The sequence below is a fragment of the Electrona antarctica genome, assembly GCF_951216825.1.
Source record: "Electrona antarctica genome assembly, chromosome: 8".
NCBI lineage: Eukaryota > Metazoa > Chordata > Actinopteri > Myctophiformes > Myctophidae > Electrona > Electrona antarctica.
The window spans coordinates 54,966,027-55,038,115 of record NC_136789.1 but is presented as its reverse complement, the minus strand read 5'-3'; the positions used below and the strand labels follow the sequence as shown (position 1 = coordinate 55,038,115).

The 72,089-nt window shown below is 43.6% G+C and overlaps 4 protein-coding genes across 7 annotated transcripts in view; 3 read left to right on the top strand and 1 right to left on the bottom strand.

Moving 5' to 3' along the window:
• Positions 1 to 37,667: 37,667 nt before the first annotated feature.
• On the top strand, positions 37,668 to 40,272 carry LOC306928853 (hemagglutinin/amebocyte aggregation factor-like; the record flags this gene model as incomplete). The annotated part of the gene is made up of 4 exons (XM_079509127.1): positions 37,668 to 37,728; positions 37,876 to 37,966; positions 39,337 to 39,522; positions 40,113 to 40,272. Exons 1-4 carry the CDS (start codon positions 37,689 to 37,691, stop codon positions 40,270 to 40,272), a joined length of 477 nt encoding a protein of 158 aa, XP_079365253.1. The 5' UTR covers positions 37,668 to 37,688.
• A 3,178-nt stretch (positions 40,273 to 43,450) lies between these two features.
• LOC306927638 (uncharacterized protein) lies at positions 43,451 to 56,860 on the bottom strand. Of its 4 annotated transcripts, none has more exons than XM_079507440.1 (3): positions 56,720 to 56,860; positions 46,657 to 46,889; positions 43,451 to 45,413 (listed from the first exon to the last, which is right to left on the bottom strand). In XM_079507440.1, exon 3 carries the CDS (start codon positions 45,341 to 45,343, stop codon positions 44,768 to 44,770), a length of 576 nt encoding a protein of 191 aa, XP_079363566.1. In that variant the 5' UTR covers positions 45,344 to 45,413; positions 46,657 to 46,889; positions 56,720 to 56,860; the 3' UTR covers positions 43,451 to 44,767. The 4 variants fall into 4 exon arrangements, with proteins under 4 accessions (XP_079363566.1, XP_079363568.1, XP_079363569.1 ...); XM_079507442.1 differs by lacking the exon at positions 56,720 to 56,860 and adding an exon at positions 49,230 to 49,269; XM_079507443.1 differs by lacking the exon at positions 56,720 to 56,860 and adding an exon at positions 48,216 to 48,284 and having other exon boundaries at positions 46,657 to 46,885.
• LOC306927640 (cornifelin homolog B-like) lies at positions 53,807 to 59,434 on the top strand. Its single transcript, XM_079507445.1, has 4 exons — positions 53,807 to 53,839; positions 56,422 to 56,533; positions 56,744 to 56,898; positions 58,476 to 59,434. Exons 2-4 carry the CDS (start codon positions 56,428 to 56,430, stop codon positions 58,596 to 58,598), a joined length of 384 nt encoding a protein of 127 aa, XP_079363571.1. The 5' UTR covers positions 53,807 to 53,839; positions 56,422 to 56,427; the 3' UTR covers positions 58,599 to 59,434.
• Positions 59,435 to 66,514: 7,080 nt separating this feature from the next.
• Positions 66,515 to 72,089, top strand: part of sap30l (sap30-like) — a 15,038-nt gene continuing 9,463 nt past the window's right edge. Inside the window, exons 1-2 of the mRNA XM_079508620.1 lie at positions 66,515 to 67,681; positions 71,807 to 71,929. Of these exons, the coding sequence (XP_079364746.1) occupies positions 67,490 to 67,681; positions 71,807 to 71,929 (315 nt within the window). The 5' untranslated portion in view covers positions 66,515 to 67,489. The remainder of the gene's footprint in view (positions 67,682 to 71,806; positions 71,930 to 72,089) is intronic.

Sequence of the window (72,089 nt, the reverse complement as noted above, 5' to 3'; positions counted from 1 at the left end):
CTGTACATTTAGTTGACTAAAATCTTTATTCGAAAAAAAACTAGACAAACAATAACAAAATTCAGATGACTAAAATAATATGACTTAAACTAAATTAAGTTTTATTAAAAAGTTGCGTCTGTGTCCCCAAATATATCATTATTAAACTAGAAAAAGTGCCCCTCGGGGCACAGGTCTCCACCAGGGCAGGTCAGGTTGTGGCCTCCTGGTGGCGCTATAATAGGCCAATGTGAAAAGGGTGCCATTTCTTCATAGCCTTTGATGGCAATTGGATGATTTGAGGCATTTTGTTCCAAAAATGTGTTTTGCAAAAATCAACCTGTTGGTGGCGCTATAACAGGCCAATGTGAAAAGGGTGGGATATATTCCTCAGCCTAGTAAGAAAATGTGTGAAAGATTTCACGTAAATTGCACGCTGCGTTCATGATTTGAGGCTTTTGTTCAAAACGGGGCAATCTTGCAAACTGTGAAAGCCAATTATAGCCAATTAGGATGGAATATGAAATATCGGACAGATCCGACTTGCGCACATGACCATGTGCACACGGTGTGTGTGTGTGTGTGTGTGTGTGTGTGTGTGTGTGTGTGTGTGTGTGTGTGTGTGTGTGTGTGTGTGTGTGTGTGTGTGTGTGTGTGTGTGTGTGTGTGCACTAACTCAGTGGTTCTCAAACATGACCCCAAAAATGAATCATATTTGAACTGGAGACCCCCAAAATGAATCATATTTGAACTGGACACATCCCACCCTGAGAAGCACTTGGAATTGTAGCAGTTGAGTTCTCAGTTCCACACAGCTTAGAGATTTTCAATTATCAGTGTTGGCCAATATATATTACTAATTACATATTACTGCTTTAAAAAGCATTAATGTTATATTACGTATTACTTGGAATCAGGAGTAATATATTACATATTATATTACATATTAACCCCCGACCTCCTGCAAAGAAAATGTACAACAAAACAATCTGTTTAGCCAGCTCCTTTAAAACTGAATCAAACTGAGTCAAACTGAATAATATAAAACAAAAATTGTCTTTCATCTTTTTCTGCTGCATATTCCACATTGTGTACAGTAGATAAAATACAGCAGTTAAATCTCTCTTGACCTTTTAAACTAAATGTTTTCAAAAGGCAGCCAAACACTGTTTACTCTGAGTAATATGTAATGTGCTATTTTTTACATATTACATACATTTTTGGTTAAATAATTCCTTACAGTACTCATTGCTGGATTAAATAATAATATTACAGTAATATACTAACTTGTAACTTGTTACTGCTCAACTGGCTATTATAAATACAATACAAGTATCCTTCATTCATCCTCATAGTTGTCGTTGTCACACTGACCTGGACGTCACTACCGTTGATGTTCATGACACTGATCATGCGGCGCCAGGGGTTCCATTCTGTATGGCTCCAGTAGATCTTCTGCTGCTGATAGTCATAGTCCATAGACACTGCATGCTTCAAGTCCTGTCACACCACAGCAGTTGTGTTAGTCTCAGACTGGAATACATTCCAGCATGTCAAAAGCAGTGTGTGTAGAATATTGTATAGGATTACATGTGTTGTTAATTATGTCCAATGGTTTTCACCTGTTTGAGCTCTGTGGAGCTGGAGCCGTTCAAGCTGATCCTCATCAGTTTGTCTCTGTGGAGTAAAATGAGGAAGGGCTCCACCTCTGGATAAAGTGAGACATTACACTTGAGTTGGTTTACTTTTAGAAATACACAAACCCTAAAGCAAGACAGACAGACAGACAGACAGACAGACACGCACGCACGCACTTGCACACACTTGCACGCACGCTCTCTCTCTTTCACGAGTGTAACATTTAGATACATAAATAAGCGTATAATATATATTAATTATATGTAATTGGCCGTCGACCCCCATCTGATAATATGTTGTTCAAAGGACTCCCTAGCTCCGGTCCATAGCCTTCTACTGCTTCTACGATTCTGCCCTGCAGTATAAGGCTATGGGACTTTAGGTTTTAAATCTCAAATCGAAATCAGACCAGCCTCTCCTCTTTAGCGTATTTTAAAAGAACGTTTTTGCTACTCACCAAAACTAAAGGCGGGTTGTGTCATTAGAAAGCCTACTTTCCTTAGTGGACGCACTCTGAGCCCCCCACCACACGTATAAACTGTACTTTTTGGCCAGAAAGGGATTTTTTTCACCGGAGGAAAAATATTCTCTATGAGGCAGTTCTCTGGGCAATATCGGTAGAGGGCGCATTGGAGTAACTAAAAGTATTTTTTCTCCGGTGGTCCATACCAGAGCTAAGGACTCCCTATGAAGCAAAGATAGGAGTTAAAAACGTTGTGAAAGAATATATTCAAAGATTTGCGCCAAATTTTCACGATTTTTTTCACGATCTACAAGCTCATAGTGCAGCACTCGGTGCTGCGCTATGAGCTTGTAGATCTGCTATTTTTTAATAACTAAAGTATAACATAATGCTTAAAACACCAAAAGGGATTCCCGTCCTGAATGGGTTAAAGTACCAAAAGTAGAAATTACTCATTGTGCAGAACGTCTCATTTCAAGTTTTCAAATGTTCAGTCAGGACAACTCAAGAATGGATGGAATATATATGTATTGAATATCAAATGAGCAATATATTCATTATGGTTTGGCGATGTATTGGATCTGCTTTTTAGGTACTCAGATCAAGCGCATCAGTCCCGACCATAGGGACTCTGAATCCCCCGTACCTAAACAGCAGATCCAAAACAACAGGTGGTAGCTGGGGTGGAGGAGGGTGAGCAGCAGGTTGTATACAGCAGGAGGAGTGCAAACCCTTCCAGTTTAAATAGCCGGTATGAAGAAGGCGTGAGTGTGTGAATGGCTGACTGAAACATGTGAATGAGAGCATGATGCTGAGGCGGCCGACCGGCAGCAACTGCACTGAGGTTTCCTGACTGAACTTGCTCCACGCATGGGAGGCGCGATGCTCATTATAAAAAATATTATGAAAATAGCAGATCTACAAACTCACAATGCATCACATCGCATTGTGAGCTTGTAGATCGACTATTTTCAAACGGCCAAAATGTATATAGGGCTGAATGTAAATCGTGTTTCATGCATGTTTTGTAATAAAAATCAAAGTCTAAGTAAATTATACGTATGATGAATCAATGATACGTAGCTTGCGGAGTTAGTTCAGGCAGGTATACTCGAGCGGCTCCCTGCTCTTAATGTTTAATGATGGTGTTTAATTGTGCCGAGCAGGGAGAAAAATGTAGCAGAGCCGAACGCCAAGATAAAATATTACATGCACACTTGTATTCTCATTCTATAATAAATATTGGAAAATATTTATTTTCGGTCGGTCGGTCGGTCGGTCGGTCGGTCGGTGGGTGGGTGGTTCGGTCGGTCGGTCGGTCGGTCGGTCGGTCGGACGGACGGACGGACGGTCGGACGGACGGTCGGTCGGTGGGTGGGTGGGTGGGTGGATGGGTGGTTGGGTCAGTCGGTCGGTCGGTCGGTCGGTCGGTTGGTTGGTGGGTGGTTGGGTGGGTGGTTCGGTCGGTCGGTCGGTCGGTCGGTCGGTCGGACAGACGGTCGGTCGGTCGGTCGGTCGGTCGGTCGGTCGGTCGGACGGTCGGTGGGACGGTCGTTCGGTCAGACTTACCTGTTGTGTTAGGGTTAGTCTGGAGAGCTGAGGAGAAACATAACAAACAAAATGAACTTCTGGTTCAGTGTAGTTCTCTGGGATTGAGGGTTACACACCGGCATTACAAAGCCCAAAAGTCTGACTCATCGCCATCCCGACTCGCCGCATTACTAACCCTGTCTCTAACCCTAATGATGCGTTTACACGATGGTGCGTTCACACAGTGGTGCGTTCACACGGGCAGATGAAATGATGCAAAGACGAGTTGATTTGGAGCAGCTGAGCTACATGCAACGTTTCGCCTTTGCAACGTCATGTCGCTGCATCCATTGACAATGAATGGTAACTGCATCGTTTCATCTGTGTGTGTGTGTGTGTGTGTGTGTGTGTGTGTGTGTGTGTGTGTGTGTGTGTGTGTGTGTGTGTGTGTGTGTGTGTGTGTGTGTGTGTGTGTGTGTGCACGTGTGCACATGTGCACGTGTGTGCGTGCGTGTGTGCGTGCATGTGTGGACACATGGTCATTTTCCAGTCTTTACTCACAACAATCTGCAGGTTCGTCTGACCGGTCCCCACAGTCATCTACTGTGTCACATTTCCATGACATTGGAATGCACTTGTAGTTCTTACAAACAAACTGATGGGGGAGACAGAGGATTCTGTTTAGAATCAGTAAACAGTTCAAACAATGTACAATACAAAATACATTATTATTACCAAACAATATCCAACTTTTCTTTTCAAGTGAGAGTCAACACAATTTGAGAGGAATCTGAATGTTCACATGGTTATTGAGGAGGACCAATATAAAATATCATTGTGTTTCTGTTAAAGGAGTTACTGTACTCTGTGGAACAAAGCACGACAGGAATTGTATGAAATGGTATGAGTTCAAAGAAATGTTTAAAATGTACATATTAAATAGAATAGCTCGGTACGGGAGTTGTAGGTTTTGTTTTGGTGCATCATTCTGACTGTATTGTCTTGTTTGTATAATTGTATTGCTTTCAATGTGAGTCACTAAGTGTGTAAACACTGGGACGGATGTAGTTTGAGATGAACAAAGAAGGACCGGATAGATACGTTACTTTTTATACACACTTCTTCCTACTCTTTTTTTCAAACATGGAACATAATTTACTGAAAACTAAATTAAATGAAAATGAAGTAATGTACTAATGTATCAAATGCAGACATGAGACATGAATTCATACAGAGTAACACAAGAGAAGCTGAGGTGAATCACCTGGCTGGCAGTGCAGTTGGACATGCACTGCTTGTTGTCAGCTGACCAGTAGGAGTCGGTGGGACAGGAACACTTGTAGCCTCCTCCAGGTGAGAGCAGACACAGGAGACTGCAGCCTCCATTGTTGGTCTGACATGGATGACCAGACACTGCAGGTGGAGAAAACATGTAAGGAATATGAGAACACACACCAATATGTTACAACAGTGCTTTATAAACCTGTTGTAACCAAGCGACACACCAATGTGTGTAAGTAAAACAATAATAAGGAACACCTGTATTCATAATGAAAACAGCTGTTCTACAAGTTCACAACACATCCCGCCACGATGCATTGTGAAATTGTACAGTATCTGCTGTTGTCACATTTTTAATTTATTCAGTTATTTATTATTTTTTTTCCTTTTTTTCATGAATGTATGTATTAATTTATATATTATTTATGTGTGTGTGTGTGTGTGTGTGTGTGTGTGTGTGTGTGTGTGTGTGTGTGTGTGTGTGTGTGTGTGTGTGTGTGTGTGTGTGTGTGTGTGTGTGTGTGTGTGTGTGTGCGTGCGTGCGTGTGTGTGTGTGGGGGGGGGGGGTCATTCAAATATGTCCACATATAATGCAACAATAAGCTAGCCTATAATGGCATTATCACAATAGGAACGTTGTTTATACAACACTTTTCAAAACACATCACTTAATTCAACAATACAGAAGAAATAAAAGTCATGAAACATAATGAAGAGTAATAATGAGAGTAGGTGAGAGCAGGTGAGAGCAGGTGGTACAGACCCTCAGGTTGTCTAGAGGGGTGGTAGATGTGGATTTCATATGGATTGTTCAGCTCGCTGATGATTGTGGTCTTGTTGATACCATGAGTCTTGTTGGCTCTGTAGATGGAGCTGGTCCTCCTGTCTATCCAGTAGATGTGATCCTCAAACACAGTAATAGTCCAGATGTCGGCCTGACTCACAACTACAGACACACAGAACCCCAAATACAAATAAAAAGAGTCAGACTGTTATAAAATGCATGAATAAAGTACTACAAATACTACTTTAACATACATTAGAGTAAAAGTGAACAATGTTTCATGTGTGTGTGTGTGTGTGTGTGTGTGTGTGTGTGTGTGTGTGTGTGTGTGTGTGTGTGTGTGTGTGTGTGTGTGTGTGTGTGTGTGTGTGTGTGTGTGTGTGTGTGTGTGTGTGTGTGTGTGTGTGTGTGTGTGTGCACATGTGTTGTGCACCTGTCTGTCTGTTGGTTCCATCCAGGTTGGCAAACTCAATGTATTTCCTATCGTTGGTCCAGTAGATGTGATCATTGATGTAGTCTAACGTCAGGCCGTAGGGCGTGGAGATCTTATCCTTCACGATGACTGTCCTGTTGGTGCCGTCCATCCCCATCCTCCCTATGTGGGGGTTGTTGCGACTTGTGTCTGACCAGTACAAGTATCTGTCAGGGAGACACTGTGTCAGGGTCAGGTGTGCGTGCGTGTGCGTGTGCGTGTGCGTGTGCGTGCGCGTGTGTGTGTGTGTGTGTGTGTGTGTCTGTGTATGTGTGTGTGTTTAAATGTATCTGTATTAATTTCTTTTTGAAAGTATATACTATTAAATATCAGTCAGTATATGTCTTTGCATATTTATTGTCATAATCTGTCCTGTGCCATTTTTGATTACGAAGCCTTCAAAGCAATCTGAAATTGCATTTGATTCATATTGTTTTAATGTTCAATGTCAAAAACACAATTAAATTGTTAATTGCAATTATTTGTGTGACAATAAATCATCAACTTAAAAGTGTAAACGTGACAGCCCTATTCACAGGATGGTTGATAAATTCAGTGTGTGGTTCATGATGTCACCACAGTGTTCTTACCCGTAGCGTACATCCACAGCTATGTCCCATGGCTGGTCCAGGTCAGTGTTGAGCAGGACTGTTGGGTACGACCCGTTTAGTTTGGACACACCTATGGTCCCATGTTTATAGTCAGTCCAGTATAGGTTTCCTCCTATCCAATCAACAGCCAGACCCCGTGGTGTGATGGCCGACGTGTCGTGAATGACCTGTCAATGAACCATACATGCACTCTGAATATACTCACCATGCTTCATTCTTACATTATGATAGTTAGAGCAACTTGTCAAAGTGTGGGCTGCATGGGGTACGTGTGTGTGTGTGTGTGTGTGTGTGTGTGTGTGTGTGTGTGTGTGTGTGTGTGTGTGTGTGTGTGTGTGTGTGTGTGTGTGTGTGTGTGTGTGTGTGTGTGTGTGTGTGTGTGTACACTAACTCAGTGGTTCTCAAACTGTTCAGTTGGAATTATATTTGATATGGAGACCCCCAAAATGAATCATATTTGAACTGGAGACCCCCAAAATGAATCATATTTGAACTGGAGACATCCCACCCTGAGAAGCACTTGGAATTGTAACAGTTGAGTTCTCAGTTCCACACAGCTTAGAGATTTTCAATTATCAGTGTTGGCCAATATATATTACTAATTACATATTACTGCTTTAAAAAGCATTAATGTTATATTACGTATTACTTGGAATCAAGAGTAATATATTACATATTATATTACATATTAACCCCCGACCTCCTGCAAAGAAAATGTACAACAAAACAATCTGTTTAGCCAGCTCCTTTAAAACTGAATCAAACTGAGTCAAACTGAATAATATAAAACAAAGATTGTCTTTCATCTTTTTCTGCTGCATATTCCACATTGTGTACAGTAGATAAAATACAGCAGTTAAATCTCTCTTGACCTTTTAAACTAAATGTTTTCAAAAGGCAGCCAACAACACTGTTTACTCTGAGTAATATGTAATGTGCTATTTTTTACATATTACATGTTTTTGGTTAAATAATTCCTTACAGTACTCATTGCTGGGTTAAATAATAATATTACAGTAATATACAACAAGTAACTCGTTACTGCTCAACTGGCTATTATAAGTACTCTGAGTACTATAAAGTATCCTTCATTCATCCTCATAGTTGTCGTTGTCACACTGACCTGGACGTCACTGCCGTTGATGTTCATGACACTGACACATGACACTAACATCTCTATCCAGTAGATCTGCTGCTGCTGATAGTCATAGTCCAGAGACACTGCAGCCTTCAAGTCCTGTCACAACACAGCAGTTGTGTTAGTCTCAGACTGGAATACATTCCAGCATGTCAAAAGCAGTGTTTGTAGAATATTGTATAGGATTACATGTGTTGTTAATCATGTCCAATGGTTTTCACCTGTTTGAGCTCTGTGGAGCTGGAGCCGTTCAAGCTGATCCTCATCAGGTTGTCAAAGTTGGCAACGATGAAGAAGGGCTCCACCTCTGGATAAAGTGAGACATTGCACTTGAGTTGGTCTACTTTTAGAAATACACAAACCCTAAAGCAAGACAAACAGACAGACAGACAGACAGACAGACAGACAGACAGACAGACACGCACGCACGCAGCCATGCACATGTGCACACCCACAGTCCCACACCCAACCAAACACACACACACGCGCGCACACACACACACACACACACACACACACACACACACACACACACACACACTCTTACCTGTGGTGTCATGTGATGGTGTAGCATGGAGAGCTGTGGAGAAACATAACAAACTAAATGAGCTTCAGTGTAACAACAGCTGGTTGGTTGTACGGTATTTGTGGTTTATCTGTTGAAATACACGTGAAAGATGTCCTTTGGTTCTCCTCTTCGCTGCTATTTATAATTTATTTGCCCCACCAGGATGGGAATGAGTAACTACGATTTCTATCGGAGCTCACATGAAATGAAAATGGCTGGCAAGCAATAGTTTGTTGTAAATTAACAGGTTGGCTCGCATTTTGTGATTTGGTCACACGTACAGAGCTTCAGAGCACAAACCAGGCAGAGCAACTTCCTGAAAGAGAATGAGTGCCTGTTTACTCTGCCACATGGATATGCTGTGGCACTATGTGTGTGCGTGTGCATGTGCGTGTGTGTGTGTGTGTGTGTGTGCGTGTGCGTGTGCGTGTGCATGTGTTTGTGTGTGTGTGTAAGACTCAACTTTACTCTGCCAGTCCACATGGATGTGTTAGGGCCGATTCATACTCCTATTTTACCGCTGTAGTGCTCTACAGAGCCGAACCGACTTTTATTCGGCTCTAAAATAGGAGTATTGTCAATGTACAGTAGGCTACAAGTACAGTACAGTACAGTACAGTACAGTACAGTACAGTACAGTACAGTACAGTACAGTACAGTACAGTACAGTACAGTACAGTACAGTACAGTACAGTACAGTACAGCGAAAGGTATTTTCGCATCTCACAAACAATACAGAGTCCAGGGGTCAGCAAGTACGTTTGACCAGTAGACAATCATTAGTATTGTTTCTAATGCATTAGAAGGCGGACCAGAACATAATAAAAGTCTATTAAACAAATATATATCACACTGTTCACATTGTGAACAATGAATTCATGGACTGACCAGGAGGAGCTGACCTCATTCTATTAATATTAATATTAATATTAATATTAATATTAATATTAATATTAATATTAATATTAATATTAATATTAATATTAATATTAATAATAACCCACAATCACACACGCAAGCACGTGCGCACACGCATGCACGCACGCACGCACGCACACGCGTGCCACACATACACACGCGTGCGCACGCCGCACACACAGGCCTGAGCTGTAGGCTGCATGTGAATAGTGTTGTGGCACAGACTTCACTTGCGTTTTTTTGTTTTTGTTCTTTTCTGTTCTGTCTTTGTTCCTGTTGACTGTTTCGTCCTGTCTTTCTTTGTTTTGTTTTTTTCTTCTTTTGTTGTGTTTTTTGTGTTTGCTTTGTTGTATTATTTCACCTATGAAAGCCATTTATATGTTGGAAGGGTAGGCACAATAAGCTTAGGCTTCAGCCTACACCTTTTTCGTCAATGTTTCTTTTGCAAAAAACAAAGCAGGCACTGTATGTATCTGTTTTTAATGACCAAAATAAATAAACTGAACTGAACTGAGAACTGTATCATCTTCTGTAGGCTACTCATCACAGCTCAGAGGTACAACGGGTCACAGAAGGACTCCATTTCATAGATTCACTGCAATGAGCGAGTTGGTACAGCTGGAGAGACAACATGGAGACTCCAGGTAGTGAATAACCATTCTGTAGCAATGAGTACCATCAGAATATAGAGCTATTTAACACTTATTTTAACCAGAGAAAATCACATACACTATACCTTAAGTGTAATATATGCTTTGTTGTTCAACGGCTGTCGCAGGCTGATAATAGCAGATCTACAAGCTCACAACGCGTCATGGATGCAACGTGTGTGTGGCATCCATACTCACTGAGTGAGCTTATATGACTCTTTTTGATACAGTCATGGCGGCAAGACTAACTGTTCAGGAGAGCAGAAAAACTGCTTATTATGCAAAATGAGTTATTGGCACAGGCAGACTCTTCATATACTAGAGCATGTCTGAAATGAATGTCAGAGCTTAAATCGACATGTAAATATTAAATAAGTGCTTAAACATGTAGCTAGGTGTAATGTTAGAGACCACAGAAGTCAACCTTTCAAGCCTGTTTTCTGCAAAACATTACTCCAATAACCATATCTCCAAAACTGGTGGTCCAAACTGAACAGCAATATAATATGTAAATTTGATATGATATGATATGATTCCCTGCCTTCACATGACATGAAAAAAAAAATCAATGACAGCCTCGGTCAGAAGCGATCACATATACGGTATTCTCAGAACCCAACAATGTCTCTATCTCTATTGATTCAATAAATAAATGGATGGAGATGTTCAACAGATGAGCGATCACAGCCACACCCAGCCATCCTGGCTCCGCAGCTAACATGATTGACAGTTACAGTTGGAACCACAATGGGCCCTTACGGATCAGTAGCTCTGAGAGTGTACAAATGGAACCCAACCGGTCCATTTGGTTGCATGTGTATTATGCTCTCAGAGTTAGGTCCCTGAAATAAAAAACCTTTGAGAGGCATGAGGCGCTGTAATCTCAATTCACGCACTGAGACCTATATAGTTTCAACCATGAGCATCACAACAAAACAAACAATTTCCATGGTGTTCATGATGATGACAATATGAACCGTACATACGTAGCTCTCACAGTGAGCATAATTCAATACACTATTGCATGTATAGCGTACACACACACACCTGTCTGCCATGACGGGCATGATGGTTCAATGTAACTATATTAACCCTAATAAATTAAATAATGACTACATTATATAAATTCATGTTTTATATATGTGTAAACACATGCATTAATACAATAATGTCAATTAATTAATAGCACTAATAGCACACAATATTTGTAGCTTGCCCTATAGCACCTTTCATGATATGAAATGCACGCACGCACGCACACACACACACACACACACACACACACACGGGCACGCACACACACACACGCACGCACATACACACACAGGCCTGAGATGCATGCTGCATGCGTATAGTGCGTCATTTTGCCAAATGAATGGAGCTGACCAACATCATAAAGTGATCAGCATTGATTGAGAGCCAAGGTATCATCTTCAAAGGTTGCAACAGGTCACGGAAGGACACACAGATTCATTGAGTTGTTACAATCATCAAAACGGGCCATTGAACTTTGCACACAGCAACACAAGACGTGAATATTCGCTTATTTCTAACGCTCAAAAATCATTTTTTTAAATATATCCTCTCTTCGTAAATAGTATCCCAAGCGGCACACTTTACTACTTATTTTGATGGAAATTAACGCGAATTAGCACAAAAACCCAACGCCCCGTTGAGGGGAAATAGCCAATAATGTACTTTTGCACAAAATAACACCTGGACCTCTTTGGTGGGGACGTAACAACTACAAATAAAGGTAAGAAAGCCTTCTAGCATAGTATTCTCTATAGTTCCAGTCAGTTGGTGTGGGTCTGGCGGTCAAAAATAAATTAATCCACAAAACTAGCGTCATTTGTATTGTTGATCTATTTCTACCATATAGCACCAATTTAGTTCAACATTGACCTCTCTGTCACATACATGGAACTATGGTTTTGTGCTGCTGCTGGCGTGGTGATAATGGACACAAAAAATATTTCCACGTGACAGAGGATTCCAAGTTGAATTAAATGTGCGCTATATGGTAGAAATTGGTCAACAATACAAATTATGCTAGTTTTGTGGATTCATTTATTTTTAATGCGAGGCGCCCAAACCCCAAACAAATGACCAGAACTACTTAATATTCACCAAAACCAGGCCAGACTTCCCACCACAGGACTCAGGCAATCAATGAATACCTTTGCAAACCACTACATTAATGGCATGTATTTCCTATACAGCTTTACGTCCGAAAATCTGAACTAACCCTTTAAGTTCCTTCCCCTGCACACTGTCATCCAAGTATGAGAAAACAGGTGAACTTAAAGGACCACTTCACCACTTTTCAACCTATCTTCATATAATAGGTCTTCACTAATAATCATGATAAAATGGCACAATTTGTTCCACTCAGGGAGGCAATAGGAGGCAATTCAGAAACCCCTCCACCAGTGACATCATCGTTAGGCAGATTTTTTTTAAACAATATTTATTTACAAAAGTGTTCGATGGCTTCCATTTTCGCATTGCAACTTTTCAGGACTAGAAAGCCTGCAGTTTCTATTAGCTTGGATTCCCCATTGATGATGTCACTGGTGGACGGGTTTCGGAACTGCCCACAGCCCTCCTATGAGACACAGACCGAGTAGGAAAAAATGGTGCCATTTTATCATAATTATTAGTGAAGACCTATATTATATGAAGATAGGTTGAAAAGTGGTGAAGTGGTCCTTTAAGAAACATTTCAACTAAGGTTGAGTATTTAAAAGCCTTTATTTGATTCATGGCTTTTAACTTGGCAAAGTTAAAAAATAAAATAAAAAAAAACAAGGCTCAAGAGCCTTCATCAGGGTCCAATGCGTCCCCATAATAAATAAAGGTCAATAAAAAATGTGTTGGTCATTTTTTTCGCGTTACCAAGCTAAAAGCCATGACTCAAATAAAGGATTTTAGGAGCCGAGTGCCTTGGAATGTTTTCTCATACTTGGAAGTCAGCCTAGTATACTACTACAAGGGAAGGAACTCATGTCTTTACACACATGTTAATTCTTTAACCCACACATTAATATTAATTTACAGGGAAACAAATGTAACAGGGTTAGACATGCCATGGGCATGTCAAGGATATACATTATAGAACCTTCTCCTCCACACAGACAAACTGCCTATAACATCTTAGACAGAGCAATAGTTGTTATAGGCCTTTCTCTTGTAGTCAGACCACTCGTGGTCAGTCTAGGGAACCTCCGTTGAGACTGAGAGGCCAGCTTATATTTTCAGAACCCAACACAACAGCTGTCGTACGATGGAGTATATATAAATCACCTGTTTGTGTCTCAACCCCACCGCCACACGCAGAAAACTAATCAGCAGCTTGCACCAAACCACCCACCCTCCCCCTCCCTCTGCCCACTATACCTCCCCCTCCACCCGCTCCACCACAAGCCAAATTAGACCAAATGGAGCACTAAAAAGGAGACAATTTTGGTGCGTTTTGAAGCAAAATAATTGGGGGTGCAAACTCTGCAAAGCTCACGACCTATATCTTCAATTATATCACAAATGATACCAGCACAAATTATGAAATTTACGGCACAATTCAGCACAAATGCAGCACTGAAGAATTTCGTCATATGGAAAATCACGGGGTGCCAACTTCACGGACCTCCACAAGCCTCAGAGCCATGTGTGTGTGTGTGTGTGTGTGTGCGTGTGTGACGTGAGCCGTACACACCACTATGGAGAAATGGATGGATTCAATAAATAAGATGTTCAATATGGTTATGTAACAATATCCTACTATAAATGCACCACGTCTCTGTACGTGTGCACGTACAGTACATTACGTGACTGTGTGTGTGCACGTGTGTACATGTGTGTACGTCTCTAATCCACGTAACGCAAGGACCGTTTGCCCCTGCACCAACTTCAAATTTGACACACGTTCCACACCCCCACAGGGGGCCACTTCCTCCTTGGGATACACTGTTGTCCAGAAACGCCACAAAAGGCTCTGGTCGGCAGTGTTGATTTCGTCGACTAAAGCCAAGACGAAAAATGTTCGTCGGCTACCTTTTTTCACTGACGAAAACTAAATGGAAACTAAATGAAAACTAAGCTATGATGACTAAAACTGAGACTAAATATACTGACAATTTCGTCGACAAATGAAAACTAGACTAAAATGTTAGGAAGGGACTATAGTGGACAAGAGATCCAGTATAAGTCATTTTACACTTGGTTGCATGCTGAAAATAGCAGATCTATATACAAGCTCACAACACGTCACAGCGTGACGCGTTGTGAGTCATTACGACGGCATCAAGGCCCGCCAAAATACATTTTAGTCGACTAAATCAACTGTAGATTTAGTCGACTAAAATCTTATGATATTTAGTCGACTAAAACTAGACTAACACTAAAACATTCCAGGTGACTAAAATGTGACTAAATGTATTAATTGATTGCCCGAGTCCCGTGGTGGGAGTTCTGCTCTGGTTTTGGTCAATATTAAGTAGTTCCGGTCATTTTGTGGGGGGCACTGCATGGGGCCACGCAGTAAAAGTATATTAATTCACAAAACTAGCATCAATTGTATTGTTGACCTATTTCGAAAATATTAGCGCAACTTTCGTTCAACTTTGACCCCTCTTTCACATGGAACTATTTTTTGGGGCGTATATGGACACAAAAAACATAGTTCCGTGTGATAGAGGGGCCAAAAATTAATGAAAGTTGCACTAATATTTTAGAAATAGGTCAACAATGCAAATTACGTTAGTTTTGTGGATTAATTTACATTTAATGCGTGGCCCCCTGTGCCCCCCACAAAATTACTGGAACTACTTAATATTTCACCAAAACCAGAGCAGAACTCCCACCATGGGACTCGGGCAATCAATTAATACAGTTGCAACCACTATATTAATGGCAAGTATTTCATACAGCTTAAGTTAAAAAAAGATCGGAAGTATCCCGTTAAGCAAATCTGGAAATCAAATCAATAGAGCACCAAAACAAAACTCCAGATCTACCAAAGCTGCGTATACACTATCAACACTACTACTGTATACGGTCCAGAATGCTGGAAATTAACCACAGAAAACAACATCCATAAATTATGCACTTGTGCCTGTGCAAAATCCTGCGTATATTCTGTCCCAAGACCATCTCAAACAATAACCTCCTCAACATCATCACCCAACAAGACAACATGCACAGTATAATCAATAAACAGGTGGACCTGGATTGGCCATACATGTGCTCAGAATGAAGAAAGAGTATTGGTGTACCATGTGCTCTATGCCTGGCATTGAGTCCCCGGTTCCATTCCCCAGCCTGGAGAACCTTTGCTGCATGTCACTCTGACTCTGTTTCCTGTCTCTCTGCATCAGTGGTTCCACAAACATTTTAGCTCATGACCCAAAGGAGAAATTAGTCGTTTGCCCGGGACCCGAACTAGTGAAAATAGCAGATCTACAAGCTCACAACTCATCGCTTCTCGCCACGTTGTGAGCTTGTAGATCGGCTATTGTCACTACTTTTGAAAAACATCTTTGAATTTGTTTTTAATTCATGGAAATGTGTGAATTATGGGGGATTCTTTTGTGGGAAAGTTGTTTTGGAATAATAATTTTTTAAAAAATAATGAAATTTAGGAAACAAAACATTGTATTTACTCGTGTCTGCGACCCATAAATGGGCCCCGACTGAGTGCTCTCTCTACACTGTGGACTATCAATACAAGCAGAAAAACCTCCAAAATAGGATACGGCACAACATCACGCCATGTCTCTCACACACACACACACACACACACACACACACACACACACACACACACACACACACACACACACACACACACACACACACACACACACACACACACACACACACACACACACACACACACACACACACACACTTAAGTTCATGTAAAGCAAACAGCAGTACTAAATGTGTTTAAGCGTCATGGTTCTCTTATAGCCGTACTAATAGGTCATGGTTCTCATAGCTGTACTAATAGTAATACATCATGGATTTCAGTGTCATTTCACATCCACATCAAGCAACAAGTGTCAACAAGTGTTTACCTGAGCTCCAAAGCAGGAGGAACACTATCACTGTCTCATCCATGTCTGGATTCTCTCACACTGGATTCTCAACTGGAACTTCACCGATCTGCACCGACTGGTCCTGGCTGGGATTCTGGTCAACACTCTCTGAACTTCACCGATCTGCAACGACTGGTCCTGGCTGGGATTCTGGTCAACACTCTCTGAACTTCACCGATCTGCACCGACTGGTCCTGGCTGGGATTCTGGTCAACACTCTCTGAACTTCACCGATCTGCACCGACTGGTCCTGGCTAGGATTCTGGTCAACACTCTCTGAACTTCACCGATCTGCAACGACAGGTCCTGGCTGGGATTCTGGTCAACACTCTCTGAACTTCACCGATCTGCACCGACTGGTCCTGGCTGGGATTCTGGTCAACACTCTCTGAACTTCACCGATCTGCACCGACTGGTCCTGGCTGGGATTCTGGTCAACACTCTCTGAACTTCACCGATCTGCACCGACTGGTCCTGGCTGGGATTCTGGTCAACACTCTCTGAACTTCACCGATCTGCACCGACTGGTCCTGGCTGGGATTCTGGTCAACACTCTCTGTCGTCTGTGTGTTTTATTAGTGACACATCAGCTCGTCATATCTCTTCATCAGCATGTGGTGTAAATACACACCTCTCTTGTTTACTGCTGAAGCTCCTCCTGCCCTACATAGTGAGTGTGAACTCTGCATGCTTCACATACATTAGAATAGGCCTACATTCATTTAAACAATATACAGAAACACAAACTGCACAATATAACTCAGACATATACAAGAAAGAAAGTCAAGGATATTCTGCTAATGCATGTCTGAACAGTATAGTGTTAAATGCCCACGGACGCTGGGAGCTACAGCTTGAAAGGCTCTGTCACCTCTGGTTATATAATTGGTGCGAAGGATGACTAATGGACCATATGCAGACCACGGCCATCTTACCATTATAAGTTAATGGCAAGGTGCTAACAAGGTGCAACTTCCCATTGACTGCCCATTCATCCAAACAGAAAAGTCCTATCTGATTGTATTACACAACGTCAAACGCACCAACATTGCAGCTGTACGAAAAGCTTGAATTATTCTCTTTCTATCCTCAAAGTGTTTGTTTCATAAAAATCCACTGTAGACATGTTATGAGTTACTTAATTTCTGTCCTTGCAGGTGATTCTTTTTCTAAGTGTTGCAGTTTGGAAGTGCTCAACTGCGTACCACCTGTTTTCAATTTGCACATAACGCAGGAGGCAGCAGGACATTGCTTTACTGAAAACGAGTGCTTCCAAACTCTGATGGCAAGATGGCCGCGGTCTGCAAATGGTCAATAGACCCTGGTGAGCTGACCTAAGGGTCCTGCCAGGCACATAGGCCTACTGCTTTAGCAGCTATAGGTCAGTCATAATATGCTGGTGCTTGACCATGCAGAGCTCTATAAGTGAGCACTAGGACTTATAAATTATCCCTGAAAGCGACAGGGAGCCAATGCAAGGAGGCTCCCTAGCTAAACTGGGGTAATGTGACACCTTCGGCTGGGCCTGGTTAATAGCCCGGGAGTAGCATTTGGGATAAATTGGAGGCGGTCTAAGGATGCTTTACTGAGGCAGGTGAAAAGTGCATCACAGTTGTCCAGATGAGAGGATATACAAAAGCATGAATTATCATTTATAATTTGTTGTGTGAGACAATAGACCTGAGCTTAGGAATGTTCCTGAGTTGGAAAAAGCATGTGCGGGTTCCTGAGGTTGGAGCGCACGTTCATTTTGGGGGGACCCAATACAGTCAGCCAACTTAGGGGCGATACAGTCAGAGGCAACAATGAGAACCTCAGTTTTGGCCTCGTTGAGCTGAAGGATGTTTTTTGCCACACAGTACGTCCTGAATGGCAGACGGACACTCCTTTAATATATTACAATTAAAATTAAAGTAATCTGGACTGTCAGGGTTAAAAGAAAAAACTGTACAGTAAATCGTCCGCATAAAAGTTGGTATAAGAGTTAATAAAGCATTGTTTTTTTCATGATTATTAGTGAGGACCAATTATGCGAAGATAGTTGAAACGTGGTGAAGTGGTCCTTTAAAAGAGTTGTCTCTATGGAGTGTTGCTGGTGAAAACCAGACAGAAATGAAAGGCAACTTGGAGAGACATGCAAAAAACATCTTTCAGAAGAGAGGTTGGGCTGTCTAATGGCCTGGGTGATGTTCTGGTGCTGCTCTGCTATAGGTCATGAAGAGAGGTTGGGCTGTCTAATGGACTGGGTGATGTTCTGGTGCTGCTCTGCTATAGGTCATGAAGAGAGGTTGGGCTGTCTAATGGACTGTGTGATGTTCTGGTGCTGCTCTGCTATAGGTCATGAAGAGAGGTTGGGCTGTCTAATGGACTGGGTGATGTTCTGGTGCTGCTCTGCTATAGGTCATGAAGAGAGGTTGGGCTGTCTAATGGACTGGGTGATGTTCTGGTGCTGCTCTGCTATAGGTCATGAAGAGAGGTTGGGCTGTCTAATGGACTGGGTGATGTTCTGGTGCTGCTCTGCTATAGGTCATGAAGAGAGGTTGGGCTGTCTAATGGACTGGGTGATGTTCTGGTGCTGCTCTGCTATAGGTCATGAAGAGAGGTTGGGCTGTCTAATGGACTGGGTGATGTTCTGGTGGTGCTGCTCTGCTATAGGTCATGAAGAGAGGTTGGGCTGTCTAATGGACTGGGTGATGTTCTGGTGCTGCTCTGCTATAGGTCATGAAGGGAGATGGGTGTGAATCCCGGCGGTGGTTGGGGCGGACAGGTGGGGTGGAGGCTATTATGCCGGCCCTATAACACTAGCAACTTTGTTTACAAAAAATCACACCTGTGTGAACTGAGCGGTGCAACTATACATTTATTGTTATAGTTACTGTACTCTACTGTATTGTAGTGCAGGGGTTCTCAACGTTTTTGGCCGGGGACCCCCGGAAATGCTTTGGCAATTTCTCGGGACCCCCGCCCCGCCCCCTCCCGACCCCCAATATAAATCGACTGCTACAATAACCTTTATAATAGAGACAATACACCATGAATAAATACTGAAACCAGATATAATCATTAGGGAAGGTGTATGCATGTACTATGTGTAGGCCTACTATGTAAACTCTTAATTTCCATTGTCCAGCCATTCAGTTGCGGAAAAAAAAATATATATATTTATTTTTAATAATTTGGAGACCCCCCAAAATAATGTGTCGACCCCCCGAGGGGTCGCGACCCACGGGTTCAGAACCCCTGTAATGTAGTGTACTGTGCGGGGGTCCCCGGAACATCCAGACCCCCAGGAACGCGGCAAGGGTGCCGGGTCGGTTCCGGCGGGCCGCCCCGCGTCCAAAACGGTCGAGAAATTAGTTACCATGTGGGGGTCCGTGAAGGGGGTCCCCGGGGGTCCCCGGAACATTCAGAGCCCCAGGAACGGCCCAGGGCTCGTACTGTATTACTCTGTGCTGTACTGTAGAGGGCAGCACGGGTCCATAAAATTGGACCCGGTCCGAAACGGACCCGGTGATATCAGAACAGAACCGATCCGGATCCGAAAACATTCTAATTGGCCGCACCCGGCCCGGACCCGGCCCCGACAGTTTTGGATCCGGTCCAAAACGGACCCGTTAAAAACAGGATCCGATCCGAAATAAACCTACCCGTTCCGAAAGACCCGTTACACCCGTGGTGTGTCCAATCCTATATTATGCTTATTTTCACCGTGACTGTGATTATGAGACTGAAGTGAACACTGTGACTGAACGTCAGCATCACCCCCGCCTCTACAAAGGAGCGCTGAAAATAGCCGATCTACAAGCTCGCAATGCGTCGCATGGTTAAGTACAGTTTGCAGCGCAAATCCTTGGCGCACACTTTAATGCAGTCATCAAGAATGACAGCTTTTCTTTTGGATGGAATTGCTTTCCGAATAGCAACAAAAGACGTGATGGCACTTTGTTGTTGTGGTTGTTGACCCTCGCCGGCACTCTCTTTTTTCTTACACGCCTTCCCATTCATGTGTTTTTTCAGTGAAGATTTAGCAGCACCAACATTTTTACCGTCCGCGTCGACAATGATAACAAAACTGTCCCAGACATCCGACTTCCCTTTAGGAGATTGCGTGCTGTAATCGTTTGATTGTAGTTTGCGTTTCACCTCGCTCAAGAAGGGGGCCGCCATGGTGATGATAGCTACTGTTCGTGTTGTGTGTGACTGTGCGCGCGCTGCGCACACACTGTGACACACCCACCACCAGTGGATACGTTCCATTTCCAAATCCTCGAGGCGTGTATTTTAGAACATAATCATTACAACGCAGTTGAACGCACGCATACCATAATGTCTATTTTCAAAACCTATTTTTAAAGTTGAAAGGTTTAATATATAATAAAAATCGGGTCCTGCACGGGCATTTCGGGTATTCTGCATTGCAGATGCCCGAAACGAGGCCTGCAGCTTTGAAATGGAACCGACCCGTTCCCCGACGGCATGTCAATATTTTGCACCCGACCCGGCTCGGTTCTCGGTTCGGATCTCGGGTATTCGGGTCCGGGTGGACCCGTGCTGCCCTCTACTGTACTGTACTGGCCACTTTGGGTGTTGCAGCTTTCCGTGCTCGGACATACAGACACAGAGACAGACATACGGACATACATACGGACGGACATCCGTAATGGAGCGGAGCCACCACTCAAAAACAGGAGGAACTCTTTATAGTCTTTAACACAGAGTTTGTGGACTGACAATCTGGTCAAAAAGGATGAGGTTGGAAAAATAAGTCGCTCTCGCCACTTCAACCTATAGCGTTAAAATCAATTAAAAGCTGTTATGGACTTCCACATGCGCTCCACACTCTGCATCTGAAGTGACGAATGTCCTCATTTAGCCATGGAGAAGTATTTAAAGTGCGAACAGTGCGGGATGATAGAGGAGCAATTACATCTAAAATGGCTGAACAGGAGATTAAAAGAGTGAAGTGAACTATATCAATGTCGGATTGTTGGCCTTTGTGACCAGAGGCTGCACCTGCACCAATGAACTGCTATCAAAAGTAGGGGGGAATCTTTCTGCCGAGGGGCCATTTAGCATGAGCTTAAAAGCTAGAGCTGTACCTGCCCGTCGGCCTACTTGGGAGCGATACAATGTCCGTTGTCATAGCACTCGTTTTAACTATCTGTCTGTGTCCCTTTTGTGCCCATACTGTATATGGAGATCTCTGTAGTATGCAATACCCATTGTCATAGGTAGCACCCATTTTACCTGTCTGTCTGTGTCCCACATAGTCCAGTAATAATGTAATTTGACCTCAATCTAATTGCAAAAAAAACAAACTCATCTGATTTTGCATCTTCAATATATCCTGAATAACAGAAAAAAAGTTGCCTGGAATTGTCTGAGGGGAAAGTGTTGAAAATGGCCTGTACAGTATGACCACCATTGACATCCAATTATAAGGCAATATTTTCTAAATTTCCTTTTGCTTTAAGTAGCATGTGACATGTCAAACTAGGGGGTTTTCATGATGCTGAATCCTTTCCAAGCATTAGTTTTGCACAAAAACACTCATTGGGCTAAATGTGGCCATAGCAACTTGCCCAAATGTTCTGACATCATCACATTTGGGCAAGTTGCTATGGCCAAATTTAGCCCAAAAAGCAATACCATAAGATATGCCTCATTATATCGGCCAAATCTGTGAAAAATGTGGGAATTGTTAACACAATTCCAATAATGCCAATTCTCCTGCACCAAAGACGTAACACACCAAAAGGCAGACACAAGCCAGCCAGCTACATGGCCTTGCACGGCACCATATTAATCCACCAGCAGCCAGGTGTCTGCACGGCTGTACTGAATGAGGGTGATTAGGGGGGCGTCGTGTCACATAACTAGGGATACACAGGGGGGGAAATAAGCTCAATCCACTAATATACAATAACTATCATCAATAAAGGCAGAGAAGCCCAACAGATATCTGAAAAGTTTTGCATTTGTTCACCAGATTATAAGTAGCAACATGGTGACATAATATACGGCATCGACAGTTAATTGACGTATAGAAAACACAACATTATGTTTGTACAGAGATCGGCAGAGAAGCCGGTGTTCTTAGCAAGGCTCAGGCTTGTGGTCGGCTTGAAGGTTTCGCAAATTCACGCGTGTCATTTCTGGTCAATAAGCATGATGTACATCCTGCTCTGTCTGTGACCACATCCTCTGCTCTAGTGCTGCTGTCGTCTATGTGTTGATTAGTGACATGTCAGCTCTTCATATCTCTAAGTTCATCATCATGTGGTTTGGATGTATTCACACCTTTCTTGTTGACAAGAAGCTAAAGTTCCTCCTGGCCCATAGTGAGTGTTAACTCTGACGGTCTGCAAGCAAGTGCACACACACGCACGCACCGTGTATGTCGCACGCACACATCATATTATGTGAAAATAAATACAAAATAAGTATTAAATATGTGTGTGTGTGTGTGTGTGTGTGTGTGTGTGTGTGTGTGTGTGTGTGTGTGTGTGTGTGTGTGTGTGTGTGTGTGTGTGTGTGTGTGTGTGTGTGTGTGTGTGTCCAATTACATCTAAAATGGCTGAACAATGCAGATTAAAAGAGTGAACTATATCAATGTCGGCATTTGGCTGCACCTGCACCAATAAACTGCTATCAAAAGCAATGGAGAATCTTTCTGCCGAGAGGCCATTGTGCATTCGTGAGCACTTCATTTGTTCACAAGCCATACAATCAGTCTTAAAAGCTACTGCTGTACCTGCCCATCGGCCTACTTGGAAACGATACAATGTCCGTTGTCATAGCACCCGTTTTAACTATCTGTCTGTGTCCCTTTTGTGCCCATACTGTATATGGAGATCTCTGTAGTATGCAATACCCATTGTCATAGCACCCATTTTAACTGTCTGTCTGTGTCCCATGGAGATCTCTGTATTTGCCTGTCTGCCTGTGCCTGAAGAGTGCAAACTGACTGTGAAAGGTGGACTGGTTAAGTAATCAATTGGCAGGTGTGGGGTTGCCATGGCAATCAATTGGCTGAGGCAGAGGCTGGAAATTGCACAGGTGAGGGGAGTTGGGCTCATTAGGTCCACTGGCAGAGCCTTTTGTGGTGGTTCTGGATAACGCTGCATGCCACCGACTCAAGGCCGGGCACTGCACTCCCTGTGGGGGTGTGGAACGTGTGTGTCAAATTTGAAGTCGTACACACACACACACACACACACACACACACACACACACACACACACACACACACACACACACAACACACACACACACACAACCTCAGCAAAGAAAGAAATGAAGGACAAAAACTGCAGGGGCAATGATATCTTTGTAATAATATAAAGATAATATTTAAAACAAACATACAGGCCTATAGGAAGCAATGCTTTCTAAACTAGAAAACATGAATATTATCACACCATCACCAACATATTTGACCTTATAGTCCATTAAAATATTTCTGAATGAGGGTGATTAGGGGGGCGTCGCGTCACATACCTAGGGATACGCAGGGAGGGGAAATAAGCTCATTCCACTACATATGCATTCACTAATTCTGCATATTATATTCTTGACATATAGAAAACAACATTGTGTGTGTTCAGCGAATGTTTGTGCAGAGATCTGCGGAGATGGTCGTTGCAGAGAGGCAGGTGCTTTTTGCAAGATTCAGGCTTGTGGTCAGGTTGAAGTTGTCACACCGATGTACAGCCTGCTCTGTGGTGAGCACCACCACCTGAACCCCCCCTCCCACACACACACACGCACACGCACACTCACACACACACACACACACACACACACACACACACACACACACACACACACACACACACACACACACACACACACACACACACACACACACACACACACTTTTATCTACCACCAAAATGCACAACCCCCATCATATTTAGTCAACTGTCATTTCTGGAGAGGAGTGAGTGAATGAATGAATGAATGAATGAATGAATGAATTACACTACAGTAAGGGTATGTTCACACTACCTATCTTTTATGAATAAAACAACAAAAATCAATTGTTTTTATTTTATTTATTTTTTCTGTTTGGCCATTGGAAGAGATTATTATTCCTGGAAAATCAGTATATGCACCTAATGGATATATATATCTTTACCACTAAAGCTATTATGGAATTATTACCTTATATATAGAGTAAATAGGTAAATCTAGGAGAAAATGATATTTAATAGGTAAACACACAGGCCCGCTCCAGCGTCATCCTCTCAGCACGTGCACACACATACACAAACAGAGGAACACAGACAGGTTCCCTCACAGGTCAAAGTCACCTCGACTGGACCGGACTGAGCAAACAATGGGACCGGATGGTTCACACACACACACACACACACACACACACACACACACACAAGCTGACTTAATAAAACACGTACACAACACTCACTCATGACAGAGGATGACCGGGAGAAGATGACCGGGAGAAGATGACCCCACAATGGATCAGACCATCTGAGGAGAACTTGTGATTGGCCGAGTGGCGGCACTAAGAGACTATAATACTATGGAGGTTGTTGGTGAACTTCACTCATTGTCACTATAGGATGATGGGTCCAGAGCTGATAACTCATTATGAGCTCTGCGGTAATCAATGTTGGTAACATCTGTCTCTGTTCGTTATAGTATGATTGTATAGGATTCATATATTATGATTTGGCTCAAGCACCATTGTAACTAGAAATAGGACATAAAACGGATTGACATAATCTTAACTTCTCCTGTGTATTATTCTGCCTGGTATGAGTACATTTCTGAAATAATCATTCAACGAACGCGTGTTGATTCCATGTTGTTTTGTCTAATACCTCTTTGGAGGTAAAGGGTGAGAAACGGACTGGGATCTCCAGCACCATCATGCGATTCGCCAAATATTAAAAATCATCGTATTAAACTAGTAGGTGCAGCATGTGAATGTAATCAACATTGAGCAGCTGTATGGCATATTCATCAGCACCGGATCTCTGTGTTAATTGTTTGTCACCCCCCAGCCTGTCAGTCAGCTGCTTTGCCTAGCACTAGCAGTGCCTACTGGCCACGGCTGCTGCTGTGAAGGTGTCTCAGTGACTGATAGCAGTGCACAGCCAGACCATCAGCTCAGAGGAGTAGCTCTGTATATTTGTGTACATTCCACAGGCCACATCTATCAGAAGTCAATTTATCATACTATCATACTATTTGCTATTCTTTTATAAGCACTCAGTTTGACCAGATTATTATTATTTTTTTTATAAAAGAAAAATAATGTTGTGCCTGTTTCTTCAAAGGACCGTAGTGTGTACACTACCTAAGGCCTGATGGCAGACTGTTTGTGTCAGGCTGTCATTATGTAACTGTAGACGTCCTTTAGGCACTGACTGGTTGTTGAAGACCCTGCACGTCCTCTTTGCACCGTAGATGAAAAGCTCTTTTAGCCCTGTTGACTCTCAACCTTTTTCATTGCAAGGACCTCCGGTTTGATATTCGGCTATGAACCCCCAGTTACTAAACACCAAAATATCACAGCATTGGAGCGCAAAGCTCTAGAAGAACTTAGTAAAAATGATAAAATCCAGCCGATTCGACCGTTATCACCCCATTTAATGGTTTGCCCCACTGACTTCAAATTTGACACACGCGTTCCACACTGCTCACAAATGCCAACAATCCGACATTGATATAGTTCACTTCACTCTTTTAATGAGCATTGTTCATCCCGCACTGTTCGCACTTTAAATACTTCTCCATGGCTAAATGAGGACATTCGTCACTTCAGATGCATGTGGAGCGCATGTGGAAGTCCACAACAGCTTTTAATTGATTTTAATGCTACGGTTGAAGTGGCGAGAGCGACTTGTTTTTCCAACCTCATTTCCTCAAGCAAGTGATTAGTCCTTTTTGACACCATCAACCAGATTGTCAGTCCACAAACTCTGAACGGTCCTGTTTTCTGTGTTAAAGACTCCTGTTTTTGAGTGGTGGCTCCGCTCCATTACGGATGTCCGTCTGTATGTATGTCTGTATGTCCGTATGTCTGTCTCTGTGTCTGTATGTCCGAGCACAGAAAGCTGCAACACCCAAAGTGGCCAGTACAGTACAGTACAGCACAGAGTAAAGTGGCACAGAGTACACTACAGTACGAGCCCTGGGCCGTACCTGGGGCTCTGGATGTTCCGGGGACCCCCACACTGACCCCCACATGGTAACTCTGTCATTTCTCGACCGTTTCGGACGTGGGGCAGCTCGCCGGAACCGCGTCCGACCCTGGGCCCTGGGGCCCTTGGGCCCAGGGTCTGGGGGCCCAGGGTCTGGGGGTCTGGATGTTCCAGGGACCCCCGCACCGTACACTACAATACAGTAGAGTACAGTAACTATAACAATAAATGTATAGTTGCACCGCTCAGTTCACACAGGTGTGATCTTTTGTAAACAAAGTTGCTAGTGTTATAGGGCCGGCATAATACCTTCCACCCCACCTGTCTGCCCCAACCATCATAATACCTTCCACCCCACCTGTCTGCCCCAACCATCATAATACCTTCCACCCCACCTGTCCGCCCCAACCATCAGGCATAATACCTTCCACCCCACCTGTCCGCCCCAACCATCAGGCATAATACCTTCCACCCCACCTGTCCGCCCCAACCATCAGGCATAATACCTTCCACCCCACCTGTCCGCCCCAACCATCAGGCACGCCTGGATTCACACCCATCTCCCTGCATGAGCTAGCAGAGCAGCACCAGGACATCATCCAGTCCATTAGACCGCAGGTGCTCTCAAAGTTTTTGTCTGGGGACCCCCATAATGCTTTGGCCATGTATTGCGATCCTGCCCCCCCAACCCCCCCAACCCCCACCCCAATACAAACTGACTTTATGCATGCACTATGTGTACTATATAAACTCTTCATTTCCATTTTTCCAGCCATGCAGTTGCAAAAATAAATAATAATAATTTGGGGACCCCCCCAAAATAATTTGCCGACCCCCCGAGGGGTCGCGACCCACGGGTTGAGAACCCCTGCATTAGACAGCCCAACCTCTCTTCTGAAAGATGTTTTTTGTCTCTGGTCAAGTATCTCTCCAAGTTTCTTCTTTTTTCTTTTTCATTTCTGTCTGGTTTTCACCAGCAACACTCCACAGAGACAGCTCTTTTAAAGGACCACTTCACCACGTTTCAACTATCTTTGCATAATTGGTCCTCACTAATAATCATGATAAAATAATGCTTTATTAACTCTTACCACTTTTATGCCGACCATTTACTGTACAGTTGGATTTTTCTTTTAACCCCGACCAGATTACTTTCATTTTAATTGTAATATATTATTAAACCCCTTATGGCTATTGACGTAATTGAATCAAAAAAGCCATCATAACCGTTGACGTAAATGCCGTAAACGTTTTATTCCCTATAATCGGGGGCTTAATGTAGCAAAATGTGCAACTTTTGGCTGGTTTGGCTAACAGCCGATGTAATCTACCTAAAACCGTCCGAAATCCTCGCGTGCACGCTCTCGCACGCACGCACGTGGTCTTTATGTGCATTGCTGCGTACTATGCAATATTTGGGGCTTGATTAGAGCTTAATTTGACTTAATTCATAAAATAAACGATGATAGCTTAGCATCACGGACATCTGACTGTGTAACACAGTGAAGAAATCTAGCGGATGTTGTGATCCGTAGAACGGGAAATGACATCGCCAGATTCGCTCATAATGGTGAAGTTACCGCCACCATCAGGACTCAGTGTCTAATACTATAGACACTGACACTACATTCAGAAACGGGTCTCATGGTCGCAGCTTACGTATTTCCTGTAGGTGGAGCCGACATAGCTGCGGGGTAAACCCGCACCTCTTCTACTACAGTGAACTGTAGAGTGACTGATGTTAGTCTGCCGCAAACGTTACTCTTTTACCTGCTTTTTACTAACACTAATATTACAAAGATGCCCAGAACATCAGGACGTACTGTGTGGCAAAAAACATCCTTCAGGAGGCCAAAACTGAGGTTTTCATTGTTGCCTCTGACTGTATCGCCCCTAAGTTGGCTGACTGTATTGGGTCCCCCCAAAATGAACGTGCGCTCCAACCTCAGGAACCCGCACATGCTTTTTCCACCTCAGGAACATTCCTAAGCTCAGGTCTATTGTCTCACACAACGAATTATAAATGATAATTCATGCTTTTGTATCCTCTCATCTGGACTACTGTGATGCACTTTTCACCTGCCTCAGTAAAGCATCCTTAGACCGCCTCTAATTTATCCCAAATGCTACTCCCGGGCTATTAACCAGGCCCAGCCGAAGGTGTCACATTACCCCAGTTTATAGGGAGCCTCCTTGCATTGGCTCCCTGTCCTATAGTGCTTGCTCACTTATAGAGCTCTGCATGGTCAAGCACCAGCATATTATGACTGCTAAAGCAGTATGTGCCTGGCAGGACCTTTAGGTCAGCTCACCAGGGTCTATTGACCATGTGCAGGCCGCGGCCATCTTGCCATCAGAGTTTGGAAGCACTCGTTTTCAGTAAAGCAATGTCCTGCTGCCTCCTGCGTTATGTGCAAATTGAAAACAGGTGGTATACGCAGTTGAGTGATATCTAACGAGCACTTCAAAACTGCAACACTTAGAAAAAGAATCACCTGCAAGGACCGAAATTTAGTAACAGTCATAACATGTCTACTACGAATAATTCAAGCTTTTCGTACAGCTGCAATGTTGGTGCGTTTGACGTTGTGTAATACAATCAGATAGGACTTTTCTGTGTGGATGAATGGGCTGTCAATGGGAAGTTGCACCTTGTTAGCACCTTGCCATTAACTTATAATGGTAAGATGGAATGGTAAGTCTGCATAGGGTCCATTAGTCATCCCTCGCACCAATTATATAACCAGAGGTGACAGAGCCTTTCAAGCTGTAGCTCCCAGACTGTGGAATCCCTGCCACAGGTCCTGTGTTAAATGTGGGCATTTAACACTACTGTTCAGACATGCATTAGCATAATATCCTTGACTTTCTTTCTGTCTGAGTTCTATTGTGCAGTTTGTGTTTCTGTATATTGTTTATAGGCTTATTCTAATGTATTCTAATGCAGAGTTCACACTCACTATGTAGAGCAGGAGAGCTTCTTGTAAACAAGAAAGGTGTGAATTTACATAGAAAAAAACCCACCACATGATGATGAAGAGATATGACGAGATATGTGTCACTAATAAAAACACACAGACGACGAGAGTGTTGACCAGAATCCCAGCCAGAACCAGTCGGTGCAGATCGGTGAAGTTCCAGTTGAGAATCCAGTGTGAGAGAATCCAGACATGGATGAGACAGTGATAGTGTTCCTCCTGCTTTGGAGCTCAGGTAAACACTCTGTTTGAATGACACTTGATGTGGATGTGAATGAAATGACACTGAAAACCATGATGTATTACTATTAGTACAGCTATGAGAACCATGACCTATTAGTATAGCTATGAGAACCATGACCTATTAGTACAGCTATGAGAACCATGACCTATTAGTATGGCTATAAGAGAACCATGGCGCTTAAACACATTTAGTACTGCTGTTTGCTTTACATGGACTGTGTGTGTGTGTGTGTGTGTGTGTGTGTGTGTGTGTGTGTGTGTGTGTGTGTGTGTGTGTGTGTGTGTGTGTGTGTGTGTGTGTGTGTGTGTGTGTGTGTGTGTGTGTGTGTGTAAATGGTGCATTTATATAGCCCCTTTATCCAAGGCGCTTTACACACACATATACCGATGGCAGAGGAAACCATGCAAGGCACCAACCTGCACATCGGGAGCAATTAGGGGTTCAGACAGTCTTGCTCAAGGACACTTCCACACGGACTCTGGGGGACCCTGAATGAATGAATGAATGAATGAATGAATGAATGAATGGATCTTTATTTGTGTATTGTCATAAAGACCCATCCCTTATGTGATTATAAGACACCAAAAACATAAATACACAATATCACATTCACTTCCCAGTTCCCACACAGAAACTGCACAAAATATTTGGTTAAAACAAGAAAACAAAACAAAACAGAAATAAATATAGGCTACATCACATATATGTTTTCTTTGTGTGGGCTGGCCTATATACGTGTCAGCTCATTGTTTTTATATTTGGCAGCCTGGGCCATGTCCACAGGCTAGTGGTCAGAGGCTTGAGGATTATGGGGTTGTCCAAGTGTAAAGCAAAGCAGCTTGCAACATACTGTTCAATCTCCTCCATTATAGGCAGTCGGTCTATTTGGAGAAGGTGCTTTTTGTACCCATGATTTTCTTTCGGTGTTGGAAATATGACAGACTGAAGTGACCATCATGTGTCTCAAGCTGAGACACATGATGTTTCGAGTGTGTGGATATCAAAAGCAACTGAAAAGTATTTGTGCCCTTGATAATGTATTTTATAAATGTGGACTCACATAAAGAAATTGAAATGGCAGTTGGGCCTATATCCTATTTTGGGGATTTTCTGCATGTATTGACAGTCAACTGTTTCCCAAACGGGTCGGGGCCCATTTGTGGGTCACGGACATAATTATTTGTATGGGCTTAATTATTACATGGCTTGATTCTGATTGGTCAATCGCTGAATATTCAGCAGTGTGTTATTTCTGGATAATGACCGCTCCGCTCTGTAACAGACTGATGCCTAATCAATCCATCGGAGCACCTGCTGCGCCCCGCTTGTTTTACTGCTGTTTCCAACATGACAGCCATGTAAACACAGTACACACACACACACACACACACACACACACACACACACACACACACACACACACACACACACACACACACACACACACACACACACACACACACACACACACACACACACAATGTCATTTACAGCTAAACATTGCTCTCAAAAATGTTTTTGAAAACATTTATTGTGGTACACGCCTATACTCTGCTATCAACACCATGCTAAACGTTTTGCTCTTTTTATGAGACGCACTTTGAGTTGCATTGCATGTCATAAAAGGGGCTATAGGCTACAAATAATGTGTTGTAATTTACTATTAATTAATTTACATATATAAAATCTATATTTATATAATATATTCATGATTGAATATATTTTGGGTTAATATAGTTAGCCTATACATTGAACCAATCTGCCCATCACGGCTGACGTGTGTGTGTGTGACTGCATGTGCATGTGTGACTTTTTGCGCGACGGCCAGATTCCCGGAAACGCTCTCCTCCGAGCAAAAAGTCCGCGGAGGTGGAGCTTCTTTTCCATCCACCAGCTGTCTAAAAACTCAGAATTTAAGCTGCGCGCAGTTTAAGAAGTGCGCAGCTTAAGACCGTTTTGCGCTAAGGTGTGGAGACGGTGACAGTATCGGTGCCTTATCCTGGTTAATTGCCTGCGTCAGCTTGCTCATGCGTGTGGAGAGGGAAAGTTTAAGCCACACCCTGCTGAACATTCAGCACCTCCTACTGTAAATATCTTCCCATGGCCATGCGTGCACGCACACATGTACATAGACTACAACATTAAAAACATGAATTAAAAAGTACACACAAACACACACCTCTACCATAGACAACAACAAATGATTTATTGAGGCAGGTGGGACCGTGGGAGCATAAAAACAGGCAAACAGCACCATAGACACCTCGCCTCGACTTCATACCTCGCCCAGGGGTGTCATTTCAGAAATTATAATAGTATCATTTTAAATTTAAACCCGAATAAAGGTATAATACCAAACGATGTGAAACCATGTAAAAATGTCATACCATATACTACTGTTGATGGCTGAGCTTCAATTAAAGGAGACAATGAAAGCAGAGTAATAACAGCAGAAAAAAATATATATATATATTTCTTTTTTTAAAGACGGAACAGATGGTCGTCAAGAGATGATGGTGGCCGATGTGCTGAAAGAAACCCTTTATCTAAGTCAAATGAACTGAACACAACTGTCATTCTGCAGTGCATTGGGGCCCTGCGACATATTTCAACTGAAAATAGTGTCAATGTATCTAATAGGAGGAGGGGGGGAAAGTTTATGTAAAAAGAAAAAAAAAGAAAAGGACAAAAATAAATGGACGCAAAACATTACATTTAAATGAAGCATGCACAGCAGAGGTTCTATCGAAGGCCTCTGCTATCATTGTCCTGCCCAAAACAAAGTGCTGTTTATCCCACTGAAGCACACTCATGTTCTCATAGTCCTAGTGAGTTGCACCACTAAAACATGACATTGAAAAGTCTTTGCATTTCTTCATTCAATGTAGCTACAGTAACACGTCTTTGTCAGCAGGTGTCGCTACAGTACAGTGTTCGGTATGTTCATTCATTCAGTGGTGCAAAGTCATTTACTCAAGTAGGCTAGTGTGCTTATGTGCAATTTAGACATTTATAAATGCTTTATTGTACACTGTATGATGATTTGAGGGTTCCATGAAGTATTTAAGACGGCACAGTTTGTTTCTAGAGCTTGGAGTAGAAGACAATCTCAGCTCTTCAAGTAGGTCCATGTCCGCTCTCCTGTTGCAGGCACAATGGTGTATTTTATTGTATGGTATTTTATTTTATGTTGTATATTATGTAATCTGCCATGTAAGATATTTTGGGTGTAATTAGTATTGTTTGCGAACTGTCATCGCGGTTTATTGCCATTTATGGTCTATGTGTTATTGTTTATGTGTCCTGTAAGTCCATATGGGCTGGGCTTCTTCGGAAGCATGACACTTAAATAAAGAATCAATCAATCAATCAATCAATCAATCAATCAACCATGTTCAGTAGCCTACTGCATAATAGGCAAATTAGGTGTATACGTTGTCCACATCTATCTATCTGGGGGGGGGGGGGGGGAGGTGTTTGGGAGGGTCCTTGTCAGTTCAGGACCCTCCCTCAGCTATGGCTGGTAACATGGACCCCCTCCATCGCCTGGCCTGTCTCCATGTCCTCCGGCAGCTGGACACGCAGACAGACACCACGGCCGTCGGTCTGTCTGCACTCGTCTGCCTCTCGCTAGCTGTCTGTCTGCCTAAACCGCTCTGTCTGCCTCTGTCTGTCACCTGGTCGGCTAGCATCGGCGCACCCGTCTGCGCGACTTTGACCGCAAGGCCAGCAGGAGGAGGAACCCTGCTGGCGTCTGTCCCTCTATCGACCCGTCCCGTCTCTCTCTCTCTCCCGCACGGGCCTCTATCCCCGCCGGCCGTCTGCCTGCACCTCTCCCTCCCGCCTGCAGAGGTGCTCTCCCTGCGGCACTGCAGCCGCAGGGCGTGCGCGAGCGCGCTGCCGACGGCGGAAGGGCCGCGGGAGGCCGACGGCGGAGCCTCCCGGGAGGCGAGTTTTTTATTCCTATGATGGGAGGGAATTTGGAGCGCTGTGATTGGTTGTCAGTGGAGTAGGAAGCGCTGGGCTGTGTTTTGGACCGCACACAAGTGTTTATGCCTACTAGTACTCTATGACTAGTACTAACCCTATCTCTAACTCTAACCTAAACATAACCGCAAGCAGGGGAGCAACGCATCCCTCACCAACCTTAATCCAAAAACTATTAACGTACCCCTCACCAACCTTAATCCAAAAACTATTAAAAAATCCGCGGTAGTAAAATATGTGGCGGAGTGGTAAAACGAGCGCTCCTAAACCTGAGCTATCCTAGGAATAAAAAACTAGCTCCCGGGAGGCGTCCATCCTGACTCCTCCTCCTCGCCGTGCGAGCCTGGCAGCCGTCAGCAAGGAGTCTGATGATGCTGGACCGCACTGCGCCTCCGGTGGCTCGGGGGTGCTACTGCCCGCGTCAGAGGTCATAGTGTCTGTGGCGTTCCTCTTCAGCTCCTATAGCGATGCTTGGTGATTTCGTCTGGCTGTCCCGGGTCACCTGCCACAGTAGAGTGAGTGTATAGAGAGTATGATTTTGCCATCAGGACACGCCCCCCTCATCTAGACTGAGTGGCAAAACATTGAGCAGCATGGAGTGTTGGAGTTTGGAAGCACTCGTTGGAAATCACTCAACCGTCCTGTTTCTAAATGTCACATAATGCAGGAGGCAGCAAAACGTTGTGTTATTGAAAACAAGCACTTCCAAACTCTGACACTTAGAAAAATAATCAAATGCAGGGTATTTCTTGACAGAAAGTAGCTCATAACGTTTCTATGGTTTTTATGAAACAAAAACTTTGCAGATAGAAAGAGGATAATTCAAGCTTTTCGTACAGCTGCAATGTTGGTGAGTTTAACATTGTTTAATGCAATCAGACGACTTTTCTGTTTGGATGAATGGGCTGTCAAGGCCAGAAAGTAGTTTTTTGCCACTCAGTGGGCGTTCCCGCATAACTTCCAGGTACGATGATGTCACGCGCATACCCTCTATACATGTCAGAGATGGCGACTTGTTATTCCATCATAACATTTAAGGATTAAAACATTAAAACAAACACTTTTGGAGACATGCACTACTTGGACGTTATCATAACTCTGTTACTTCAGTGGAAACTAAATGGAGGTTGGAACTTTACCATCCAATGTTAGTAGTACATTGTGCTTTCCTGAAACTGCACTGAACACAGCTGCGCAATTGATTTGATTGATACTCTAGACTCGAGCTCCGAGACTCGCGGGCATCTCTGGTTTATACATTGTATTAACATTCTCCACCATACAGACTGTATGCGTTATGTTGTATTAACATACAGATTGTATATAAAAACAGATCTCTATTGCCTGGCTTTGTGTGTAGAGCTGAGCGTCGGTTGAAGAGCCGGTGTGTAGCTACTGGCACACGTCTGGGGGACACTCTGGGGCTCTGTGACGCTCCACTGGGTCAACGGGGGGACGAGGGGGGCTCTGTGAGAGAGAGAGAGAGAGAGAGAGAGAGAGAGAGAGAGAGAGAGAGAGAGAGAGAACCAAACACAAGCACACCTCAATGGAGTTGAAAACAGTCCACTATACGTATTAGAACAGCCCTACAGATGGAACAAAAACAGCCTAAATGATTATCAGAATGCAATTGGCAATCACAAAATTCAATCACTACAAAATACTTTCTTTCTTTCTTATCCAGTCATATCCTCAAAACGAAGGAGTAAACATGGCTGTACAAGATATCAATCATGAATTTGTCAAATTGGCAACCTTATCAAACTTAAAGGAGCATTCAGTGATTTGGGTGATTTGGATTCTCAATTCCTTAGACTGAAACGAATCTGTAACAGTCAGTCAGATTTTGAAAAAGAGAGAGACATCATGTACAGAAACTTTGCTGAAAGAGGGTACCCCAAAAAATGGCTTGACTCTGCTTTAACTAAATTGAATAATCCAAACCAGGTTGCACAGACCAAAAAGAAACATTCATGTGCCTGCATCACTATACCTATAATCCTTTGAGCAATGATATACGTAGCATCATAGAGAAACACTGGCATGTTTTGTCAGCTGATCCTGAGGGTGCCAAAGTGTTCACTGACCCAGACTGCTACATACCCCCCCAGCAACACACGGGGCGGCTGGATGGAGTCACCGGCTTCTACCCTTGTCTACATTGTGTTGCCTGTAAAAACTCCAAGAAAATGAACACATTTACAAGTGCAGTTACTAACAAACAATACACTATCAGACAATTTGTAAATTGTAGTTATTCTATATAGTCTACATGATTTCATGCAATCTACAGTATGTAGGCAAAACATCCAGGGCAGTACGCACACGCATCATAGAACACATGAGTGCCATTAGATGCAAGGACATCAAATCTCCTGTCGCAAGACATTTCATGGAAGCCGGTCACTCCATAGCAGATCTGTCGTTCACAACAAGTTAAGAAATCTATAGAAGAGGGGGTGATTTAGACACTAAACTCCTCCAAACTGAATCTAGATGGATTTTTTATTTAGAGTCTGTCACTCCGGGTGGCCTGGACGAAGATCTCTCACTCCAGTGCTGCCTATAGAGAAGTTATTTTCGAAAAGTGTTTTGTATAAGACTGTCAAAATGTGGTGTATGAAGTACTCATGTTTCCTATATAACTGTATGAAATTGGTGACATCAGGTGATGTCACCAATTAGTAATTATCAGCACCTGAGCTGTAGCCTATTGTTTGAGCTCTTTAAGAGCAAGTTCTTTGTCTGTGCAAATCATATAGCACTGACGAAGGTCTTAGGACCGAAACGTTTGCTTTTTAATTGCACTTTAATTGCACTATGAGCACAGAGCACTGTATGAGCATGTTAAAATAAAAGGAAGAATGTTTCCCTAAGTCTCAGTCTATAGAAGTTTTTACTTAATTTTGTTATACAGTGAGCGAGTCGTGTTCGGTCAAGTTTTCCTCTATGTTTTTGAGACCACCGCTCCTGTAGTTAAGTTTGAAAAAAAGGACGAAGAAAGGCGCAACAGTACAAGGACACAAATATTATGGGTGCAGTTATGTTACAATCACAAGCTTATGACACATGTCTTGGAATCATGATAATAGTGATTAGCCATATATATCTAATAGCCATATTCGTTCACACAACGGTGCTCACACACACACACGCACGCACGCACGCACGCACGCACACACACACACACACACACACACACACACACACACACACACACACACACACACACACACACACACACACACACACACACACACACACACACACACTCACACACACACACACACACTTGGACTTGACTCGAACACTTCTGGAAAGGGTGAAGATGTGCACAGACAGAAAAGACATATTGACGGAATATCAATCTATATTCGAGTGATCATTTTTTTCATCTGAACATCCCAATTAAAGGCACACTCACAAAACTCAGCGAGGAACACCTGACCCAAAACTAACCGCTACTTTTATTTTGACTTGACAGCTGATTAAACAAAATATCTTCACAGCTCTAGCTCTGCCAATGTCTGGGTTTCCGAGGCTAGCTCTGCCCCACCTCGCCAGCTCTTATCACTTAACACATGTTGGACTTCCCAGGTGGTCCTTGACTTCACAGCACCGGTGGAAAGAGTACTCCCATTCTTTACTCAAGTAAAAGTATCAATACTAAATTACTACAAAAGTACTACTAAAAGTCAAGGATTCAAAATGCACTTGAGTAAAAGTAGAAACTCATTATGCAGAATGTTCAAGTGTATAAAAAATCATTTGAAAATAGCAGATCTACAAGCTCACAATGCATTGAGCCTGTCCATGGGCTATTTTCAAATGGCCGAAATGTATAGGGCTGAAGTGGTTAATGTATGTTTTGTAATAATAATCAAAGTAACTAGCAAATAATGTTTTTTTTAAATAAATGTAGTGCAGTAAAAGTACAATATTTGCCTCTGAGATGTAGTGGAGTAGAAGTGCAGTACTTACTTTCCACCGCTGTTGACTTCACAGCGTGTAGAGAGTAACTTTCCACGTACAGTATAGGTACAATGACGTGTCCAGTCCGTGCCAGCCAGGTAGGGGTCGGGCCGGCCGCCGGGGCAAGATGGCATCCAGGATATATAAGGCCACGGTGGCATTCTGTGGTGCGTGACAGTCACCCCGAGGACGAGCCAACAACATGATGCCCTCGTGTGCTTTGTTTCTCATCCTTCTGACGGGTAAGAAGGCTATATGTATTCAACTAACCAATTGGTGGGGTTTTTTTTTACAGGTACTGTTCATTTCGTGATTAATGCTCTACTTCTCTCATCTTGCTGTATTTCTCCCATTATTGTCCAATTCAACGTGTGCGTCTCTGCATCCAGCTGGGGAGAGAGTGTCTGCGTGGGACAACGCCTATGACCAGCCCCTGTATGCCGTGTGTCCCGGTGGCTCCGCTGTCTCCCAGATCACAAGGTCTGTCTGTCTGTCTGTCTGTCTGTCTGTCTGTCTGTCTGTCTGTCTGTCTGTCTGTCTGTCTGTCTGCCTGCCTGCCTGTCTGCCTGCCTGCCTGCCTGCCTGCCTGCCTGTCTGCCTGCCTGTCTGCCTGCCTGCCTGCCTGCCTGCCTGCCTGCCTGCCTGCCTGCCTGTCTGCCTGCCTGTCTGCCTGCCTGCCTGCCTGCCTGCCTGCCTGCCTGCCTGCCTCGTCTACCTGCCTTCTCTGCCTGCCTGCCTGCCTGCCTGCCTGCCTGCCTGCCTGCCTGTCTGTCTGTCTGCCTGCCTGCCTGCCTGCCTGTCTGTCTGAAGCCACTTGAACCAAGGGCCAGGTTATAAGCGCATCACTAGTGAAAAAAATAAATGTGTTGCTGGATTTTTTTCCCCGGAAGCTCAGCCACATACACAACTTTTAAAACGTATTACAAGAGGCAACCACACTTGCCATTGCTAATTGCATCATTACAATTACAATTTACAATTTAGGCATTTAACAGTCGCCCTTAATCCACCAGAGCGATTTACAGTAAGCAAGAACAAAACACATGGTAATACATGAAATACATAATAAATAGTCATCACATGATAGTTAGTGTGGTTGCTATATATATTTGGTGTCCGGGTAGCTCAGTCGGTAGAGCTCTCGCCTTTGGACCACAAGTGCATAGGTTCGATCCGGGAGGCATACTTTGGTTAGACATAGCATTGGTTAGACATAGGTGCATTAAGACGACCGGATTAAGGTTGGTGAGGGTGCGTTAAGGGTTGGGAGAGGGTTAAGGTTAGGTTTAGGTGTGCTGCCCCGTGGGAGGTTAGGGTGAGGGTTTGAGATAGATTGTAGGACTAATGATTGGTCTAACCAATGACTAGTCTAAACTAAGTACTACTCCGGGCACCGCCAACTCAGTGAATGAGTAGCACGGCTTGGTGCAGCAAGTCATGCGGGAAGTACTGGGAGCTGATGGTAGGTGTGGCGCTCCACCTCAGCAATCCATCTCCCAGGGGTCTAGCACATTGTAACGGGGATAGACTTCTGCGTGTTACCGGCTGATACCGACAATAAGCCACTCCCGACCTACTTCTATATAGGCAACACACAATTGTTCTCAGTCTGAGACATTTTTGCCAGCAAAGTGAGTAACAGGAGTATCTGCTTCTTGTTAACTTTTCCACAACAGAAAAGTGAAGCTTTTGGTCATGCTTCACACATTGCTGTCACTGTTGTCATGCTTCACATGCCATCACACTATATAATATGAATTAATGGCAAGACGGAATTCAATCTCACATCAGTGTAGTGATTCTAGTAGTAGTTCACATTCCACATTATTTGTTTGTAATCTTTTTCAAAGTGCACACAGCGACCAACACGAGGACCGCGTGTGGAGGATCGGTTGCAAGAGAGCGATGGAGTTCAGAGACTGCTACTGGACCAGCTACGTCAATGACTTCGACCTGCCCTTCGACTTCCAGTGCCCTCGGAACTACGTGATGGCAGGGATGTCCAGCTACCACGACAACCAACGCGAAGATAGGCGGTAAGGGGTTAGGGGTTCTCTCAGTTAAGGGGGGTTCTTGTAAAAAATAAAACATTTGAGAACCACTAGTATTATATGGAATCCTAATATGCCATAGTGTTAAATAGTAAATCAGTGTCATACATATTCTGAAGAAAACCTGGAATTGACATTCACTAATTGGGTGTGGCGTAAATCAGTGCTATTGAACACCCTTTACGTTGTTGTTTCGAAAATATTGAACCAATGGAAAGTAGTAAAAAGTGCTTTGGACCAAACCACTTAACTCCATTAATTGGACCCTCAAATTGTCTGCTAAAGCAACTAACTCCACCACCTGTCCCCCTCTCATGGAAGTAATTGACAATATATAAAGTTACAACACCGACTTTGATGAGGCTGTATAAAAAAAATACGTTTTTCATTTCCTGAAAAATGAACATTTTGGAGTTATGAGGTTTCCTCCCGACAGCAGAGATATAATGGTGTTAAAAACAAAATCAAACATTTGCCACCCACGGACATGAGTCACATGACAAAGTCTTTGCCCATGGACACATTTGTCACATTTGTACGGACATATTTTTGACTCCTCATTCATATAATTTCAGTTGGCAGTACTTCTGCTGCACGGCACCTGGTCTGACCTTGAGCACGTGCGTGAAAACCCCCGAGGTCAACGACTGGGACGCGTACCTCAACTGGCAGGTGCCCGGAGCCCGGGACTACGTGACGGGAGCGGCCAGCAGGCACGACAACCAACGCGAGTAAGTCCTGTAGACATAATGGGTTAAACTGGGGTAAATAATGGGTCTTAACCCGTTTTGGGGCGGGAACCCCTTTTGGTGTTTTAAGCACTATGTTGTACTTTAGCTGTTGAAAAATAGCATCTACAAAATAGCATCTACAAGCTCATAGTGCGGCACTCGGTGCCGCACTATGAGCGCTATTTCACGATTTTTCAAAAATAGCAGAGCCGCACTATGAGCTTGTAGATCTGCTATTTTTGAAAAATCGTGAAAATGTTGCCCAAATGTTTGAATATATTCTTTCAGAGCGAACGTTTTGAACTCAAATCTTTGCTTCTGGGGGAGGTCCCTGGAACAACATATTTTCTGATGGGGCTCGGCGGGCTATTACATCAATTTTTGGGGGTCCTTGACATGAAAATGTTTGAGAACGACTGACATAGAAACATGGGTTTTTCAGAAAACTGTCAGAATTTAGAAGACATTCATAGAATCGTCCTCAGGTCTAAATGGGTTAATAATGGGTTAAACTTGCACGTGCCCGGAGACCGGGACTACGTGACAGGAGCACCACAATCCTAGAAGAGTGTAGAAGACCACTGGTTCCCAAACACTGGGTCAGGACCCATTTGTGGGTCGCGGACAAATTTGTATGGGTCCCTTATTTCTTTTCGTTTCCTACATTTTCTTTTTATTTATTATTTCAAAACATTTTCAAAAAACATTCAAATCAAAGAAATTCCATAAATTAGAAAACAAATGTTTAAGTAGTAATGAAAATAGCCGATCTACAAGCTCACAATGACACGCTGTGAGCTTGTAGATCGTCTGTTTTCACTTTTGGGTCCCAGGGAATCATCAAAGTTCTCTTTTGGGTCTCGAGCTAAAACGTTTGGGAACTACTGCTGTGGACAGTAAGAAAGTAACCAAGTACTTAAGTAAATTGAGTTATTTGTACTTTACGTGAGTAGATTTCCTTCTACTCACTACCCCTCAAATCCAATTATTGTACTTTTACTGCACTACATTTATGTGAAAGCTTTATAGTTACTAGTTACTTTGTAGATAGTTTTTCCTCACACGCACGCTCGCAGCCACTCACGCATGCACGCATGCAGCCACGCACACACACACACACACACACACACACACACACACACACACACACACACACACACACACACACACACAAGCACTGTTCAAGATCTGCTTCAACTGTTTTATATTCTGGAAAAGCCATTTGCCTATAGTTGTTTCATAGTAATTCAAGAGACTATGGACTGCAGTTGTATTTTATAAGATAGGCTATACTATGCTGAGTAATGGTTTGCTTATTTTCTTCTCCATTACAGGGATCGTCGCTGGAGCTTCAGATACTGCAGAGCAAACTGAAACATGCAGCTAGCTAGCTTCTGCTAGCTCAGTGCTTCTCAAACATCTTCATTTCAACAACTCCCATAACTCTGAGTGTGTGCATTTGTACACTCTCAAGTTGAAACCCCCACAAGGAACCCTATATAGGGTCCCCTGGACCCCACTTTGAGAACCACTGTGCTACCTGTTCCCTGCACTTACATACAATAATTTAATCATGCCAGTAAGTGCCAAAATCAGTTTCCATTAGTCCTGTAGTCTATGACTGATGTATTGCTTCTAGCCATTTGATCAATAAATGCATGCAAAAATGTGTCTCATTGGTGAAAGAAGCAGCCTTAAAAGTATTGCTGCACTGAGCACAATTGCCACAGGGATAGTTTCCCTTGGGCAAGGGACTCAGGAGGGTCTGTATTTGAGTGACCCTGGGAGAATGAAAGTCAGCATGCACAAGAGTGTCTCTCAAGTTTTTCCCCCGTCTGGATGAGAATAAGGGGGGGTCTTTGAATAGAGGTGCCAATTCTGGGTCTGATGTTAAGATATGCCAATGCTTTTTAAAAGTAGCTTTAATCTTGTGAGCATAAGGCGAATGTGTGGTTACACATGTAACTGAGAATTTTTTCTCCTTTTTTACACTTTTAGATAATAGCTCAGAACGGGGCTTATTTGAAGCCAGTGTATACGCTCTGTCTAAACATTCAGACAAATAACCTCTTTGTGCAAACCTGACTCAGCAGATTTTTTAACAAAATCATCATTGGAGGAACATACTCGCTTAAGTCTATATAACTGGCTAATAGGTAAAGACCTGATGAGGGGCAGAGGGTGATTACTAGTGGCCAATAGGAATGTGTTGTTTCTTTTTGATACAAGGTTGTGGACTGACTGCCTCTGTTCATCATTATCCACATGTCTAGGAAATGTACCTTTTCTTGGCTACATTCCAAAGTAAACTTCAAATTGGGATCAAAATTATTCAGTAGTGTCACAAAACTTTGAATTTCCTCTAAGGAACCTTTGAACACACAGAATATATCATCAATGTATCTAATCAATTTTATAATGTTAGATTGATAGATGTTCTTTGTAGGATATTGTATACATAGTTTTCTTCAAAATGACCCATAAATAGGTTCGCATAGTTTGGTGCAAAAATAGAGCCCATGGACGTACCAGAAGTTTGTAAGTAAAAATCATTGTCAAAACTGAAATAATTATATTTCAGAACAAAAGAGGCTAGATCAAGTATGAAATGGTTCGGTGGTGTAGCTGTGGCCGTTCTGCTAGACAAATACTATTTGAGGGCATCTAGACCAGCATTATGTGCTATGTTGGTGTAAAGACTTGTAACGTCTAAAGTAAGTAGCCAAGTATCAACATGTAGATCAGAGATATCAGAGATTTTGTTTAAGAAATCTGTCGAATCCTTAATATAAGAAGGTAACTCATGAACCAAAGGCTTAATGAAAAAATCCACATATTCAGACAAAGGTGAGGATAGAGAATTAATTTGTGCCACAATAGGGCGTCCAGGTGGATCAATCATGGATTTGTGGATTTTTGGCAATGTATAAAACACAGGTCTAATAGGATATTGGCAATAAAGGAAATTAAATTCAGATTTAGAAATGAAACCATTGTTTTTTGCATCATCCAAGTAGGAAAAAATCTCACTTTGAAATGACAACGTTGGATCACCCTTTAATTTTTTGTAAAACTTTTCATTAGCCAACTGAGACAATATTTCTTGACGGTATTTATGAGTATCTTGGACCACTAGGCCACCCCCCTTATCAGCTGGCTTCAAAACCAAATCTTTGTCCTCAAATAGTTCAGAGAGAGCTTTTTTCTCCCCAAAGGACAGGTTACTAGGCACCAGAAAGGGTTGTTCAATGACCTTAAAAACATCCTGTTCAAAGACTGAGCTAGAGTTTCTCTAAATTATCAAGAGATGATGGTGGCCAATGTGCTCAAAGAAACCCTTTATGTAAGTCAAATTAACTGAACACACAGTACATGATCGAGGCGCTGCGACATATTAACTGAAAATATTATTAAATGTAGCTAATAGGAGGAGAGGGAAAAATAATAAATGATTATGTAAAAAAAGGTAAAGATTATGTAAAAAATCACACCTGTGTGAAGTGAGGGGTGCTCTTATCATCATACATCATCATGACAGACATTAAAAGCTGTAGGCTATATAGGAATAAAATAAATGGACGCAAAATATTACATTGAAATGAAGAATGTAGCCTACATCTAAAGTTGAGTTCAACACTTTTCATCAAAAAATTTAAAGAAAGAAAGAAAGAAAGAAAGAAAGAGGACTATCATTGTCCTGCCCAGAACAAAGTGCTGTTTATCCCACTGAAGCACACTCATGTCATAGTGAGTTACACTACATGGCTAAAACATGACTTGTTGATTGTTTTTAACATTCATTTGAAAAGTCATTGCATTTCTTCATTCAATGTAGCTACAGTAACACGTCTTTGTCAGCAGGTGTCGCCAGAGTACAGTGTACGGTATGTTAACATTCATTCAGTGGTGGAAAGACATTTACTCAAGTAGGCTAGTGTGCATTTTAGACAATAAGCCTATCTCACAGAATTTCCCCGCCCCCTTAATACGCCCCCTTTCGGGGTTAGTGGTGATAGCGTGACGTCACTCCATAGACGCTACATGTTAACGGAGGTAATTTAAGAAGTCTACAACTTTTGTTTTCTCAAGGTAAGGTTTGTTCTATCTGTTCGAGCTGATTTACCATCTTGTTTGCTTCATAATAATATTGGTCTGTCACATTTTTACATTAGAAAATGTACTTAGATTCTCCAGAGAAAAAAACGTGTAAATGCTAATGTTAATGACACCACTATTTACCGGAAGTGGGCGTGAAAAGCGGGCTGTGAGATAGGCCTATTATAAATGCTCAATAGCCTAGTACTGCATAATAGGCAAATTAGGTACCGGAACATGTTTTTCACTCCACGCCACGACTGCTCAACTACACTATTACAAAATGCATTAACCAATTAAGCCCTGTCATGTACGTTGTCCATTTGAAAATAGTCTGTCTGTCTGTCCGTCCGTCCGTCTGTCTATCTATCTGGGGGGGGGTGTTTGGGAGGGTCCTTGTCAGTTCAGGACCCTCCCTCAGCTATGGCTGGTAACATGGACCCCCTCCATCGCCTGGCCTGTCTCCATGTCCTCCGGCAGCTGGACACGCAGACAGACACCACGGCCGTCGGTCTGTCTGCACTCGTCTGCCTCTCGCTAGCTGTCTGTCTGCCTAAACCGCTCTGTCTGCCTCTGTCTGTCACCTGGTCGGCTAGCATCGGCGCACCCGTCTGAGCGACTTTGACCGCAAGGCCAGCAGGAGGAGGAACCCTGCTGGCGTCTGTCCCTCTATCGACCCGTCCCGTCTCTCTCTCTCTCCCGCACGGGCCTCTTTCCCCGCCGGCCGTCTGCCTGCACCTCTCCCTCCCGCCTGCAGAGGTGCTCTCCCTGCGGCACTGCAGCCGCAGGGCGTGCGCGAGCGCGCTGCCGACGGCGGAAGGGCCGCGGGAGGCCGGGGGCTGAGCCTCCCGGGAGGCGTCCATCCTGACTCCTCCTCCTCGCCGTGCGAGCCTGGCGGCCGTCAGCAGGGAGTCTGATGATGCTGGACCGCGCTGCGCCTCCGGTGGCTCGGGGGTGCTACTGCCCGCGTCAGAGGTCATAGTGTCTGTGGCGTTCCTCTTCAGCTCCTATAGCGATGCTTGGTGATTTCGTCTGGCTGTCCCGGGTCACCTGCCACAGTAGAGTGAGTGTATAGAGAGTATGATTTTGCCATCAGGACACGCCCCCCTCATCTAGACTGAGTGGCAAAAGATTGAGCAGCATGGAGTGTTGGAGTTTGGAAGCGCTCGTTGGAAATCACTCAACCGTCCTGTTTCTAAATGTCACATAATGCAGGAGGCAGCAAAATGTTGTGTTATTGAAAACAAGCACTTCCAAACTCTGACACTTAGAAAAATAATCAAATGCAGGGTATTTCTTGACAGAAATGGTGGATTTTTATGAAACAAAAACTTTGCAGATAGAAAGAGGATAATTCAAGCTTTTCGTACAGCTGCAATGTTGATGAGTTTAACATTGTTTAATGCAATCAGACGACTTTTCTGTTTGGATGAATGGGCTGTCAAGGCCAGAAAGTAGTTTTTTGCCACTCAGTGGGCATTCCCGCATAACTTCCAGGTACGATGATGTCACGCGCATACCCTCTATACATGTCAGAGATGGTGACTCGAATCGCACTCGGGTCGCCACAAATGCGACTCTAGACTCGACTCGGACTCGCCCCTCAAAGACTCCAGACTCGACTCGGACTTGAGCTCAATGACTCTCAATGACTCGTAGACAAGCGCAGAGTCATACTTTTTTGACCCATTAATTAATGTATTCAGAAAAATGCACATAAAGTGCACAAAGACACCGTCTGCACTTGCAAATTGCAGTATACAAACTTTATTAATTAATTAATGAAATGCCTGGAACAAATCATATCGCATCCCTTTCCTTTCCCCTCCCGCATCGCAATTTCGCAAATGAACCTCAGGTGCGCGGAGCTCAGCTGATTTCCTATGCACGGTGGAGCCAATTTCATCATAACATTTAAAGATTAAAACGGCAAAAGCAAACAAACACTTTTGGAGACATGCACTACTTGGACGTATCATAACTCCGTTACTTCAGTGGAAACTAAATGGAGATCTAGAGCCATTTAGGATATTCACTCCTGTCCTTAAAATGAGAACCAGAAGGTTGGAACTTTACCATCCAATGTTAGTAGGCCTAGTACATTGTGCTTTCCTGAAACTGCACTGAACACAGCTGCGCGATTGATAGGCTGCTATAGACTCGACTCGGACTCGAGCTCCGAGACTCGCGGGCATCTCTGGTTTATACATGTATTAACATTCTCCACCATACAGACTGTATACGTTATGTTGTATTAACATACAGATTGTATATAAAAACAGATCTCTATTACCTGGCTTTGTGTGCAGAGCTGAGCGTCGGTTGGAGAGCCGGTGTGCAGCTGCTGGCACACGTCTGGGGGACACTCTGGGGCTCTGTGACGCTCCACTGGGTCAACGGGGGGACGAGGGGGGCTCTGTGACGCTCCTCTGGGTCAACGGGGGGGCGAGGGGGGCGCTGGTGTACGTTGCCGACCTGGTTCATATCATGGACCAGCTCCTTCTGTGTAACGGTGGGCAGAACTGTCTACAAAAAGCAAGACGGACGCACGCCCAGAGAGAGAGAGAGAGAGAGAGAGAGAGAGAGAGTTTCACTGGGTCATCATGATTTAAAGGTTCAAGTTCAACTGCCTGGGTCAGAGGTCAGTGGATAGCGTATACTCTAGAGAGTACAGGTTAGGTTGAGTTCACATTCCTCCGACCCACATTTCACAGACAGACAGACAGACAGACAGACAGACAGACAGACAGACAGACAGATAGATAGATAGATAGATAGAACACACACACACACACACACACACACACGCACACGCACACGCACACGCACACACACACACACACACACACACACGTGCACTTTGGTTGTTTGCCGGAGCAAAGATTAGCCTAATTTCTGTTCTAAAACTCTCACAATGGCCTGCCCTAGTTGGCTCGCCCTCAGCCGCTGGAAGCCGCCCAAGACAACATGTGTGGACAATAAGACAAAGAACATCATAAATCCATACCATGTGTTCCTGGAAGGCAGTGTGGGAGCCAGTTAAAAGTTGATTATTTGGGGGGGGGGGGGGGGGACTACTCTCTCACACACTGACAGAGATAGAGAGAGAGTGTGTGAGTTCACGTTTTTTAGGTCAAGGTTCAAGTTCATCTATCTGGGTCAGAGGTGAAAGGAAAGCGGCTCGACCGCTTCATAAGCTTCCATGTGGCTCACATATTCACTCTCCATACATTCTCACTGTCATATTTCTATATGCGTACAGTCACACTGTCATATTTCTAGGTATTCACTCTATAGGTACATTCATTCTTACCACACATGGAAAGAATGAATGCATTAAGTCAGTGGTTCTCAACATGCTGGTCCTTGAGGGGGTTCAAGGTGGTTCCCCAGCTAAATGAGAGTTGGCAACCAAATGGACCCTTATACTGTAGATCTTTCATTCTGGAGAGCGTAAAATAAATCCTTTACAGGTCCATAACTCTCAAGAGTTCATTATTTATTGCTAAACATCTGCATTACTTAATTTAGAAGAAGTCTACGCAATGAGAGAATGTCGAAGAATTGTTATTTTTGATGAACGTTTGCCTGTTGTCTCTCCTATTGTGCCAACATCAATATGGCCTATGGAATTGTGGACAAACGACAATACATACATTGTCGTTGTATCCAACGACAATACATTATTAAAATATAGGTCTGAGAGGCTATACATCTCATCAAATGATATGGTCCGTGGCTCAACTGCAGAATAAATAATGGACCTTGATATGAAAGAGGGCTGGAAAACCACTGCATTAAGTTACAAACACGGCAGAAACATGTTGTGGCACAGAGAAGCAGTAAACATACCTGAGTTTATAAGGCTCCCTCGACTCTTCACGCATTCCACGTCTCCCCTCTTCTCACCACTGCTTCCTTCTTTCCTCTCCTCTACTATTCTCTTCTCTTCTCTTTAGTATGTATGACTAGCTAAACCCCGCCCCCCCCCCCCCCCCCCCCTCTCTCTCTCTCTCTCGCTCTCTCTCTCTCTGGGAGGGGGGGGGGGGGGGCTGAAGTATTCCTTTAAACTCTAGACTATTCTTGAAACCGGTTTCCTGCACAAGTGATGGCATTTTTACCATTGAGCTAATTACCTATTTGATCCCTGATGTCATAGTAAATGCGACCAGCTGTCACAATTCTGTCCATTCAAACTCTAGACGGGCCTGCCCCAAAGTTATTAGTGCGGAAACTAGGGTTCTCAACAGGCCCGAAAAGTAAGGCTCGGCCCTACCTGGGCCCTCATCAAACCCTGTACATTCAAGACACTGCCCCCGCTACCACCCTTAGATCTCCATATATGGAGCTGACCTGTTCTGACATTCCATATGTTGATCTGACCTCATCGCACCCCATGTACACTCAAGACACGCTCCATATATGGCCAGTGCACGCGACCTCAGGTGTCTTACTGGTGGTATGTAGGTGAAGTATCTAGGTTAAGATGAATATGAGATAACAGTCATTATTTGCTTGGCCTTCAGGTGCATGTGGTTCATTCAGTAGAGTTCAGTTCATGTCAGTAAGGTGCATGTGGTTCTCACGCATGTGCAGGAGAACACAGCGACCCTGTTTGCTGTGATCAATGATTTACCAACTGGTTCAGTGAGGTTACTCGCTCCCGTGTGTGTGTGTGTGTGTGTGTGTGTGTGTGTGTGTGTGTGTGTGTGTGTGTGTGTGTGTGTGTGTGTGTGTGTGTGTGTGTGTGTGTGTGTGTGTGTGTGTGTGTGTGTGTGTGTGTGTGTGTGTGTGTGTGCGTGCGAGAGAGTGACAGACAGACAGACTGACTGACTGACTGACTGACTGACTGACAGACAGACCTACCTCATGTGCTGGTTTCCTATGGTCATGGTTCCACTGTGGTGGGGAGGGGAGGAGAGGAGAGGAGAGGAGAGGAGAGGAGAGGAGAGGAGAGGAGAGGAGAGGAGAGGAGAGGAGAGGAGAGGAGAGGAGAGGAGAGGAGAGGAGAGGAGGTTTCCTCTGAGGTACCAAATGGACAATTACAGTTAACTCTGAGGTAGTGCAAATGGAACCAATTTTATTTTATTTTATGTTGATGAATGTTGACGTGTTACTGAAAATGCCTGATTGAGTGTCTGTCATTGCCCTCTACTGGCACCATTGGTGTACTGCTGCTATACTGTATAATCCCTAGGGGATTGCTATTAAAGCGTTACTTATTCATAGTCTGGATTTTCGGTGGTGAGGTGACCACCGAACTACAACATGACGTCACAGAGCCGCGGTGAAGAGCAAACCACCGCCACCGCCCTTCTTTCTGTTTTTACTCACCACCGCTCAACGTTATTACAGCTCTGGTGGTCACCTCACCACCGGAGCGGTGGTCACCTCACCGAAAATCCAAACCATGAATAGGCCTTAAGGCTCATTCATAGTCTGGATTTTCAGTGGTGAGGTGACCACCGAACTACAACATGACGCCACGAGCCAGGTGAAAAACAAACCACCGCCACCGCCCCAGCCCTTCTCTCTGTTTTTACTCACCACCGCTCAACGTTATTTCAGCTCCGGTGGTCAGCTCACCACCGAAAGTCCATGCTAAGAATGAGCCTTAAGTCCTCCTGTAGAAAGCTGTTGACGCTGTGCTATATGACTGTGCTATATGACATGATACACAGAGAGAGAGAGAGAGAGAGAGAGAGAGAGAGAGAGAGAGAGAGAGAGAGAGAGAGAGAGAGAGAGCTGTCATATTGTTTAATGTCAACAATATGAGCAGTGGGTGCAGCTGGTAGTTGGCATGCTGCCGCCTTTGTTCAGTGAGAGAGAGAGGGCAGCAGGGCGAGACAGTGTGACGGTCTGTCTCCTGCTGTTACAGTGGACTTAGTTTCTATTGGACCATTGCCAATGTTTCAATTCAATTCAATTCAATTCAATTGGGCTTTATTGGCCTGGGAAAACATACATTTGCATTGCAAAAGCAAAAGTGGAACAACACAATCGAACCAAAACAATGTTTGCACGATTAAATTGTGCGTTTGCTGTCAGAAATAGTTACCAGTATATACTGTACACTGTCTCCTGCTGTTAGCTGTTTTATGTTCATGTGTGACACATAAAGAAGGAAGGAACAACATGGATACTGCAAAAATCTATTACAACAGCTGAGAATTATATGTGCAGCTGGCGAAACGTGCAAATCTACCTAGTGTGGTCACAGCCCCCGTGAACTGTAGGGTTCAACTGGTTAACCCAGTGGTTTTCAACCAGTGGTCCGGGGAGGTCATTGAGGAGGTCATTGGGGAGGTCATTGGGGAGGTCATTGGGGAGGTCATTGAGGAGGTCATTGGGGAGGTCATTGAGGAGGTCATTGGGGAGGTCATTGAAGAGGTCATTGAGGAGGTCATTGAGGAGGTCATTGGGGAGGTCATTGAGGAGGTCATTGGGGAGGTCATTGAGGAGGTCATTGGGGAGGTCATTGAGGAGGTCATTGGGGAGCTCATTGAGGAGGTTCCAGGTGCATGGTCTCCAGCTAAATTATGCAGAGTTGGTAACCAAATGGACCATTATTAGATCTTTAACTCTTAGCGCTCTTAGAGCGTAAAATGTTAATGTTATTGTTAAGCATTACTTAATTTAATACAAGAAGTCTACACAATCTATAGACCAGGGGTGGGCAACTTTGACAATGGAGAGGGCCACTATATTTCCACACTCACTTGCAGAGGGGCCACATTGCATACAGGTCGGAGCAAAAATAGCCGATCTACAAGCTCAAAACGCGTCGCACTGCGACGCATTTTGAGCTTGTAGATTGGCTATTTTTGCTATATTTGAATTGAAATCCTGAATAATGTTTTGCTATTTCTGAATTGGAATCCTGAAAAGTGCAGGACTGTGCAAACACAGCAGAAAGATTTGTGAACTGACAAAAGAAGGTTTAGCCAATGGAATACAACCACCCTAAGGACTACTATCTGTACCAAATAGACCGCTAGACCTACTGCACATGTAAACAGAGCTGCTACCTTTAAACACTCTGCTATTTAAATATTATTGAGGAAAATATGCTGCTATTTGTCCCAAAGTGACTGCAAAAAAGAATATGCTGCTATTTGTTTCAAAATGTATATAACTAGAATTTCGCCGCCCTTTGGGCGGCGAATCCTAGTTCCGTGGGCAGCGCAATGGGAAGAAGGAAATAGCGGGATTTGACAGACTCCACTCCAGTATTGTGCCCTTGACATGTAGTAACGGATGGGTATTATTATTATTTGTTGTATTTTCACATCAAAGGAAATTAATGTAAATGAAAATAAGCAGACATGAAACTGCTGTTTACTGTTTTTGTTTGCTTACAATAAATTACTGTTTTTGGAAACCAAAAGCTGTAGAGAATGGAGCAGAACATACTGTAGTATATTTTTTGGGGGACCTTGACTGCATTATAGTAGGGCTACATTATTTTGGATTGCGGATTGCAGTGACCCCACATTGTTTGTTCGGGAACAATATTTGTAGTTACAATGAGGGCTACATGAGCCGAAGGGAGAGAAACACTTCGCCTCTCTCCAGTCCGTGCATATGGTGCTGGTACGGATCACATCGCTGACTGACATAAACACACCGTTACAATTCAGAGGCACTTCAATAAGAAAACTCAACTAATAACGCTTGTGTGTGTTAATCTGCCCGATGCTGACGTTAGTATATAATGTTTAGATTGTTTTCCTGGCTGAATAACAACGGATCGCATCGCTGACTGACATAAACACTCCAATTCAGAGTCACCCCGCACGCACACACACACAGAATCCATGCGCCTCGGTGCGTCGCAGTTGTCATGTTTCCATGAATTAAACGGGTCGCGCAATTGTCGTGTTTACATTAATGAAACTGGTGGTGCAATTGTCGTGTTTGCATGAAGTAAAGGGTGTATTTATGTAATCGCGCCGCTGTCCATCCAAGTCCGAATCAGTGTGTGTGTGTCTGTGTGGGACTGTGTGTGTTGTGGAAGACGGGGAACAATGTTGCCAGGGTCGTGAATTGTAAGCGAGTTGTAGTGTGTGTAAGTAGCGTGGTGAAAGGCTTTGTTTCTGGGTCTGTTTGCTTGTTTCTGGGCCTGTTTTGATAGACCTGGCAACAGTGGCCCGTGTGTGTGTGTGTGTGTGTGTGTAGTGTTGTGTTCGTGTTGTTCTTCTAATGTGTGTGTGTGTGTAGCGTGTAACTTCCGGTGTTGCAGAAACATAAAAGCTCTCGTGGGTCACGTGGTTGGCTTTGAGCAAATGGGAGAGGGGATGTAGTGTTGCCAGGTCCGCGTATTGTAAGCGAGTGGTAGTGTGTGTAAGTAGCGTGTTGAATGGCATTGTTTCTGTGCTTGTTGTCATAGACGTGGCAACAAATTAGGCGGGGGTGTCGGTGCTTGTGGCGTGTTTGTGTTTATTATTGATATTGATGTTGTTTGTGAGTGTGGACGGGAGCCGGCTGTAGTGGCAGTGCGATGACAATTTTTACGCGGATGGTGTTCAGTGTGGGCGTGCTGCGCGACATGAGGAGATAGCCGTGGATCGACGCGGAGGGTAAGTCTGTGACGTGTTAGTGTGTTTAGTGGGTTATTGCAGTGTGTGTTGCAGTGTGTCAGACACTCTTGGAGTGACGTAGTAGCTGGTGGCTTTTGTTCCTGGGTTGGGAACAGCGTTTTGGGCACACCTTTTCAATTGTATAATAGATGATGCAATGTGACATAGCTCTGTTTACAAAGATGCTGTACCCCCTCCAACTGTATATACTCCCCCTTTTCAACAGTTCTTATAGAGGGTATGGCGTGACATCATCATCAAACCAGGAAGTTATGCAGGAACGCCTACTGAGTGTCAAAAAACTACTTTCTGGCCTTGACAGCCCATACATCCACACAGAAAAGTCATATCTGATTGCATTAAACAACATTAAACTATGTTAAACTCACTTTGCCTGTTGCTTTGCCACTCGATTTGCCACTCGATGTGCCATTCACTTTAAGCATGCGCATACTCTCTATTGTATTTTGACACTTGCTTTGGCAATGTAAACGTATATGTTTTCTTTTCTCATGCCAATGAAGCTCCTTTGAATTGAATTGACATGTAGTCCGAATAGGGGAGCGTCACACGAGGCTGTGCTCATGTCACTGCAGCCTCGCCTTATTTTCTTTTCTGTCGTGGGGTGTTTTAATGAATAACATGTAATAATCCCAACGTGACTGACTTCAGGACTAACTGGTCGGGCTGGCTCAGGCGAAGAAGGTGCATTCTTCCATAAACTCTGTCTCAAAGAACATAATCGTCAAGCACATAATTGTAGTTCATCAGGTGATGTACAGTAGAATCTATCTAGAAGAAGATAGAACTATCTCTCACTCCCCCCTCATCTCTCTCTCTCTCTCTCTCTCTCTCTCTCTCTCTCACACGCACACGCGCATATAGCCGCTCACGCAGGTAAGATCACCCGCATGTCTACTTGTCTAGTAAACTTAATGAATGCTCATAATAGCCTCATAGTTATTTTTCTTCCCTTTTCTGACATTCTGCCATAATGCACTTAGTTGTATTACTTTGTATAGCCTAATTGTAATGATGTATTATCACACGGTTGGATTTGTGTTTGGGGGATTTGGGGGTGCTTTTGATATCCACCCTCTGTACATTTTTATTTTATTTTTTTATATCCCTGCTTCTGGTCAATTGAATGACTGAATTAAACGTATTTCCTTTTGGAAATTATGTTTGATATATTTGTTTGATAAGAGCCAATTGTAACAGTACACTGCACTGTTTACACACACATTAACCCTGGCATCCATATTTTGGGCAAATTTGAATTGGCAAAATATATAGACTGTTTTTGTATTACTGAAAGATGTACAAGCTCACATATTTATGGAGCCCCTGAGTGGCCATGGTAAGAAAAATAAATGATCTCGTCCGGACGAGATATTATCTTGTCCGGACGAGATAATATCTTGTCCGGACGAGATAACATCTTGTCCGGACGAGATAACATCTTGTCCGGACGAGATAATATCTTGTCCGGACGAGATAACATCTTGTCCGGACGAGATAACATCTTGTCCGGACGAGATAACATCTTGTCCGGACGAGATAACATCTTGTCCGATTTATTTTTCTTACCATGACTCCGTACATATTGGATATTGTTTTGCAATGTTTCACAAAGAAGTATCTTTAGGCAGAGTACTGTGTAAGGCTCATGTGGTTAAGGTTGATTGATAGATTGTTGGATTGATTGAACATTTTATTCACAGTATGTAGAATGGGTACAAAACTGCTACGTGGATAAAACCTGAAGACTTGTTGTACAGCAGGGTCCTCAAAATGGATGCATGGATTGATACAAATCAAACCCTGTGTATTCACTCATGTGCCTCAGAATCAAAATCATCTTTGTTGTCACATCACAGGTTTACGTGTGGCTGAAATTATTTTTTGTGCACACATTCCCCCCACTATTCACAATCAAGGTCCACACCACCAAATAAAGAAGTTTAACAACATCTATTAATGAAAAGAAGAATGCATGAAACGATTAACGGAACGTGAGGAACCAAGGAAGTCTCAAGACGCCCGGAAGTATAGACGAATTCAGAAACGGGTCTCATGGTCGCAGCTTACGTATTTCCTGTAGGCGGACTCGACATAGCTGTTTAAACCCTCACCAGGCGCACCTCTTCTACTACAGTGAACAGAGTGACTGATGTTAGTCTGCCTCAAACGTTACTCTTTTACCTGCTTTTTACTAACACTAACATTACAAAGATGCCCAGAACATCGAGATGAACCTGTTTCGTTTATGGCTGCTCCAACAGTAGTGGCAACATAAAAAATAAAAATAAAACGGAATGTCAAAATATCCACCACGGGGTCTGAGACCAGAGCCATTGAGTAATGGTTGAGACGAAGCAGTGAAAGGTCCTGAAAGATACATAACGTCAGTCTTACCCAATACCCAATCTTTCTGTTTTATGAACACATGGCTGCTGTACTTTATACATACATATACGCCTACAGGAAATACGTAAGCTACGACCATGAGACCCGTTTCTGAATTAGTCTAAGCCTTAGACTAAGGTGACATTCACACCAGAAAGCTTAGCTGCGATTAAAGCGAATCCTGCTGCGCATTGTCAGAAAGTGCACTTCGTTTGGCAGGTGTGAAGGCTCATTCGAATCCTAATGCGTATCAAAGAACCGCATTCTACTCCGAGCAAAAACAGGGGTTTCGCTTCGCTTCCAATCGCACTAGATTACGATTCGGTGCAGGTGTGAATGCAATCCGCAGTAAATAAAGGAAATGAAGCAAACAATGTGGCGGGTGAGGAGCTGAACACAGTTGGAGACGGAGAAGGCATATTTTACGCAGCGCAAAGATGTCCCGTTACCGTGGATAGACGTGGTCGAATGAGGAGACTGAAGCCCTGATCGAAATGAGGACGAGTGCATTAATCAATTGCTTAAGGAAACACATAAAAACACTGCAGTGTATTATAGCCTACAGAATATTCTGTCTGTCTGTCTGTCTGTGCGTGCCGTAAACATGGAGTGCTGTCACTGTGTGGGGAGTAGGGATTTTCATCTCGATAAACTTGTAAACATTTTGCGCTACTGTCTGTTAACAGTGCGTGGCTGCGTGCGGAGAGAGAGAGAGAGAGAGAGAGAGAGAGAGGGAGAGAGAGAGAGGGGGGGGGGGGGGGTCCAGTCCCAGACGGCACGACACATGCACATTATGAGTATAATTGTATCACCATATATTTCACTGTGTAGGCTAGTTTATGAATGGAACATATTGATAAAGGTCCCCCCTGCTGCGTTTCCAATTGCTGCGGATGACAGTGTGAAGGCAAACCGCAGCAAATTAAATATGCAAGAATCCCAACTACTCCGCCCATTCGCATTGAGTCTACCGAAGTATTAGGTGGGAATGTGACCTAAGAGTTATTTCCAAAATGCCTTCTGTGCATATATAGTATATCCTATAATATTGTAGTGTCTTGCGTGTTCAGATCAGGATGACCTCTAAGCTGGAGATAAAACAGCTTCAGCCGGTGCTGGAGTCCACAGAATCCAACGACTGGGGCTCTGGGATATGTGACTGCTGCGATGACATGGCTGACTGTAAGCTGCATACATTCATTATATCTACATTTATATTTATGTTTGATTGATTGATTGATTGATTGATTGATTGATTGATTGATTGATTGATTGGTTGATTGATTGATTTGTTGATTGAAGAGGATGCTACTACCATAGTATATGTATTTGTAGAAATATAGTAGTCAGATATTAGTTCATACATACCGTGCACTCACGTGATCCAACCAGGTTGTTTTGGGTTCTGGTGCTGTCCCTGCTACGCCTGCATCTTCACCAAGAGCTACGGACAGTGCCTTTGTCTCCCTCTGCTGGACATCTTTGGCTGTGTCCGTCCAATCTCCATGGCAATGAGAGTGTCCATGAGGCAACGCTATGGCATCAAGGTAAGTCTGTCTGTCTGTCTGTCTGTCTGTCTGTCTGTCGGTCGTTGGATATCACTCAATATAATGTGGGAGGCAGCAGGGTTGCTTTACTGAAAGTGAATTCTTCCAAACTCCAACACACCTGTGTGAAGTGAGTGGTGCATCTCCGTGTGGAGGTCCCCCTGGGGTCCCCGGAAGTTCCAGACCCACACGAACACGCCATGGCTGCTGTCCCGATTCCCGATTCCCGATTCCCGAGCCGCCTGGCGTCCGAAACGGTTGAGAAATGACAGCGTTACCGTGTGGGGGTCCCCAGGGGGTCACTCTACTGTACTGTACTGTAGGCTACAGTACTGTCACACCCGAAATCATCATATAAACAGTTAATATGTATGTGTGTGTCACTGTTGCTGAAAACCAACCAAACGGACAACCAACCAGGGACACACATTGCACCACTCAAACATAATCACCTGCAAGTAATTTCTTGACAGGAAGTAGCTCATAACATGGATTTTCATGAAACAAACACTTTGCAGATAGAACAAGGACAATTATACGACAGGTCGTTTCGAGGAAGCAATCTAAGCCATGCTTCAAACCAGCATCATGGAACGACTAATCAAAAAAAAAGAATTCAGCTGTTCTGTTCTCCCAGAGCGCAGCATACGTGGTGGCTAGGCTATAGCTATAGTTTCTTGGGACATTTGTGGTTGTGGTCTTGTGTTTCAGGGCACCATGTGCTGAGACTGTGTGTTGTGTTGTGTTGTGTTGCAGGGCACCATGTGTAGAGACTGTGTGGTGTGTTGTGTAGTGTTGCAGGGCACCATGTGTAGAGACTGTGTTGTGTTGTGTTGTGTTGTGTTGTGTTGTGTAGTGTTGCAGGGCACCATGTGTAGAGACTGTGTTGTGTTGTGTTGTGTTGTGTTGCAGGGCACCATGTGTAGAGACTGTGTGGTGTGTTGTGTAGTGTTGCAGGGCACCATGTGTAGAGACTGTGTTGTGTTGTGTTGTGTTGTGTAGTGTTGCAGGGCACCATGTGTAGAGACTGTGTTGTGTTGTGTTGTGTTGTGTTGTGTTGTGTTGTGTTGCAGGGCACCATGTGTAGAGACTGTGTGGTGTGTTGTGTTGCAGGGCACCATGTGTAGAGACTGTGTGGTGTGTTGTGTTGTGTTGTAGGGCACCATAAGGGACTGTGTGTTGTGTTGTGTTGTGTTGTGTTGCAGGGCACCATGTGTAGAGACTGTGTGGTGTGGTGTGTTGTGTTGTGTTGTGTTGCAGGGCACCATAAGGGACTGTGTGTTGTGTTGTGTTGTGTTGTGTTGTGTTGTGTTGTGTTGCAGGGCACCATAAGGGACTGTGTGTTGTGTTGTGTTGTGTTGTGTTGCAGGGCACCATAAGGGACTGTGTGTTGTGTTGTGTTGTGTTGTGTTGTGTTGTGTTGTGTTGTGTTGCAGGGCACCATAAGGGACTGTGTGTTGTGTTGTGTTGTGTTGCAGGGCACCATAAGGGACTGTGTGTTGTGTTGTGTTGTGTTGTGTTGTGTTGCAGGGCACCATAAGGGACTGTGTGTTGTGTTGTGTTGTGTTGTATTGCAGGGCACCATGTGCAGAGACTGTGTCTACACCTCGTGCTGCACGCCATGCTCCTGGTGCCAGATGAAGAGAGAGATGAAGAGACGACACATCCCCATCATCCTCGTCAGCTCCAAGAACGTCTGAGCGGCCGATCGAATGGAATCGCCACAAAATAACTACTCACTTTCCATCAATGGCTCCAGCCCGCGAAGCCTCGAATTCAACATTTGTGTTTGTCGCATTCCCGAGCCAATGATTCCAAACTATTGAATTAATCATATAAACCTTAAATCAACTCTCACGGTGTAATTAATAATGGTATTGCTCCTGTTAAGATCAGTGGTGCTGGCCTGGAAAGTAACTAAGTACATTTACTTAAGTACTGTACTTAAGTGACATTTTTTGGTATTTGTACTTTACTGGAGTATTTCCAATTTCCAATATTTTTACTTTGGCTTCTCTGAGGACAACAGCTACCAGTTTGAGCAGAGGCTCTGTTGTGTCTGCCACCCAATGCAACCCCTTTTCTTTTTGTTTCCTTTGATTTTCAGTTCTGTGAGTTTTTGTCTTTAGTCCTTTGAGTAAGTTGAGTTCTGTTTCTTTGGTTTATGTTAATTCTTAGTTTGTTCCTTTTGTAACCTTGTTTATTTGCTAATTATTTTATTTATATTTCTATATTTATATTATATATTGTATATCATTCTGTATATCCTTCTAAGTCAAAGCCCACTTCATTCTGTAAGGGTGTTTGGTAGGTTTTTGTTTGGTTTATCCAATTCCTTGTTTTCTCCTGTTTTTTGTTAGTCTTAGTTTAGTAAATTGTATTTTGGTTTGTTTCTTTTGGTTAGGTTGATGTTAGGGGGTTTTCTTTAGTTGTAGCAAGTTTTCTTAATGTAACCCTGCACCCCGAAGCCATTATGATGAAGATTGCCTCTGCTAAAACGAAAAGAGATAATCAAATCTAAAACTTATTTTGAAAAGCTGTCTACTCCATTATTATGTTATCCCCTCCCTTCCCTAGACAGGGGGTCGTAACAGGGGGTCTGAATCCCACAGACGAAAAACAGTCTAAGTCCACACTATTTATCCATACTCGTTTGACTTTGACTTTGAACCTGAGAAGTGAGAGATGGTCCAGAGGGAGTTGGAGAGAAAGGAGTTTTGTTTTGATCATTTTGTTCCACTTTAGCGATGTAAATGTAAGTTTGCTTACTTACTCATGAGTAAGATAATAAGGCTCCCTTGAATAGAAATTGAGAAAGAGGGGAGCAGGGAAAGTGCTGCTATGGAGGTGAATGGGGTGGAGGAGGTGGGATGCGAGAAGCCTGTAGGAAAGCGGCCTGTGTGCGACGCAGTCACGCAGCAAGACGGCTTCTTGTGAATGAATGTACTTTAACTTACTAATATTTATGTAATAAATTGTATTAATATACAGACGATACCTAACTCATGATGTATAGGTCAACGTGTATGCATCCATAGATTGGTAACCATTGCAATGAATGAATTGTATTCTACTTTATATAATATATGTGCTATAAGCTTTAAGCGTATTAATCACTATGGAGTGGTTTATGGTGTCGAAATGTAAAACATACCAAAAACCCAGTGTTTCCTGAACAAAAGCCACATTCCTTTGGTGCAAGAACATTACAGCTATCAATCATAAAATGAAACGTTCAAACCCATAGTCATAAGCTGTTCATATTGACTTGCATAATATGTCCACTAGAGGACGCCATTGTCTTCCGGACTGTTTCATGGCTGTATTCTCTGAAGGTGAAAGACAGCATAGAGCAAAAGTGTGTGTACAGTGTTGTATGTGTATATATATATATACACACACACACGTTATATATACAACGTTGCTGTCGGGAGGAAACCTCATAACTACATTTTTTTAGGTTTTTGATTTTGAAATCAGTGCTATTGAACGCCCTTTACGTCTGTGTTGTTTCGAAAATATTGAACCAATGGAAAGTATGAAAAGTGCTTTGGACAAAACCTCTCAACTCCATTGGACCCTCAAAATGTCTGCTAAAACAGCTAACTCCACCACCTCTCCCCCTCATGGAAGTAATTGACAATATATAAAGTTACAACACCAACTTTGATGAGGCTGTGTTGCTTTGTTTTAAAAATATAAGGTTTTCTTAATTTCCTGAAAAATGTATAGGCCTACATTTAATTTCCTGAAAAATGAACATTTTGGAGTTATGAGGTTTCCTCCCGACAGCAGAGATATATAGGCTATATATGGAACCATCTGCCTGTCTGGTATAGGCTGTACTGTATGGTAACACATATATAGGCCTACTTTATGCAATGCATCCATGTCTATAGAGCGTCGCAGTCCCGCTTCCTACCCTGGACCAGGAAATTAAACCCAATGCATTATTCTCATAGACATTTCTTAAAGTATTTATTTAAAGACGGTTACGCCGCGGACAAAGCCAACTCGAGTCGTGACAACTCATGACAACACAAACAATATTTTGGACCAAACAAATAATTAGAAAGAAGAAAAAAACGGCAGGTTACAACACTTTTTTTGTTTGTTTTTCTTCTTTGTAATTATTTGTTTGGTCCAAAATATTGGGTTTCATTTCCTGGTCCAGGGTAGGAGGCGGGACTGCGACGCTCTATAGGCCTAAAGCTTATTACTTGCGCAAGCAGAGCGTGCAAGTCATGTTTTCAGTCAGGTGCTACGATGCGCGTGTTTGGGGCCAGCACAAACGTTATGACGTCATATGCTGGCACCAAGCTGACCGTGCAGGTGTGTTTTTGTCTTGCTACGAAGCATATGTCCCATGACATGATGAAGATATGTACCAATGGCCCTTAGAATGCACGTGATATGATGTCATACGGACATACGGAAGCTGACCGTGCAGGTATGTTTTCCGTGAATCGTGATGAAGATTATGGCTTCAGAACATCCCACTCCACTGACACATGCCTTCTCTATTTGAGCGACCACATCAAACAAGAGGTGGACGCTGGCAAATACTGCGGCATGGTCATGCTGGACCTCCAAAAGGCTTTTGACACCGTGAACCACTCCATACTGGTTAACAAGCTAAAAGCAATTGGTTTCGATAGCACATCAGTGAGCTGGATGCAATCCTACCTGGAGGGGAGAGAACAGATGGTGGAAGTGAACGGAACACTGTCCCCCCCCCTCCCAGTGAGCTGTGGCGTTCCACAAGGAAGCATACTAGGGCCTCTACTGTTCCTAATATATGTAAACGACATGACTTCAGCCTGTGACTGCAACTTGTTCCTGTTCGCAGATGACTCAGCACTGCTGGTCTCGGACAGGGACAAACTGCAGGTTGAAAATGCCCTCAGCTCTGAACTCGGTAGAATCTGCACCTGGCTCGCTGATAACAAACTATCTTTACACCTGGGAAAAACTGAATCCATTCTCTTTGGCTCTATTAGTAATCTCAGCAAGGCAAATGGCTTCTTGGTTAGAGTGGGTGACAATGTTATCACACGTAAAGATGAAATTACCTACCTAGGTTCCATCCTGGAGGCTAATCTTTCCGGTGATAAAATGGCCACCAACGTAATCAAAAAAGTCAACCATAGAACAAGATTCCTCTACAGGATCTCCTCACTGGTCAACAAAAACACCTTGAAGACCTTAACAGGAGCCCTTGTACAGGGTTTCTTTGACTATGCATGCACCTCCTGGTACCACAGCACCTCAAAGGCCCTTAAAACCAGGCTCCAGACTTCCCAAAACAAACTGGTCAGGCTCCTACTTGATCTAGCCCCCCGAACCCACCTCACCCCTGCCCACTTCGACAGGCTGGAATGGCTTAGGGTCGACGACAGAGTACAGCAACTTGCAATGGGTCTGGTCCACAAGATTCGATACACCACCAAGATACCCATGTACCTGTCTAGATACTTCCTTAATGTTAACGAAGTCCACACCCACAACACCAGAGGGAGTGCAACGAACCATGTACAACCCAGATTCGGCACAAACAAGGGACTAAATTCTTTTCGCTCCTATGCCACCAAAATGTGGAACGCCCTACCAACTGTCATTAAGACATGCGAATCCCTTGACTCCTTCAAAACCGCTCTCAAAGGGCACCTACGGATGGCTGCAATTCGAAACTGGCCCCCGTAAAATCTGAATCCCCCCCCCGCCCCCCCCCCTTTTTTCCCCTCACTGTATATATTTCTTTTCCCTTTTTACCTCCTTTTTGATGAATTTCCTGTTCTGTCTATAGAAGTGTCTATTTGTACGTCTCTAAATGTTTTGATGATTTGAACATGGTGGACCCTGTTGGAAACAAGTGTAATGCTTAATTGGGTCGTCCACTCACAGTTAACAGCCTTTGTATTGAGTTTGTGCTTGAAATGTACTGTAATTCTGCAAACTGTTAATAAATTCTTCAATCAATCAATCAATCAATGTACCAATGCCACGGTATAATTGGTTGACGATGGTGACGTAATGATGATACGTTTCAGTGTCAAGTACATACGCATCAAACCACCCAGCCGATCACATTATACCACCAACCACTCAGAAAACTACATATACATACATATAGACATGTACACATATATGGACATATGAGCATATGACGTGAGGAATATATGTACCAATGCCAGGGTATAGTTGACGGTGACATAATGATTTTACCTTACTTAAAAATACTACTTTTTTTCCTTCAGAAGCAAGGTACGTACTAGCAAATAGGTAAATCTAATAATTCAATATGTGAGACTAAGATTTGAAAGTTTATAGCGGTCTACAGCACTTGCACGCTCTGCTTGCGCACTAGTAGGCCATTTATGGCCTACCTGTGTGCAACAAGCAAGTAGGCACTCGATAGAGTGCAGTTCTAGTTTCTAATATACTCGCACTGTATAATTACAATGATAAGAACTGGTAAAATACTCATAATGATTAATAACTAGAAAAAGTACTCATTGGAGGAGCACAGGTCTCCGCCCGGTCAGGTAGGTTATTGTGGCCTCCTGGTGGTATTTATTAACAACTCAACTCAAGCACAACTCAATACAAAACTGTTAACTGTGGACGACACCATAAACTTTATGGTAAACACTTTATTTGTAAACACTTGTTTACAATAGGCTCCACCCATGTTCAATTCATCATAACATTTAGAGACATACAAATAGCCAAAAACAGGAAAGGTAAAAAGGAAAAAAGAAAAAAACATATACAGTGAGGGGAAAAAGGGGTGGGTGGGGGATTTACGAGGGGCCAGTTTCGAAATGCAGCTGTCCGTAGGTGCCCTTTGAGAGCGGTTTTGAAGGAGTCAAGGGATTCGCATGTCTTAATGACTGTTGGTAGGGCATTCCACATTTTGGTGGCATAGGAGCGAAATTAATTTAGTCCCTTGTTTGTGCCGAATCTGGGTTGCACATGGTTTGTTGAACTCCCTCTTGTGTTGTGGGTGTGGACTTTGTTGACATTAAGGAAGTATTTAGACATGGGTATCTTGGTGGTGTATCTTACGTTACGCCTTTGACGGGAATTGGATGTTCAAATTCAAGATTTGAGACATTTTGTTCCAAAATGTGTTTTGCAAAAATCCACCTGCTGGTGGCGCTATAACAGGCCAATGTGAAAAGGGTGGGATTTATTCCTCTGCCTAGTAGGAATGTGTGTACAACATTTCACATAATTGTCTCCACCAGGCCGAAGGCATGGGGAGAGAGTATGTTTTGCACTCCGTCCGTGTGTGTGTGTGTGTGTGTGTGTGTGTCCGTCCGTCCTTCCTTCCTTCCGTCCGTCCGTTACCAGCTAATCTCCGGCAACGTTAACCCGGTCGATGCCAAACTTTGCACACACACTCCCTGGATGCCAACAATGAACCTCTGCCCCGCATTTTCCAGAACGGCCTGTTATAGCGCCACCATGAGGCAGCTTTTCACATTTTTTACCTAAAACTGCACCGATCTGCGTGAAACTTTGCATGCACACTCCCTAGAGGCCAAGGACAAACCTTTGACCTGCATTTTCCGCATCTGCCTTTTATAGCGCCACCAGGAGGCCGACTTTTGTAAAACACATTTTTTGATATTACTCCTCCAGATTCTGTCCAAAAATCTCACAAATCGTTACACAGTATCTCTATGGTCATGTTCTCAAGTCGGATCTGTCCGATATTTCATATTCCATCCTAATTGGCTATAATTGGCTTTCACAGTTTGCAAGATTGCCCCGTTTTGAACAAAAGCCTCAAATCATGAACGCAGCAAGCAATTTACGTGAAATCTTTAACACATTTTCTTACTAGGCTGAGGAATATATGATATATCCCACCCTTTTCACATTAGCGCCACCAACAGGTAGATTTTTGCAAAACACATTTTTGGAACAAAATGCCTCAAATCATCCAATTGCCATCAAAGGCAAACATGTTTATATTACTCCTAAACATTTTGCCAAACATCTCACACAGTCCTATCCTCCTGGTGGAGACCTGTGCCCAGAAGGGCACTTTTTCTAGTTGCATTCTGCGTTCATGATTTGAGGCATTTTGTTCAAAACGGGCCAATCCTGCAAACTTTGGAAGCCAATTAGGATATGAAATATCTGTCTTGTACAGTGTACCGATTTGCTAGATTTTTGCACACAATCTGATCTGAAGGAGTAATATCAAAACATGTGTTTTACAAAAGTTGGCCTCCTGGTGGCACTACAAAAGGCAGATGTGAAAAATGCAGGTCAAAGGTTTTGCCTGGCCCCTAGGGAGTGTGCATGCAACGTTTCACACAAATCGGTGCATTTGGGTAAAAATGTGAATCGGCCTGTTATAGTGCCACCATGATGAGGCTGATTTGAAAAGTCGGCCTCGGCCTAGTGTAATGGATATTTTAGAATGCCAAATAGATTGCCAAATATACGCATCATTGTGTATTTCTCTGCCTTCCATTCAGTCTCATATAGTCAGTAAAGCATTCACAGTCACACCAATGTGCTCATTGTAACTCAACTGCAGCTGTCCATCTAACAGCTGACCTGACTCCTCCACGCTGTCAGCGAATGTATACTTACCTGTATTTGTGTGTCATGCTTATCTTTAGCGCAGATCCTTATATGAACATTTAGTATAGCATCTCTGTTAAGAAAAGATTATAAGAATTAAGAACTGTCTGAGAATAGTGTTGAGGAGGCTTGCCCCCGGAGGGGCTGCCAGAATAGGCAAGGAGGCCTGTTCCTTACTCTCTGTATGTTGTTACTCTGCTGAATCTTCTTTTCTTCTCAATACTTCACCCTGAAAAACGTTGTCATTCCTTCATCTTTGGAAGATTATTGAATCTACAACAGTAGTGAGTACTGTACTATACAGTACAGTAGCCTACCACGAAGAACAGTAGCCTACAGTCTGTAGGCTACTGTACTGTACTTCGTAGTAGGCCTACTCCTACTGTTCTGTGTGCTGTTCTTCGTAGTACTGTACTTTACTGTACTTTGTAGTACTGTACTGTACTTTGTAGTATTGTACTGTACTTGCACAGCAACACGTGAGCTTGTAGATCTGAGAATACTTTTACTGTACGTGTGTGCATAGGCGTGTGTGTGTGTGTGTGTGTCATCCACAGACTTCCGTCTAGCACCACTAGTAGCAGACAAACGTGCACTTTGCTTTCTATTTTAAAATAGGAATAGATGCTTTTTAGTTGTGGTAATTTACTTTAAAGTTTTTGTTGACAATAATGTGTCAATCCTTCAGTAATCCCCCCCGAACTAACATTGAGTTGCCCTAAATATAAGACATACAAGAATGTCTACTTTGATAACTACAGTAGGCTATATGGGAATTCTGGAGCAATTGACAAATAGCAGATGTACAAGCTCACAACTGAGCACGTCTACAGCGCATTGTGGGCTTTTAGATCTACTGTTTTCGGCACAAAACAACTATTTGACGCAACGTGTTCCAATGGTGCCAAGGATTAGCCGCTGACGTCACACCTTCTAGCGGAAGTGTTTGATCGTGCCGTTATCTCTCTACAACTGGACAAGAACGTTGCGCCGCGACACCTTTTCCCAACGACGTAATTTCTGCAAGGAGACACTTTTACGTGATTTTGGGTCTTGTTATGACTCGAAATATTGCACGCACAAACTTCCCGATTGTTTTGTCGCGCGGCGTCACTATCTCAACTCATCCTTGGCGTCATATGTAGGCAGCCAGGGATCCAGGAAGCGACAAACACCGTCAGATTGACATCTCATCGAGCCAATCACAACTCGACGTGCGCACACGGGCCCCGCCTCCTCTCGAACACCGACCAATGGTCGACCAGGGACCGGGCTATGGCTTCCGCCTTTTTTTTGAAGGGGGGAGGGACTGTTGCAGCGCGTCGACTCGTCTCCTCGTCGTTCATTGTACAAGCTGTTCTGATTGTTTCAAACAACGATAGCTGGCGTTTCATTTAATTGTTCCTTTTTTTAAATTATAACCTCACGGTTAGTTGTTTTATCCAGCCGGGACTTATATATATTCACGCGGGCGGTGCTCTGGGCGCAGCGGACGTTTTCTTTTTTTAAAGTGTCGTTTTAAACGCACGTTGTTGTTTTGTGTCACCATAGGAATTCAACTAGCTGCGGCGTCATTAGCATCGAAGGCTAGCAGCTCAAGTCACCGCACCGTCGGGGCTGCTGCGCTGTCTGTTGTTGGATGATGATGTGACACAGATTACAACCGGGTGGGAGGCGGAGAGAGAACTAAAAAAAAGTGCTTATTTTGCCGATTATATCCGTTTACTATCGTCCTTATCTCACACTTCGGAGCGAGCGCCTGGGAGCGTAAGAAACGGTGGCTAAAGAAGTTGCTAAACGGCTAAACTTTAACGAAGTCTCGTAAGAAGAGAGGAGCAGGAGGGAAGGAAGCAACAACGAGGGAGGGCTGGTTCGGTTGGAGCCGGGAAGGGGAGTGTGAAACTCCGCCGGGAAGACCTTCCCAATTATTATTAAACATCGACTTTTCGATTTGGTTATTAGCCGATATAATAAGATCGCCTTGATCATGAACGGCTTCAGCACGGAGGAGGACAGCCATGACGGGCCGCCGGGCGCCCCGCCGCCGTTCTACGGCCAGAGCTGCTGCCTCATCGAGGACGGCGAGCGGTGCGGCCGCTCCGCGGGGAACGCCTCCTTCAGCAAGAGGATCCAGAAGAGCATCAGCCAGAAGAAACTCAAGCTGGACATCGACAAGAGCGTAAGAGAGAAGTCTTTATTTAGTGTGTGTGTGTGTGTGTGTGTGTGTGTTTCCCTTGGACCAAGACGACCATAGACGCAATCAAATGCATCTATGATAGGCTAGGCTAGCTAGGCTGTGTTTACTTCTATCGTACGATGGCCGTCGTCGCTTGCCGACAACCGGGTAGAATTGACCACCAGATCATCTAACAAAAGAGCAGTTGGATCTTCTTCTTAGGCCGGGGGACATTGTCATGTTGATCACACCGGGAGAGGGGGGTGGGGGGGGGGCACGGAGAAAGAGGACATGCCTGGCCGGGACGGACCTCCCGGGCTGCTAATGTTTTAGTCCTGACTTCTCGTTAAAGCGACATATCGATCGAGCGACAATCGTGTCGCTTGCCGAAAGGGATCTTGCTTGCGGGTCTGTGATACTCTGCTGCTATTATTCTCCTTTGTCGGCAAGCGACGGCTCTCTTTTGTCGCCTGGCGCCGCTGGTGCACCCTGGCGCGCGCGCGCACACACACACACACTGGTTGATCAGATTGTCTTCAGATCACTAATAAATATTTTGTATTCTTGGTTGTCTAGTACTCTAGCCTAGCGTTAGCCTAGCGTTAGTTAACTTCTGACGTTTTTTTTGCACCACTTGTGTTGGATTGAAGGTTTGAAGTTGAGGTGTGTGTGTGTGTGTTTTTCTCTCCTTGTCTGTCTTCCAGCAGCCAGTCAGCTGGTTAACTATGGCTAACATGTTAGCTAGTTGTTAGCCACACGGCTAGGAAGACAAAAACGTGTCCGTTTTTATTTTCTTTATATAAACTATCTCGGTAAACGGTTTCAATAAACGACGGTCTGTCGCTGAGCTGAAGTGTGATGCAGTGTGTATTGTTTTGCATCATTGCTGTGTATTTCTCGTAGTGGTGTGTGTCTGTCTGTGTGTGTTTACAGTTGGTTAAGCAAGAGCCTGTTGTCGGTAAAATGGTAGTTTACATCCCATAGCCCGGACGGAAAGTCTGCGCTGTGATTGGTTAGTTGAGCAACAACATCAATGCTTCCAAAGTGTAATAATCCACTTTTTAGGCAGCTAAGAATGCTACAGTGTAGTTTGGGTTGATGTAATGTTCATGTACACACACACCTCTAATCATCTAGGACGATTGGCTTGCCTTTTCTTTTATCACCTTGAGAAGGTATACAATTTGGTTGCTGTGTCAACCCAAATAGCCAATTGCAGCTCGACTGCTCTTCCGAGCCATGGGATCTGGTCTCTACCCCCCCCCCCCCCCCCCCTTTAAAATGGCTGTTGCCAAGGAAGCCAACAAAGGTGATTCGATGTTGAGGGGAAAAGTAACAGGCTTCGCTTGAATGAACACAACTCTCTGTGTGTGACATTGTTGTGTCCCTGCTTGTGTGCCAGCGAGATGCAATGTGATATGAGAGAAGTTCTGAGAAATGATTCACAGACGCAGAATGAGAGGGATCTGGTTAATTTAAAATCGCTGCTGGCGATACTGAAGACTCAAGAGACAGTCTTGTGCATTTGTTGTGAAACGTGTTTTATAACATTTGTAAATGCAATATTTTGGAATGCGGTTTGAGCAGATGATTGATGTGTATGAGACCTGGAATAGATTCATCTCTGCCATCCACATTTTTGGACAAAGCTAACATCTTCCCTGAAAACAGCAAAAGAGCTGCCTCCATTTGTCTTTGTCTCGTCCGGTACTGGAAGAGGTTGAGTTCATTGTATGTCCCAATGCCCCCTACTACTAGCCTAACTGCCCTAATTATTAGTATTTCAGATGGTATTAGAATAAACTGCTCACAGTTTTGTGTCTGCAAAGAGAAAAGCCTGGTCACAACTTAAGGCACAGAGTGTATCGACGGAAGTGTCGGGCCGGAACATCCGTCAGATATATTTCCCGTGTTTATAACACTTGTTTCATACACAGAGAATGTAAAGAGAATTTGTAAAGTGTCAACGTCATTTCCTTGAGCGGTAGTTCCGCCAAAATCCTGCTGCGTCTGCCAAATTCCAGCAATGCTACAGCGTCGGTCTTGCCCAGCGTGGGGTTGCAGTGTTTGATTCTCTGTACTAGCTGTTTAAAAATAGCAGTGCACCGGCCATGTTGTGATGATTCGGAGCTAGTGTTGTGTTGTCCCTGGATCATGTGTGTCAGCCCGCTTTGTACTTGTTTTCTGTACTGGAGCATGAATGTCCCCGTAGCAATGTCACCAAGACGGATTAATGCGCTAGTGCTCTAGTTTTTAAATGGCCTGCATTTAATGCCATTGAATACACCTACCTAGTGACATAGTATCTGTACATATCTTTGATTATTTGGCCTCTGTTCTGTTTCTTTTGTTATCTCTCCTGCTCAACCCTACCTTTTTAGCCTCTTCTCAACAAAAACGACAAATGGTGGAGCATGAATCCCACCATAGCTCTAGGATAGACATTAGACACGTCTGATTGGATCCCGGGAAGGCATAGTTTTACTGAGGTTAGGTTAAGGTATAGTTTTACTGAGGCTAGGGTTAAGGTTTAAGGTTTAGGAATAGTTTTCCTGAGGTTAGGTTTAGGCATAGTTTCAAAAACAAGACCAGTCAAACGACTACTGTCCAACCACAGCAGGGTTTGCCTAGAGCTGCGGTGGGATCCATAATAACGCCTTCTTGACACCTGTGACGTGACAATAGTCTGGCAGCCGGCCCAGGCGGTGGCGTAACCGTCTGGGCACCCGACTGGTAATCCAGTCGCAGTGTGCCGCGGGTTCGACTCCCGAGCCCGACACGGCCTTTACTGCATGTCTTCCCCCATCTCTCTCCCGTTTCCTGTCAGCCTACTGTCTGTCCCTTCAAAAAAACAATAAAAGGCGTAAGCCGCAAAAAAATATCTTAAAAAAAAAAAAAAAAAGTCTGGCAGCCAACAGGCTTTTTCTTGTTCAAAGTGGGACATTTCGTGTTGGCCTAAAATATTGTCTATATACATACATTCATGAATCCACCTGCTGGTTTTATATAACCATACCTATGAGTGTATTACAAAAAATCACACCCGTGTGAACTGAGTGGTGCAATATAGCCTGTCTGACATAATGAAATCATGTCTGACGTAATGAAATCACACCCGGGTGAACAGAGTGAACATAGCAACCATGCTCATTTTTTCTGCACAGACTAACAAATCACACCCGGGTGAACAGGGTGAACATAGCAACCATGCTCATTTTTCTGCACTAACAAAGCCAGTTGTAGGAGTGGTTTACACCACTCAAAAAAAATCATAATCTTGAGCTCAAATGTAGTTTTCTATAACTTTTATTATTGAAATGTAATCCATGGGCCTAGTGTATAAAATTGTTGCAAAAAAAGTTAATTGTTAAGAGAAATTTGCATAATTAGGTAATGAATGGCCTATACACATTCAATGTGCATGATTAGGTTAGGCAATTGTTGCGGGGTATTTCGTTTTTGTAAAGGTGGTTTTAGGTCATTGAATATGCTAATAGAGAATAAACCTTTCTCTAGTTAATGTGTGCAACTTGTAGTCTCAACTTGCATGACAGTTAGACATCAACTGCTTTTATCATCAAAATATTCAACTTGGAGTTGCTTTGTTTTCTCATTGTTGCAAACAGATCTCCCTTGGCATTTGCAAAACATTGTGCGAGCCAGACTGGTGGTTGCACAACTTTTACATGGGGTTTTTCTGCTGCACATGCACAACACACTATCTTCATGATATAGTATGGTGCAGGTTGTCTGGTAAATGGTAATGTGACTGGAACTTCCTTTAGGAAGTACAAATGTATGGGGCACACAATTGGCAGGTGGTGTGATCAATTTCCCCACAACAATCACAACGCACCTGTCAATTGTGTGCCCCATAGGTTTGTGCTTCCCAAGCATTGACTGTTCCCAAAGGAAGTTTTCATATCAGTCCAGCTTTTCCTCATCGAAATGTGGCGATATGTCGGGGCAACTTTCAACAGAAGATCACATTCCCTGCATTGGTCTCGGGTGCTGTTCAGTAGCACAGCGTGGAGCATTGTGTTCATGCAGGGGCGTATGATTAATCTGATCTTTAGTTTGGTATGTTTTATGGAGTGTATGATTGGTTTTGTGTTTGTTTGTTTGCAGGTGCGTCATCTGTACATCTGTGACTTTCACAAGAACTTCATCCAGAGCGTCCGCAACAAGAGGAAGAGGAAGACCAGCGACGATGGAGGAGATTCTCCTGAGCACGACGTAGAGGTTCCAGAGGTGAGCCCCACCATAAAATATATATACATATACATACATTCACACGTTGTCGTGATTCATATACATGGATTAAAGTTCTCAGTCGCCACAACGGATTTCAGTCATTTGGATTCCATTGAAGCCAGCGTGTCTTTGCATCGCAATGTTTTGTGATCTTGTA

Bases quoted from the DNA above. Each gene is read 5' to 3' on its own strand.
- LOC306927640 (XM_079507445.1), top strand. From the start codon at position 56,428: ATGACCTCTAAGCTGGAGATAAAACAGCTTCAGCCGGTGCTGGAGTCC. The intron at 56,534-56,743 runs GTAAGCTGCATA...TGATCCAACCAG, and splicing joins CTGCGATGACATGGCTGACT to GTTGTTTTGGGTTCTGGTGC. The intron at 56,899-58,475 runs GTAAGTCTGTCT...GTTGTATTGCAG, and splicing joins GGCAACGCTATGGCATCAAG to GGCACCATGTGCAGAGACTG.
- LOC306927638 (XM_079507440.1), bottom strand. From the start codon at position 45,343: ATGACCTCTGACGCGGGCAGTAGCACCCCCGAGCCACCGGAGGCGCAG.